Source organism: Trichoderma gamsii (assembly GCF_001481775.2).
Source record: "Trichoderma gamsii strain T6085 chromosome Unknown Scaffold_69.2, whole genome shotgun sequence".
Lineage (NCBI taxonomy): Eukaryota > Fungi > Ascomycota > Sordariomycetes > Hypocreales > Hypocreaceae > Trichoderma > Trichoderma gamsii.
The window spans coordinates 1-67,537 of NW_020171406.1; the positions used below are offsets into that span (position 1 = coordinate 1).

The 67,537-nt window shown below is 50.7% G+C and overlaps 17 protein-coding genes across 17 annotated transcripts; 8 read left to right on the plus strand and 9 right to left on the minus strand.

Moving 5' to 3' along the window:
* Positions 1-1,247: 1,247 nt before the first annotated feature.
* Positions 1,248-4,347, minus strand: TGAM01_v210666 (TBC domain-containing protein; the record flags this gene model as incomplete). Its single annotated transcript, XM_024550846.1, has 3 exons — positions 1,248-1,613; positions 1,691-2,780; positions 2,888-4,347. 3 exons carry the CDS (start codon positions 4,345-4,347, stop codon positions 1,248-1,250), a joined length of 2,916 nt encoding a protein of 971 aa, XP_024404405.1.
* A 3,955-nt stretch (positions 4,348-8,302) lies between these two features.
* Positions 8,303-8,594, plus strand: TGAM01_v210667 (hypothetical protein; the record flags this gene model as incomplete). The annotated part of the gene is made up of 2 exons (XM_024550847.1): positions 8,303-8,311; positions 8,481-8,594. The coding sequence occupies 2 exons, from the start codon at positions 8,303-8,305 to the stop codon at positions 8,592-8,594; spliced, it is 123 nt and encodes a 40-aa protein (XP_024404406.1).
* A 1,181-nt stretch (positions 8,595-9,775) lies between these two features.
* Positions 9,776-12,495, minus strand: TGAM01_v210668 (DIL domain-containing protein; the record flags this gene model as incomplete). The annotated part of the gene is made up of 4 exons (XM_018810039.1): positions 9,776-11,293; positions 11,385-11,786; positions 11,844-12,223; positions 12,348-12,495. 4 exons carry the CDS (start codon positions 12,493-12,495, stop codon positions 9,776-9,778), a joined length of 2,448 nt encoding a protein of 815 aa, XP_018656722.1.
* A 510-nt stretch (positions 12,496-13,005) lies between these two features.
* Positions 13,006-14,165, minus strand: TGAM01_v210669 (allantoicase-l; the record flags this gene model as incomplete). Its single annotated transcript, XM_018810040.1, has 2 exons — positions 13,006-14,012; positions 14,063-14,165. 2 exons carry the CDS (start codon positions 14,163-14,165, stop codon positions 13,006-13,008), a joined length of 1,110 nt encoding a protein of 369 aa, XP_018656723.1.
* Positions 14,166-15,737: 1,572 nt separating this feature from the next.
* On the plus strand, positions 15,738-16,573 carry TGAM01_v210670 (hypothetical protein; the record flags this gene model as incomplete). Its single annotated transcript, XM_018810041.1, has 2 exons — positions 15,738-15,885; positions 15,957-16,573. 2 exons carry the CDS (start codon positions 15,738-15,740, stop codon positions 16,571-16,573), a joined length of 765 nt encoding a protein of 254 aa, XP_018656724.1.
* Positions 16,574-22,596: 6,023 nt separating this feature from the next.
* TGAM01_v210671 (hypothetical protein) lies at positions 22,597-28,908 on the plus strand (the record flags this gene model as incomplete). The annotated part of the gene is made up of 2 exons (XM_018810042.1): positions 22,597-28,635; positions 28,690-28,908. 2 exons carry the CDS (start codon positions 22,597-22,599, stop codon positions 28,906-28,908), a joined length of 6,258 nt encoding a protein of 2,085 aa, XP_018656725.1.
* Positions 28,909-30,435: 1,527 nt separating this feature from the next.
* Positions 30,436-31,996, minus strand: TGAM01_v210672 (phosphoglycerate mutase; the record flags this gene model as incomplete). The annotated part of the gene is made up of 3 exons (XM_018810043.1): positions 30,436-31,337; positions 31,423-31,878; positions 31,942-31,996. 3 exons carry the CDS (start codon positions 31,994-31,996, stop codon positions 30,436-30,438), a joined length of 1,413 nt encoding a protein of 470 aa, XP_018656726.1.
* Positions 31,997-32,668: 672 nt separating this feature from the next.
* TGAM01_v210673 (hypothetical protein) lies at positions 32,669-32,889 on the minus strand (the record flags this gene model as incomplete). Its single annotated transcript, XM_024550848.1, has 2 exons — positions 32,669-32,767; positions 32,833-32,889. Coding segments are annotated over 2 exons (156 nt in total), but the record flags the coding sequence as incomplete, so codon positions are not given.
* A 583-nt stretch (positions 32,890-33,472) lies between these two features.
* Positions 33,473-34,108, plus strand: TGAM01_v210675 (hypothetical protein; the record flags this gene model as incomplete). Its single annotated transcript, XM_018810044.1, has 1 exon — positions 33,473-34,108. The coding sequence occupies one exon, from the start codon at positions 33,473-33,475 to the stop codon at positions 34,106-34,108; it is 636 nt and encodes a 211-aa protein (XP_018656727.1).
* A 355-nt stretch (positions 34,109-34,463) lies between these two features.
* TGAM01_v210674 (T-complex protein 1 subunit gamma) lies at positions 34,464-36,589 on the minus strand (the record flags this gene model as incomplete). Its single annotated transcript, XM_024550849.1, has 6 exons — positions 34,464-34,556; positions 34,651-35,288; positions 35,354-35,944; positions 36,087-36,295; positions 36,363-36,429; positions 36,565-36,589. 6 exons carry the CDS (start codon positions 36,587-36,589, stop codon positions 34,464-34,466), a joined length of 1,623 nt encoding a protein of 540 aa, XP_024404408.1.
* Positions 36,590-40,336: 3,747 nt separating this feature from the next.
* Positions 40,337-42,056, plus strand: TGAM01_v210676 (carboxypeptidase Y precursor; the record flags this gene model as incomplete). Its single annotated transcript, XM_018810046.1, has 2 exons — positions 40,337-40,832; positions 40,900-42,056. 2 exons carry the CDS (start codon positions 40,337-40,339, stop codon positions 42,054-42,056), a joined length of 1,653 nt encoding a protein of 550 aa, XP_018656729.1.
* A 3,730-nt stretch (positions 42,057-45,786) lies between these two features.
* On the plus strand, positions 45,787-47,280 carry TGAM01_v210677 (hypothetical protein; the record flags this gene model as incomplete). Its single annotated transcript, XM_018810047.1, has 2 exons — positions 45,787-46,557; positions 46,618-47,280. 2 exons carry the CDS (start codon positions 45,787-45,789, stop codon positions 47,278-47,280), a joined length of 1,434 nt encoding a protein of 477 aa, XP_018656730.1.
* A 1,558-nt stretch (positions 47,281-48,838) lies between these two features.
* Positions 48,839-49,750, minus strand: TGAM01_v210678 (hypothetical protein; the record flags this gene model as incomplete). Its single annotated transcript, XM_018810048.1, has 2 exons — positions 48,839-49,210; positions 49,271-49,750. The coding sequence occupies 2 exons, from the start codon at positions 49,748-49,750 to the stop codon at positions 48,839-48,841; spliced, it is 852 nt and encodes a 283-aa protein (XP_018656731.1).
* A 5,686-nt stretch (positions 49,751-55,436) lies between these two features.
* On the minus strand, positions 55,437-56,090 carry TGAM01_v210679 (molybdenum cofactor biosynthesis protein 1 A; the record flags this gene model as incomplete). The annotated part of the gene is made up of 1 exon (XM_024550850.1): positions 55,437-56,090. The coding sequence occupies one exon, from the start codon at positions 56,088-56,090 to the stop codon at positions 55,437-55,439; it is 654 nt and encodes a 217-aa protein (XP_024404409.1).
* Positions 56,091-56,358: 268 nt separating this feature from the next.
* Positions 56,359-57,702, minus strand: TGAM01_v210680 (hypothetical protein; the record flags this gene model as incomplete). Its single annotated transcript, XM_018810049.2, has 1 exon — positions 56,359-57,702. One exon carries the CDS (start codon positions 57,700-57,702, stop codon positions 56,359-56,361), a length of 1,344 nt encoding a protein of 447 aa, XP_018656732.2.
* A 1,159-nt stretch (positions 57,703-58,861) lies between these two features.
* Positions 58,862-60,555, plus strand: TGAM01_v210681 (hypothetical protein; the record flags this gene model as incomplete). Its single annotated transcript, XM_018810050.1, has 3 exons — positions 58,862-58,886; positions 58,950-59,839; positions 59,902-60,555. 3 exons carry the CDS (start codon positions 58,862-58,864, stop codon positions 60,553-60,555), a joined length of 1,569 nt encoding a protein of 522 aa, XP_018656733.1.
* Positions 60,556-64,770: 4,215 nt separating this feature from the next.
* On the plus strand, positions 64,771-66,185 carry TGAM01_v210682 (hypothetical protein; the record flags this gene model as incomplete). Its single annotated transcript, XM_018810051.1, has 3 exons — positions 64,771-65,180; positions 65,252-65,566; positions 65,693-66,185. 3 exons carry the CDS (start codon positions 64,771-64,773, stop codon positions 66,183-66,185), a joined length of 1,218 nt encoding a protein of 405 aa, XP_018656734.1.
* Positions 66,186-67,537: the final 1,352 nt, after the last annotated feature.

Sequence of the window (67,537 nt, forward strand, 5' to 3'; positions counted from 1 at the left end):
CCCCCCCTCCCTCTTCTCTCTCGTCTAATCTCAACCTTCCAAGAGAGATTACAACAGGGGGTAGGGAGAGGGGGGTATAGGAAAAGTGAAAAATAGACACGGGAAAACGCATGTGACAAACTTACTAATAGGCATTACTACCTCATTCTTGGCACTCATGATTCGTATATCAATACGATAGTGTTGATACGAATCCCAACTCTTCTTTACGCGTACCTGTATGCAAACAATATGAAAAATCTACAGCGGAGCACGCTACTCCAAACGAAAAAAAAGCTTACTTGTACACATCACAAGTCATGTAAACCAGCTAATCCAGTCTTGAATAAGACCTACAAGTGAGAAACAAGCACTAACCTCCATGGGAAACCGGCAAGGATAAGTGACAGAACTGCTCTCGAAGCGAGTCGATTGCGAAATCTCACGTGCGACGGTCTCCCAGATTCCCTCCCAGAGGGCCAGTTCTTGGCTTTGTCGTCAGCGCCGTCGGTTACGCTCTCGATTCTTGCTGCCCAAAATTTCATCGTGCTCAAGTGCTTACAGGGTGCCAAATAGAGAGGCTCAAAGTTTGTCGGGACTGGGATTCAAACAATCTCCATCTGTATTAGTACATACCAGTAATGGTAATTTCCATTGCTTTCCGTTCTATATCAAGTAACCCAGGAACACCGTCACAACATCTGCCCGCTACCGCCCACCAAGCAGATACCGCCGGGATACTTCCTCCATGCCAAACTTGGCCAAATAGATCGACAACCATTTCTAACTACCCGCCGCTTGAAAAAAAGAACAAAACGCCTCCGTGACGGAAGGGTATCCATAACTGAGGGCGCACCATACGCCCGCCCTACGCCACCCTGTCCCGCATCCTGGTATATCAAGGGAAATGAGAAGCAAGAGAAGCCAGAGAGACAGAAAAACAAAACTGAAGCAAAAGGAGATGGCAATACGTCAGAAACAAAGGAGACTGCGTGTGTGAAGAGGGGTGTCAAATAGGCCCGTCTGCCATTAGTAGAGGGTATCGGTAACAAAACACAAGAGGGGGTATCGGGAGGTACGAAAATTGAAGCGACAGAAGAAGGGGGGGTAGCTAGAGAAAAGCTAAATATCCCGTTCCCCTGTGCCAAATGAAGAAGAAAAAAGCACAAAAGGAAAAGCACAAAGGAAAGACTTTTATGGACAGTGATGATAGGGCAATGTCAGCTTTGCCCCATCGAGGAGACGATGCTCTGGGGGGAGCAAGCGTGCTACGTCTTCTTCTTGCCTTGATGCGACTTCCACTCTGCTTTGGCCACCTTCATCAGAAGATCCTCGTCCTTGATGGGAATCCATGATGTCAAGGCTTTCATCGCATTCTCGAAATCTGAATCAAGGAGCACCTCGCGAAGGGCCTGTACCAAGGCAGCACTGGTGGCGTGCAGAATATCGAGCCCTGTCGGCGGAGTCGTTTCACTGTCGCTGGAACCGATGGAGATGGCCGGCTCGGCTGCACTATCTCCCAGCAGCAGAAAGACATCCCAGACTCGCAGCTGAGCTGGAAACGGAATAGAGAGGTTGAAGAGGGTAAGATACCATCGTGTACCATACGCAGTTATATCCACGCTGAGTTCGGTCTATGCCCAAGTAATGTTAGTTCCAAGAGTAAAGTCTAGAAGTAAGATTCAGATATTGCAGTGCTGTCAACACTCACCAGTCTCTTGGCTACGTCCTTATTGAGCCAAGTCTCATCAAACTCATGCAGCGCTTTCATCAGGCCCTCAAAACCCGGGCGATATAAGCGATCAAGGCCTCGTAACTGCCACAAGCGCACCAGCATGACAAAGCACTTTTCTTCATCAAAGTAGCAGAGCAGCGTCGCCGCCAAAGATGCCATGCCTTGAACATAGCCAGTCTCTGGGAAGTATATTGATAGGCAGTGCAAGACGCGGAACAGCAGCCGCTGGCCGCCACGGTATCTTTTACGAAACATGATGTGCCTGCTAATGGTCCGCGGGACATCGAGGTCAATCTGCACATCATCTGGCGAGCTTTGTTCCAACAGGTGGTGAAATGAGGAGACAATGTCCTCTTCAGAGGCATAGCTCTCGTGATCCATGGCGGAACTAGAAAGAAATGACCACCAGGCGGCAGCACGCCAGCGATCGGGAATTCCCTTCCAAGTTCGCTCAATAAGCTTAGGGTTCTTTTTATCAAACTCAAACTCCATGCCTTCGCCTTGGCCGCCCTTTCGGACAACCTTGGCCATCTTGCGCCACTTTTCCGATCTCTCCCACTCCTTGCGCTTGAGCGTTTCTGATATCCTCTCAATTTGGGCTTCTTCTGCAGCGTCTTGGAGGCTAGGTGGCAGCGTCAGCATATCACCGGCCTCGTCCAGCCATCGCCGGTCTCGGTTGTGAGGCAGTAGGTTGCTAGCCTGTCGGATAACCGATCGCGAAGAGCGCTTCGATGCTGTAGACATTTCCGAGTTTTGCGTATTGAGTGACCTCGCCGACATTTTCCTACTCGGGCCCAAGGGTGACAGGCCCGTCAATTCTCTCTTTTGTAGCCTCCGCCTTGGCGAAAACTGGGCAGACTTCATTTCCGTCGGTGTACCAAGCCGTGATCGTGGTCGAGGAGCAGAGATGAAGCCATATCGGTCCACGCTGGCGCCGTCAATATCTTCCCAGTCTTCCAAGCCGCCTGCCAGCTCTGTATCCCGTCTGTAATCAAAGTGAACCGAAGAGCTTGCAGATCTTACGGATCTTGGAGTCCCCCAAACAGGAATGGGAGGCGGTAGAATGCTATCGAAATGGGCAGGTGTTAGCAAGAAAGATGCTCCGAGCACAAAGGAGGAAAGCAGGCGCCTTGGAAACGCACGACGCCAGGAATCGTCAAGGGAAAGCCATACGAGTCATTCCCATCCTCCTCCGCGGGGAGCTCTGGGGTAGGCTCCAAAGGTTCGCAGTACGAGTGCCTTGCGCCATCCTCCCAATTGATGGCATCGCCGACTCCATAGAGCGATCTCACCTTTTGGGACTCCTTCTCGATTTCGGACGTCAAGACACGAATGTCGGGCGGTGGTGGCAAGGGCGCGCGCAGCGCGGGATTCGAAGCATTTGCGCCGGCGTAGGATTCGAGGCGGTCGATGCTGGCGCTGGCGCTGCCAGATCGTGCATGGGTGGGCGTCGAGGGCGCAGAAGGAAAGGCATCGCTTCTTAAGGCATCGCCTCTTGCGGCGTCACTGGCCCCGTCGAGGCCTAGCGGTCCTGCGCGTCGCCCCCCGAACATGATGCTCCCGCGGTTCGAAAATGACAGTGTGGCCATAAAATCATCCTCGAGGAGGCTGTCCGTCGGGATGGAGACGCCCAGAGGAGCGAAGCAGGCGTCTTCGTGGGCCGGAGAGGCAGCGTTTGGCAGTGATGCAGTTGCGTGCGCCCGAACTCGAGCTCGCAGTGCGAGAGACGACGTTTCTGCATTGCCGGGCGACGACCGCTGTGGCTGCTTATGAGCGGGTGCTGGGGGCGGCTGTGAGCCCCGCATCAGGGGCTGCATTGGCGGCGCGTTTGCGTTTGCGGTAGGCGATCCCTCGCCCACTGCCAGGCCTAATTTCCCCTTTGCCGGCGCAGACGAGCAGACGCTAAGACGCTGCAGGAAGCTCTGTCGCTTACCTGTAGGCGAGGCTGGCGATGGCAATGGGGAGGGTGTTGATGGCTGTTGAGCAACGCTCGCAGTATGGAGCTTTTTCAGGGAAGGGGACGGGGCAGACGCGGCTGGCCTAATAACGACTGTCTCACCTCTCGAACTTTGCCAACCACCCGGCACTGGGCCGACAACTGTTCCGTGCTGAGACTGTGGGACAGAATGCGGTGGCACAGCGTCAAAATCGACAGGAGCATCGATGTTGGTTGACCGAGGTGGAGAGTGGTTGGCGCCAGGCGAGGTATTGTCGGCCTTTTGCGCGTTTCTCTCTTCTTTTCTTTCTTCTCCCTCTTCCTCGCAGTCTTCTTCAAAGATGGTGGTTGCCGACGTCGGCGTGGGCGCGTGACCCGAGTCTCGCTTCCAACTCTCGTGATTGAGTTTTGCTTGCCGAACTGGCGTTCTTAGCGCCGGATGCTCCTCAGTGGGAGGTGCAACGACCACAAGGCTGGGCGAGTAGAGAGACAGATTCTCATACACCGAAGGAGAGGGCGACGACGCAGATGACCGTATGGACAGCGTACGGATGGTGCTGCGCGATGGATTTCGAGGCGGCAGCGGGATGGGAGGCTCTGCCTGTATCGTCTTTTCGTAACGAAGGCCAATGATATTGGGGTCAGCAGATCGCCGTGATCGAGAGGTGCTTCTTGAGCGGATCGATGCGAGGGCCATGGCTCTTTCTGGGTGTGACGGAGGTGCTGAATGGCCGCCAGAACCTTCTGAGAGAGGTGGAGATGGATGGCTGATGCTGCTGGCCTTGATGTCCCTGATGCCTTTGGTGCTGTCCAAATGGAAGCTTCGAATCAAGCGATCTAGCAGCCTGGTGAAGCGTGAGACAGCCAGTTTGAAAGGCTATGGTGGGTTGCGAGAGCCAGTCAATAAATGCTCTCTGGGATGCGAGAGCGCAGAGGATAGCGAGGGCGAGGTCGGCAGTTCTGGCCTTGGCTTGGTCCTTCCCTCGGAGCTCTGTGTTTGATGCTCGCCGAAGCGATAAGATATGAAGCGAGAGAGGCGAGAAGCTCGCAGGCAAATCAGATAATGCAAGGCACGGAGATGCCTGAAGCGATAGATGGGCTAATTGAAAGGTATTGAAAGCGAGGTCAATGGAATAAGTGAATGGGTGAATAATGCCTGAGGAAGGAGGGTTGATAGAGAGCGAAATGAATAGGCGAGAGAAGGGAGTGAGTGAATGAATGAGATAGTGAGAGAGTATGAAGGGAAAGAGAGAAAAGAGCGGAGAGCTATAAATGAAGGAAACGAAAAGCAGCAGATTCGAGCGTTGACGTGGCACTCGTTGAAATCATAAAGTCGTAACAGCGTAAAGGGAAGTCTGCGGTGCAGTGCACAATCACAGCGGGTAGGCGGGATGCAGCTTTAATACGATGGATGTGTAGAGTCGGTGTAAGAGAGAGCGTTGACAGTAACTCTCAGCCCCTGGTGCGACTCTCTGCAGCACCAAACATGCACAAGATGCTTGAGCGAGTCTGATGGAGATGAACGACCCCCAAAGAAAAGGAAGGAGATGCTGGAAAGTTATATGAAGATCTGGAGATTCAAGATCTGGGGTTGCCAAGTGTATAAGTGAGCGAATTGCTAGGGGGGCCCGGCCTCTTCCCGTCTGGAGAGGCGCCTCCAGCTAAGTGAGTAAATGGAATATCCCTTGCAGACAAAAAGCAAGATGGAGCTGAGACATGAGCCTTGGAGAGAGCGGCGAATCAGCATGCAAGTGTAAAAGAAGGTGGTATAGGAGCTGAAAACTAGAACGACAGACGAGTGATAAAAAGGGAAGAAGAAAAGGAAGAAAACAGGAAGAAAACGCGAGGCACTCCTTTCTTTTTCTGTAAGGCCAGCGGCATGAGAAGCCTTACATGCCTGCATACATGTATGTATGGCGATGGTCCCTTGCAGCGCGCTGATGCCAGAGAGTTTGTCATGGAAGTCAACGGGAGTGGGAAAGTGGCCCAAAGCGCCGTGTGCTACGCATGTGCCGCAATGTTCATTCGGCGTTCATCGCATCTTCTCTCGTGCTGTACACATTGATACAAGGGATTCTGCACTACATGCGGCGCTGATGAAGCCTAACGCCATGTTTGCATGCAGGTACATGCAGCTCGAATGTACATTCACGGGGGCCATCAAACGGCAAGATAGGCTGAATAGCTCACCGAGTGGCACAAGAGCAGAGCAGAGAAAAGAAACAAGAGACAGAGCGAGACAGAAGCTGTGGTGCGTGGTTCCGGCGCGCCGTGAGCCAAAGTCATTGGCGTGACAGAGTCCAATCGGGGATGTGCGGCAGCGACGCTAAGATGCGGCTAGAGGCCCGACGATGAGTGGCGGGACAGGGGTCTAGTGCGTGCCGGGGGGGCTATTTTGTCCTGTTAGGTCTTGTTCCAGTTTTCACTTTTCAGCCATCGGGCAACAGCTAGCAGCGGCACCTAATAGCGTGCCTGTCTATCTATTCGATGTAAGCTGAAGCTGTTGCCGGCCGGGGTGCTGTAATCGCGGCTACTGATAACTAAGGTACTACCACTACCTACTAGTAGTGAGCGCCGACAACCTACATGTATGTACCAGACTGCTGGGAAGCCGGCGCTGCTCATTAGCGTCCACGTCCAGTCTTCACGTAACAAATCGGCGATGTGCTCTTCGGGCCTCAACACGGCCTGTGCCTGAAGGATCGCGACGCATTTGGTCTTCAATGCCAAGCACACACGCACTCGGCGCCCACCGCCTCTTCGTCTTCGGCTGCCCGCCGTTCCAGCAGCCGTTTGGCGAGAGCAAAGACCAAGCAAACGGCGCAGATTTGGCGTCTTCTGCGGGATCGGGCAGACGGGCACGCCAAATGACAGGACGCACTTGTCCCATCCCAGATGGACCTGTTCTGTCGAGTGCCGCAAAACACAGTGCAATACCCATTTGGTCTCGACTCCATTCGGCACCTATCCGAGCGAGGTCATGGAGCTTCGGCAGCTGGTGCCCAAGATACCTAAGCGGAAGAAAAGACAAAGATTGAGATCAACTGATCCTACCAGTAAACTGCCGGCCGCGGATAAGATCAAGACACATCGAGACAGCCTCGTATATGCACCCCTCCTCCTTCAACGGCCGCAACGAAGGAACCCGGATGAATGGCTGCATATGCAAAGCTAAATAGGTAGCTAGGCTGTCTTGTTCCTGAAAAGTCAAGACATAGAAAACCCACATAGACAGAGAACGCCACGCATAGGTACACGTATATACATACCTTACACACGCGCACTTTGAGCAAAAACGGGTTTCACTCCGGATGGAACCCCTCCGCGGATGCAGGAACATACATGCTATCACACACTTGCAGCGCATCGCATCGCAGCGCATCGCAGCAAGTAAAATGAGGCCCCTCCCTCCCTCGGTTCTCTCGTTCAGCTCTTGCAGCTGTTCGACACCTCGGCTAGCATCTTTTCAGCCCATTCGCCACCGGCACGGGAAGTGAGGAGATGGATGGCTCTTTAACCAGGTACCCGTAGTCGTAGATACTACTATTGCTGCACGAATAGCCCATTTTACACCAAAACTGAAGCGAGAGAGAAGAGGGAAGAGGGGGAATAAAGCAAACAAAGAGGCTGCCGTCTCATGCAAGGGTCGTCACTTCTCACAACCGTCTCTGCCTATTTGGATCTCAACATATGCAAGGTACCCGGAGGTAGGTAGGCTGCCGGCGGAAGAGACGAGTCATAAACAAGTATACTTTGGAGCACTGCGGCCATTTTTCAAACCATTGAAGCTTGAGCTTTTTTCACGAAGCATATTCGCATCCTCCTCGCCCGACTGATTTGCATTTTCATCCCCTGTCAAAGTATGTATTCCATGTTTTCTGTTTTCTGAGATATTTCACCATCTCGGCCTTTTCAGCCTCTGGGTACATAACATGGATTATACACTTGTTGCTTCATAATGAGAACAGCCCGGCACCATGCAGGCAGAGCAAACGCTCAACGGCGGCACAGCACGCAATGCTGCTGCAGGTACCTAAACCAGCATTGAGGTGCTATTCCGAAGCCAGTCAGACGGCAATGCAAGGGAGACATGGAGAGGGGGTCCAGCCAGTTCGGCAATCGTTATGCCGTCCCATCCCTCCCTCTTTTTTTTCGTTTTTTCTTTCTTTCTTTCCAATTGAGTTTGCATCGTATTTTTGTTCGTTTTCATCGCTTTGGTGTGTGTGGATGTGGCACCTCGTAGGCGTATTGCGAGGCTCCCCTCCTCAGGTACCGAGTGCCCTATTTTCTCCGTTGATCCTCGGCGGTACTACAACTCTGTCCTACCCGTCAGCCTATTGACGGGTTTTGTGGCCCTTTTCTCACTCATGTTCTTTCAAAATGGGCACACACACACACACACACACACACACACACACACACACACACACACACACACACACACACACATTATATGCCGTGGGTGGGAATACTCAGCTCGAGGGACGAGGGCCAAGCACTGGCGTCTTCAATGAAGCCCACCCGTTGCTGCCCGTTTATTATCTGCTTGCCATCCACGTAATTCGTGCTACCTTGGCACATATTCCTGCCTGAGTTAGATAGATGTCTATGGATTGACGGTGGTTAACACGGCCAAAGAAAAAGCCATATGTATGTCATACGTAAGTACCTGGCTCCCGTGCCTAGCGCTACATCTCTGGTATCCCCAAGAAGCAAGCCGCCTTTTCGCCAATCGATGACAGTATCTTAAAAAGCAAACACCTACTTCTTCTGTACTACTCATACTTCTGCTACAGTCTACTGCTTGCTAATTCTCCCTCGCATATCTAGAATCCAGCCCAATACCACCCCAACAACACAGCAACCACTTTCACCAGGGTCAATCCCAGTAAAAGCGAAAAAAACTTCACTCTTATCGTGAAAAGAAATACCCCATGTCAATGACACATCACATCCCCGAGAAAACCAATAGCGTGCATCTATGAAGAAGAAAGAAAAAAAATTTAAATTAATTGACCACCTTCTTACCCTTACTGGCTTCTCTCTTTTCAACGTGGCTCTCTGTAAACAAATCGCCATCCCGCTAGTGGAGCTCCAAAGCATACCCACCCCGGTCAGATCCACTTCCTCCGGCGGTCCAAAAAACTGAAAGCTTGCGGACGCCCCTCTCCGAGCCGATAGAGCCTTTTTCCCTTCTCTGGTCTTATGGTTAACGCTACGTCGTTATTAATCAACCTTATCGGTACGATGGAGAAGAGAGAACAAACAAGAGGAAACGGTCTTTCTCTTATTCCTGTCGGCCTAATCCAAGAACATAATACTATCGGGTGGCAATTTACTATTTTCCCTTGCCTCGTATATACCCAGTATGTAGCGTAAAAATTATGAAATTAAGTAGTACAAAAAGACAGTATTTTTGTAGAGATAACAAGAAAGAATAACAAAGAAAAAAAGGCTTATTGTCGACGTTCAAGCAACTGAACCTCCAAAATTACAAAACGTACATATGCATCGCCGTAACGTTATCCTTTTCCGGACACAAGAATCAGAGTCCTTCCTTCTCCATGAACCGTTTTCCCCTCTCTCCTCCTCTCGGTGCTTGCCGCGCTGTCTCTCTTCCTTAAACCATGACCCCTGCTCCCCTCTCTTTTCATGCACGTTGGAAAGGCTTCTCTCTTAGCTTCACCTCGTTTCGCGTACCCTCCTCGATTCATCTTGCTAATGCAGGAGTAGCAGTAGCAGCAGCAAAAAAGAAAGAACAAGGCGTAGGTAGACAAAACAACAAGAAGGGGGTTAAAAATAAAGAAAAAATCTTCATGTCACTTTTTTTCAATCCACTGTTTCCCTTTCAAATAAGCAGCTGAAGTTTCAGATGCGTCGATAAACAAATTGCGGTGGCCGCTCAGTCGGAATCGTCATGTACTCGTTCAATGTGCAATAAACCGTAGATGTTGCTTTCTATATATGGTCTTCTTTTTTCCCCCTTCGGCCTGTTGGTGAAAACCCCTTGCCAATGGTTATTGCCTCCAATTCAGCCAATCAAGAATATCCATCTCTCTCCTCTTCAATTTCATATCTGCTCCTTCAGCAGTAGTATCAGCGCCTTGCAGGACTCATTCCATGCTTCAAACCTCCTCATTCTCCCAATCCTTCTCCTCAAACATTGGTGGGTTGCGAGAGCCATTCACTTCCAGTTTTTCCAAAAACTCCGGTGGAACAGTTGGGATGTATTTGCGCTCCCTCTCTCTGTTGACACCTCCAAAGCCAGCTCCATACGATACAAGCATGTCTGTCACCGATGGCAGCGCAAAGGGCAGCATATAGGCGGGGTTTAGCAGCAGACTCTTGGGAGTGTTGTCCTCATCATCAGAGTCTGCACCCTTGATGCTACCCGGGGATTTTATTCGAACACTTTTTGGAGTTTGAGGCCCGTTTCCGTTGAAGTTGGACGTCACGGGTGTGGTTGGGGCGCTTTCTGCACCAACAGTCTGGCCACTCTGGTGTCGGTCCTTCTTGAGTGCCGCCTCCCTCTGAATGGCAATGAGATATTTCATGGCGCTACCGGGTAAGCCCTTTTCGCCAACCTCGGGACGGTAATGCGTAGCCGAGTGAATCAGCTGTTGCGGCGTCATTCTTTTCAACTGCTGGAGAGTGCCAACTAGGGCCTCCAAGTCATCAGCGTCTAGCGATGAGAAGCACTGCAGCCACTGCAAGAGTTGAATCACGGGGGCAAGGTGTCGCTTGGCCGCATCCATGGTTGTTTCGCCCGATGAGTTCATCTCACCGCCCTCATAATGCTCTGCTTGTCTGTTGTTTGTACGCGCCCAGTCCTCAATCATTGACACGTTCATGCGGATCTGCATTGCCTTTGTCCTAGCCAGATACTTGCGATTGGATATAATCCTGTTGAACAGCTCGCACCCGAGCCAGTAGATGAGCTGAGAGATTATTTGGGCCGTGATAACAGAGTGAATATCGTAGAGATCCAGCACAAAGAGTGTCGATGATAGTAAGGACGTAACATTTCGAGGTGCTGGCTTCGCCCTTTGTTTGGGAGACGGCGGACGGAAGCGCTTCTCAAGAGGCTGCTCCTTAACTGTAGACTTTCTTTTGAAGATCTTCCATTCGTTTTGAAATGCAATATCCTCGAAGCCGGGAATTGTTTCGTGTTCCAGCATGGCAGGGTCGAGCACTTTGTCCAGACGTCTCTCGGCGTCGCGAACGATGAGCACAAATATCTCATTGATAAGTTCTGCAAGCTGTGCCTGGAACTCGGTAGTTGCTTCAACTAGTCCAGCGTCTTTCTTGAGATAATGCAGAAGTAGCGTCGCGTTTGAGATCCAAAAAGCCAGGATAGTCATGTCCCACTGGGACTTCTCAACGACGGCATTGATGCGCTCCATGGCGGATACCAGTAGCCTCCTCAGAAGATCTGGGCTAGCATGGTAGTGTGCATATCTAGCACCGAGGAATATCATGTTGGCCGGAACTGGTTTCTGCGATGGCGACCGCTGGGGAGTCATGTTGGTGACGACAATATCCAATAGCCGGCCCAATTCATGTTCTTGGAAGACGAACATTTGGTCGTGGAGACAGCGGCTCCAGTCAAACTCCTGTTGCTCTTCTTCAAATTCGTCCACGGGCTAAAAAAAAGAAAAGATCACAGAACGTTAGAAAAAGCCAAATGATTGCCAAGGACTCGTGTTGTGGTGGACTGTGACAGTTCAAACATACCTCTGGTTGATCGTCCATTCCAACATTTCCCAGGTCAACTTCCAGATCACGAGCACTCTCCATCATCAGCCGTCTCCGCATCTCGTTTTCTGCCATTTCTTCTTCGAACCGGTCTTGGGAGAAGCCAGCATTATAGAAATCACCCATGATACCCGCACTCCCAATGTTATATCCATTATCGTGCAGGTAAAACGACATATCGCTATCCGGGGGAACAAAGTCAAAGGCCGTCCGTCCAGATGATGTCTTTTGCTCCGACGATGCTCCCTTATCGAGTAGCAGCTTTGATATCGCCTTGTGGCGATTCGTCATTGCCCACATAAAAGGTGTCCAGTGATTGCGGTCCTGCTGGTTCACATTGGCACCCGCTTCAATTAGAGCCTCGACGACCTTTTCATGACCCTAATTCAATCAGTTAGCACATGTCAATACGATACATTGTAGGCGGGGACGACGAACAAAACAACTGGCGTAAATCAGTGCTGGAGTTCCATCGTCGTCAGGAAGATTAATGTCAACGAAAGGCTTCGCATCTCCCTCCAGCAGCTTCTTGACCTTTTCAGTATCGCCATTGCTAGCAGCCATAGTCAATGCCCTTTGTAGTATATCCTTCTTCTCAGACTCGGACATCTTGTCATTGTTTATGATGGCATCCTCATCTTCCAGCGCCGCTTCATTGCGGTGGGCTGCTTGGGCTGCCAACATTTCCATCAATCTAGCATCGCTATCTTTCGGGCCGCTACCAGCGAAGTCGTCTTGGTCGGTCGTGTCGTTCAAAGACAGGTTTTCGAAGTTGAGCGGCTTCGCTAGTACCGGCGAGGTGAGAAACTGAGATTGGCCTGTATATTATTAGCGAGTCGATTCGTATAAGCCCCAAATCTCGCATTCATTGCTGATAGCTGGGCAACTAGGTAGCTATTAAGGGGGGGGACAGAAGGATGTCGCTTTCGCCACGGCACGCACCTTGCCAGCCATCGTACATCTCCGTCTCGGGCATTGTAAACTCGCCGCCAGCATGTCGTCGGTCGTCCAAGGACTTTGGCAGGTCGTCGGGAATGGCTCGTGGTTTGCTCTCGAAGCCATTATCGCTGCCAGATTCCCCAGGGTCCATGGTGGGAGGAGGGGCAATGCCAGAGTGCCTGGCTCATGGGACGTCCCGTCGCTTGTTGCACTTGGCCGATGCGGTCGCCACGGATGAGCTGCTGGCCCGAGTTGGTATCGCGGTCGAATCAGATGCCACAGCTGGCTTGCTCGAGCAAAAGGCGAGTCTGGAGTCGCGTGCAAAGTGTCCTGGACAAGAGAGCGGTCTACCTATCCTACCCACTTTCAATTGCTGTTAGCAGCTAGGTTCGTCATCGGGTAGATATTGATACAGCATCCCCGGAGGTGGTCCGTGCGCACACTGTCTAGGCACTCGCTGGAATTGACGCCAGAGGCGTTGTATGGGTGGAAAGATAATGTACATGGAGTAATTATTTCTTTCAAGTTTCACGACCCAAAAACAGAAGAAAAAAAAATTGTTTTAATTTCTTTCATACGAGAATTTATATTGTTATGCTTTTGAAGGGAATTCATAAGCCAGTTAGTACGTAGATACTATGCAACATCAATCCCTCTGGCCCTATACCGCTCGCTTGCCAAATGCTCGAAATCGCTTTACTCCTCCGTCAGGTATCATCGTAAGTCTAACATGTGTAAAGGGCACATCTACCACCGCAGAAGCAAACTTGTGTTCCTGATCAGGCCCAGTCTTGCTCGGCAACACAGTTTCAACCCATCCCTTTGACTTGAAATCGGGTTCTCCCTCTCCTTGCCACGACAGACCGTGGACAGTAATCTTTTGAGGAAAGTTTCCTCGAAAGTGTGCAGTGTCGACGACAAATTCCTGGATATATCCAGTGGCTCCCAGTTTGACGATCGTCCAGTCAACGTGATCCTTGCCTCGTGAACGCTTCGTCTCCCAGCCATCACCCATATCCTTCCCACGGCCCGGTAGCAGCAGGTTGTCTTTGGAGCCAAAGTGTTGGTCACTGCATGAGATGGCGATGCCGCCGTTTTGTGCCGCTGCAAGATCAAGTACGGCATCCTTATCTTCAGGGAATACGGGAACAGCATGCCCGAACAGGCGGAATCTTGCAATGCCGCCGTCGGGATACATGTTGAGCCTCACGTGAGTGTACTGCTTGCCTGTGGGCTCGTTGAGGTTCCAGCCGTGCCTTTGGCTTGGTCCACATTCTCGAATATCAAGAATTGTTTCCCATTTACCTCGGCCCCCTTTCCATGAAACAACCTCATCGTCGTTGTCGCTGAAGCATCCTTCGACAGAGATGGCGGGAGCATTGTTACCGTTGAAAAAGGCCGTGTCTACTTCAACTCCGTTAACAGTGCCTGAGGCGACGCCGAGGCGAATCACAACCCAGTCGAATTCCTCGGGATTATGGCGTCTTGTCTCCCAGCCGTCATACCACGCTCCAGTATAGACCATCTTGCCCGGCTGGCGGATGGGAGCCGTAGGAGTTAGGAGATTGGCTGCCTCAGCAAACCACTGATCTGAATATCCAAGGACCTTGCCGCCCAATCCCGCTGAGACAAGGTCTAGCTCATCGAAGCTGGTGTCAGTAGATGTTCCTTCAATAATGTGCGGAAGGGAGCAGGACGAGACAGGTGTTTCAGCGTACCTATACATGCTGGGCGAAACGTCGTGTCGATCTCATCAGGGCCCAGTTGCGTAGCCTTGACGGCTTGCAGCTTATACTCAACCTCGTCAGCAAACGAAGACATTGTGAATGAGTGATTGGTTTGACAGCGGACAGTAGGCGGTCTAATCTTATGCGACAGTCGAAGGTTGCTCGTGAGCCAGGAATCAGAAGTTCAGTCTCTCTTTCCGCTGCACCAACGGCCTGATAAGAGGTCGTAACCATGCCCCTCTATATTAGGTAGATATCGGCCACCTCCGACGCCGGCCTGCGGAGCGGTAGCCCGGCGGCAACCGGACAGATAAGCGGGGAAGCGCATCTATCTATGGTACCAGCAACTTAGACTATATGTACTTAATGTCTGTCGTGATTGAGATTTGCATCAGCTAGTCCGTTGATAGCAAAGAAAAGCTGCCAAAGGATCTAGACATGTCTCAGCTACTGCATCATATAATCGTCCGAGTCGGGGAGGGGGCATGTTTCGTGGGTTGAGATCTGGCTAAATAACTGCGAGTAGCCATTCTGCCAATATCTGTTACGGCATTGTCATACCAACACCAGCGTAGTTTATTAAGAGCGAATAATCGGAATCATTGACCATTTTTTCGCGAGCACTGAGACTGCGAATCTATAAAACCAATCTTCGCCAGCGTGTACAAGATGCACACATGACTAGCTGCCTCTTCCTGTCCTAGCACATGGGCATATTGCTCTCGCAATTTCAGAAAAACACCCTATTGGAGGCCTACTTACCAGAGATCGGACGTGAGATAAGGTAGAGCAATCCTGTGAGAAAAAGATCCGACGCAAGCCAGCGCGAAGAGAGTTTAGACCCCGCAAGCTGCCGCCGCCATGTCGTAGATGACCTAGACATTTGGTAACTTGTGGACTGTGCATCTGATGCGCCCATTCATACGCTGGACCCCGATAGCCACGCTCGGCAAAAAAAAGCACGAGACGGATTCAACGATAATAAACCTGATGCGCCTAGAATATTTGAGAATGTGCAACGGGATCATGTTGCGCTGTATCACATCTCTCGCCAACCATTATGTATCCAACGTACCACCAATGCCACCGCTTTTGACGTGCTGGCCAGGTAAAATGGTGATAGCTGCCTCGATGTGCATCTCAGCACTCGCTTCAGCGCCTCCCCGCGCTACGGCCCCCATATTTGGCGGCCGTGCTACAGCTTGGTTGCTAAACAGAGGGCGCTGATTGGCCCAGCTTCCCGATAAAGCTGTTATCTACCGCTCTGCCCCATCACGGCTGCCAGCCCGGATCTAGACTGTTTAGCCTGGACGCCTGTCAATGACGTGCTGTTCTTGGATACAAGACATCACGCTCGCCACTTTGTCGTGGCTTTATTTCAACTTCTTACTGTTTGCAAATTCCTTCTTCTCTTTCTCAATTACTTCCTTGCACTCAATCTTCAGTGCTCGAGATTTGAAGACTTGATAAGTACGACTCGAATAAATAAACTGATAAAAGCCATCACCAACCACCGTTACCATTGCCTTGCTGTTGACCTGACTCTTTTTGGAGCTTCCAACTTAGCCGTACCGCGGCTCCATACCTCAGACATATATTTTTCTGAACTTTTCTTCCATCGCTTAGCCAGAAGTATCAGGCGCTCTGAACTTTTGAAATCAACACAATGGCCAGTGCTACAGGCGTACCGGAAACACGCCCCAGTGACACCGAAGAGACTGGACTCACGGGTCGCGAGACCGAACCACTCCTCGGTCGCCCTGGAGATGCTGCGCAAGAAGAGGGCAAATCAGTCTTCAACAATCTAGTTCTTGGTATGTCAATATCGGCAATTATCCCCAAATATGCTTTAGAGTTGCTTTCTAACGCGGAATCCAAACAAAAGGCACTGGTATCGTCGCGCAGATAGGCATCTGGCTTCTCGTCATTCTCATCTGGGCCAGTGTCTTCACCAAGCCTCTCATACTCTTCTCAGGGCATCCTCTCGCTCAGTCTTTTGCAGTCTTAGTGCTGGTTCAATCCATCCTCTCATTGCAGCCCACCCATACGCTTGAGCAGAAGCGCGTGGGACAACGTATTCACGCTCTACTCAACGTGGTAGCATTGCTTTCTCTCATCGCCGGCGTGACAATCATTGAATACAACAAAGTGAAGAACCACAACCCGCACTTTCACTCCGCACATGCCTACTTTGGCTTCATCACCGCTGGGGTACTTCTTCTACAATATCTCGTTGGGTTTACCATGCTGGTTACGCCGAAGCTGTACGGGGGCGAGGAGAACGCCAAGGCTGTTTGGAAGTATCACCGACTCAGCGGATATTTCGTCTTGCTGCTCCTGCTGGCGACCATCAACAGTGCGACGGCAACGGATTATAACAAGAATGTACTAAAGCTGAAGCTCTGGGCTACGCTCATCTTGTCGATTCTTGTCGTCATCGGAGTATATCCTAGGATCCAGAAGCAGAAGCTAGGATTGGGCCGACCAAGCCTGTCGCTTTGAGTGACCACTACTAAGTTAAAAGTTCTACTTCAAATGAGAAATGCGGTTCATTACCTTGCTTTTTCATGTACCTAAATATGCTCCTACGCAATGCTGTCGCGAAAATATATCATTGTAAATCAATTTGCCGAATAGCTGGTCATTGCTATGTATATGCTCATAACTCGAAGCACCGCAGCTTTCAAGCCGATCCGGAAATGAGACGCGTAAATCCATATCCGGTATTAGATACCCTATCTGGCCAATATCTCTATTAATATCGCTGACGCCGTTGACTATACCACGCGGCGGTAACGTATTCTCCTGATTCAACGAAGCTGCTGCGCCTCATTGGCTATCTAAAGCTTTGACGATACCGAACGGTGAGTGTCCACCGTCTCCGTTCAAACCAATTTAACCAGGTGGGGGGAGAGGAGCCTCTGTCTGAGAGAGAGAGACGAAGAAAGGGCTTGCCCGGGCCGGAAATGCCTTTCTTCTTTGTGCATTAATGTTGATATTCCCGAAGAACGACAGGGTAGCAGGATCTTCTTTTCCTTTTTTTTCCGTCCAGACGACATCCTAGGCCTATCTATGTAAGGTATCCTGGGCCTAGTAGCCTTCTAGGCGAAGGTCCTAAGTGGAGCACCGAATATCGCGTCAAAATAGATACGAGAAAATACATTTGCTAGGAAGAGAACGAAATAAAACTAAACCTGTTCCTGGCGGCGGTGATCCATCTGGCAGATCACCATCTCTATGGAAATACCAGCCGGAACGATTTCAGGCTTGATATCAGATATCCGGGGTGGGCACCGAAGCTACGATGGATGCATATGTACATGCAATTCTGGACGAGCGTTGCCGATAGAATTGAATAGAGAGCACGCGCAAGTATCCCACTATGCCTTGGGACCCCAGAGCCTACCTACCTACCTTAGGTAGAATGGTAGAATGGTAGCTACGTACAACCTTGAAGTTATCCCAGAATCGCATGATCTCTCTCTTACAAATAGTTCACCTTAGGTACTCGTGCTACAACCGCTTTCATAGCTCATGCATATCTCGAGATATGGCAGTCGTTTGCGGAACAGAGGAAACTTAGAAATGTCTGTTTGTTCAAGCAGAGAAATGCTGCTCCCGCTTCCATTCGCAGCTCTGGATTGGAGCGACACGTGTCTCCATTAGCTCCACTTCCCCAATACGGATTCGGCCAGGATCTCCAATGGACGCCACCGACGTAACTATGGGTCCCAAACTCAACTTCCGACGTCACCCACCGTTAGAGCAAGCGCGCCTTCCTGGTCTGTCGAGCCGATTTATCTTATTTTAGGGTTTTCTTTGGCAGTTGATCTAAAATCAGTTCGGCGGCTTGAAGTACCTCTCCAGCGCAGAGAAAAGGAGGGCGAGCATACTAGTACTCGTGCAATATCTGCCTAGTGGGTAAATAGCTTCGGACAAGCTCTCATCATAACAAACAGAGACTTGGTAGCATCGATACTACGCCTATTGTTCTTATAGGAATCTGTCGGTCAGCACAGCATGTGCGGCTGAAGTCCCTTTTGACCCTCAGTAGCGGACTGCTACGTCATTTAGCCCGACCTTGTGCTCGTTATACCGTGACTGCAGCAGCATCGTGACTAAACAGCCTCGGGTAGCGGCACCGTCTTCGCAAGTCTTAGTTGGTACCTTGGTCAGCCTCTCTTCTCTTCCTTTTCTTCTCTCCTTCCAAATGAATGCGGCGTGATGCGGTGAAAGCGAACAAGCTCAGACCGGCAACAAGCAAACCTTGGGAATGCCACTGCCTACCGGCGTAAAGCGGGTCGTCGTCAAATGAGCCATTGTGGATACAGCCGGAGACTCGGACAAGATGCTCCCGCTGCCCTGGGATTTGTCGAAATCATGAGCTTTTTATGAAATTCTCGATGAAAGAAAATAAGACTAGATTACGAAGCAGTATTAACATCTGTACGCACGAGTCAGCGAGCTACCTATTTGGTCATGCACACAGGCGTGGCGGCAGAGCGGTACAGTAGGTAGTAGACTTTGATAGTATATCGGGATGGTGGGAATACTGCATCCTCTGTGCATGCCTACCCGTCTTACCCTGGCAGTAGCTGAACCCGTTTAGGGTCGATGCCCTCACAGCTATTCCCCTGCTTGATGCCTGCCATCTGCCTTCTGCCCTGGATTCTACATGCCCAGTCGTCTAAACCGCTGGCTCGGACCGATCGCCTACCGCCAGGCAGTATTGCACTGCATCGAATTCCAAGATGGGTTTGGTGTTGGCAAGCTTGGCATCACCTTCCCTGCCACTCAAATCGGTGGCCGATGGCTATCCTACCCTCCCGTCGCTGTGCATACAGGGGGGCCGTCGACGATGAATACTGGAAACAGACAGGTTGGCATGCTGTTAGGTGGGTATAGAGCCCGCGGACGCAGGTGTGAACAGTACTAGCGAATAGTCTGGGATTTGGTGGTCATGGGAAGCGTCCGATTTAGGCGCTCATCCATTTACCGGTTGCCCTCTTGCCAGCTAGATATTAGCTAAACGAGTGGTCAGGCAGCCCTCCAAAGTCTCATATTTTAGTGAGTTTCGAGCAATTCGGTTGTAGCTCTCCCTCGTGGCTCGCCAAGCGCGTACCCGGCAGGCTAGAATATCCAGCGGGAATTTTGCCAATTATAGACGACTAAAAATAAACCTTCATTTGGCGAAGAGCCTGCAGCCGAAAGGAATCTACATCAAGTTAAGGCAAGATACGCAGGTGGGAGAGCCGGGGGGTCACCCAGAGTCGATGCTGCGACACACGTCGTAGGTTCATGTGACCTTCGGGCGATGGCGGGAGAGAAAACAGCGAGATGATAATGGATTCGCCAGGGAACGCAAACTTTTTTTTCTTTCTCATTCAGATAGGAGAGAAGAGAATACGAAGTCTGATGCGGCTGCACCGGGGCCATGCTTCACAAATGACGTCCACTCAGCAGGCCCCGTGGGGAACCGAGCCTTTGTGAGACAAAGGCAAATGGCGATGCACCGTCATCAGGCGTGGAGGGGAGAGCCCTGAGCCTCTCCGAAGACGATCAGCGGTCGATCGGTCGGGCTATTGCCCGGGAGACATCGCATGTTGTTCACGTTGCACCTAAGCGGCCACAGGTGTGAGGTTTGCAAAATTTGTATGTACGTCACAACATGGCCTGACATGGAAAGCTTTTGAGCTTTGGCGTTGGCCATCCCCTGCGAGGGGTTGCACGGCGTCGCAACTTGGGCCAAGATTAATGCAATCTGGGCCGCCGCATGGATGCTCAGAAGCATACCAGCCAGTAGGCTACTAGTACCTAGGTAGGTAGTCCCTTGTAGATGAAGTAGCAGACAGCTGAGGCCGTGGGTTGCAATATGATGGAATACCCAGTGTACATGTAGTATCCGTAGTCCAGCAGCCCACACGTACCTATTGGATTTGGCCCCAAATAGTAAGGACCGCAGAGAGCCATCAGCGTCACGGCACGGAGCGCTTCGTTGGCTAGGGCTAGTAGTCCTTCGGCGTCCGGGGCAAGGATGTGTGGATGCCAGATCAAATTCGAGTGAAAAAGAACGCTTTTGCCTCGTGGCTGGGCCAGTGTCGATGGATGGAAGCCAGAGAAGCTTATGTCTTTTGTTCGATAGCGGCCCATCTGCGTAACGCAGCGGGCCCCTGGCTGGCCGTCTGGATTGTGGGCCAGGCGAAGTTGAGCGACGGAGACAGGGGATCGAGCAGCCGTTGGTTCATCTTGATTTTTCGGAGGATCGAAGAAAGCGATTCTGTGTTGATGCTCTACATAGTAGTAGAACTAGGTACCTGCGCTTCCATGGCCCAGGTGCTGTCGCCGATGAATACCTCAGGCAGGCACCACCGGTCCTCCGAACCTGACGTATACATGGAAGAGTCTTGTTCCGATATACCTACTACCTTAGTACTACTAGGTAAGGTACCTTAGCGTTCTTTTGGCGGCGCTGCCAAGGGCTGTGGCACCACAGCTCGAACGCCCAAGGTCTCCCGCGTGTACGGATACAGGCGAGGTGAATGCACGTAAACCATCAGCATCGGCCCGCACTAGGTATTACATCGTTGCGGCGGTCAGCAGTTTAGACCAAGCACACATGGCTTCACGATTCATGCTTCTTCATGCCTTTGTGCCACAAGCAGACCAAGGCCCTGCAAAGCATGATCGAAGCAGGCAGAACAACAGACGCGGCAAGCATTGCAAACTCTCCATATTCCCGTCTGTCTCACCACTTGGATATGCCGCCCCATCGACTCTACTGGTCAGCCATCCAACCTCATGTCGGCAGCGGTCAGCAGTCAGCAAGCTGCTGAAGCCCGACATACATGGAGCTGCCAGTTGCCTGGGAACACGTCGTGTCTGTGAGTATAGCGTTCTACGAGGGCATCCATATGCGAATCTGTAGCACGGAGCATCCCCAGGCAGTGACACGTCTGCTCGAGAGGTGGCCAAGGCAGGCGTGCCAATCGGCTCAGCAGCCAAAGACGGGGAGGCGCTCTTTGGATAAAAAAAAAAAAAAAGAAAAGAAAGCTCCGCGTGGTGGCAGTTTAAAGTTAGATGATAGGCACGCGAGCTTCACGCAACGGCCAAGGTCAAGGCCCGCTCGCCACCCATATGAACGAAACGGAGCCGGCGTTCGGGGTCGTGCTTGCACAAAGGCATGAATGTACCGCACTCTCAGGCAAAGTTGCGGTAACGGCATGATATTACCGCCACGACTAGTAGTTTTAGCATTATATAGTCTTGATCCGATAGCAGCTGGTGAGAGACCCATAGCCGCGGATTGGTGTTCATGTTGTCAAAGTCCGTGCTCTGTAGGTACCAATGCTCTGGCACATGCCTGTGGCAAGAGTCAGTCACCAGCAGCAGTGCTAACTCGTAGTACCCATTGCCTCTCGCCCAGGCAGGAAAAATGTAAAACAATTTGCACGGAAAAAAACCTCTCTTCCCACCCCTTGACGTGGGGCCTCTGGGCCTCTAAACTCTCGTCTGGCTGGATTGGGTGGGCTAGAGCCGCGAGCGTTTGCTAGGGGCTCTTTGGGCTGATGGATGCTAGTCTCCAGTTCCTGTCGTCACCTACGTCATACCCTCTTTTTTTCTCGCTCCCCTAGATGGCGCCTGGCACACAGGCCTCTATGTACCGGGGGCGTTTCTGGGGGGAAGAGGCGATGACATGGGGGCATTTCTGGCAGCAAAAGCGCATTTTTGGCAGGGCCGCCAAACTTTCGCAATCGTTGATCCATCCAGCCCTCTCGCGCCCCCGTTGCGACGCCTCCCAGTCTGCTTTTTCCAGCGCCGTGCAGCGTCTGCAGGCCTAGACCTGTGATTTTGCAGCCTCTGACTCTAGCGCTGTTGGAGCCGGCAGCCGCGCCGCAGCGTCTATCCCGTCCAGCTGGCCCCTCGTTTTGCCCCCCTGCTCTCACTCACTCGCTGTACTGTACTGTATTTACGCACTGCTCTGACGTGTGAGGAGGCCCTACAGCCTACAGGGAGGCACAACCACCACTGTTCTTTTCCCGCACTCAACCTCAACTCCACACAACCCGTTTTGTCCAGCGTAGCGAGGCACAAAGAGCGATACTGAAGGAGGAGGCCACAAAAGAAAGAGAAAGAAAGAAAAGGGACAAGGGGTACAAAGAGAGAAATCAGAAGGGAAAAGCAAGAAGGAAACAAGATCTAAACGTCCAAAGAGACAAGACCAAAGTAAGTGAGAAAGCTGAGAGGCGCACAACGAAATCGAGATCAAGATCGCGACCAAGAAGCAGAGGCCAACACGAACAGACTGGGGCAAAGGCAGGCAAGACACAAACAGCCAGACCAAACTCCATCTTCGCCTTTGTTGTCCTTTCTCCATCGACCAGTGCAGTGGCCGCTGCTGAGATACTTTGAGCCTTTCCTGCGCTTTGGATGCTGCCGCCCTGTCCAGCGTATGCGGCATCCCACTTGCCGACCTGACCTCGCAGAGATCCACCGCCATTCCTCTTCTGCGAGAAGAGGCATGAGGCATGCCACGCCAGAGCTACTCGGCCGAAAAGAGAGCCCTATTCTCGCCCTCTCTCTCAACCCCGGCCTCCTCTACTTCAACCACTTCAGCAACTGCAACCGAAACTGCAACCGCTACCGAACCTGAGGCTCCGTCTCCCACCTCAACAACCTCCTGGACGCAGCAACTGGAGCTGCCCACCACATCCTTTGCTCATTGGACCGTTGACACTCCCGACCCGACCGCCGCGAGAAATGGACAAGTGACGGCCAGCACCACACAAGATCGATATGCTCATGCCCATGCCAAAAGCACAATGGCAGGACGCCGCTCTAGTTACCCATTCTCTTCCCTGAACCCCCCTGAGGACTCGGTCTCTTCCACTTCTTCTAGGCCTTTCTTCCCGCGGCGTATGATTGACGTGAATGGCCGAGGTACCGGTGATGACCACCAGGACCGTGCCGATGTCGATGTCGATGTCGATGTCGATATTGATATCCATGCGGTAGACGATAGCCACAATGCTACGTCCTCCGCTGCCTTTGTTTCCTCTGTCATTAATGGATCTGCAGAAGACGAGATGCCAGCCGCTGATAGACCGAAGAAGCAGCTTGTTGAATACCGGGAAAAGCTGATCCGCGATCTGGAGCAGCGGGACGTCTCCGCCCAGGAATTGCATCTGGGCCTGCCCGACAAGGCCCGTGTAGCACCCATTCTCGAAGATGCAGTATTGAATTCTCCTTATCCGCCCTCAGTCTTCACCTCTACATCGACTGAATCTGGAAACACAATTCGAGGAGGCATCACCCCGGCGCCTGTTGCCAGCACCCCCTCCTATCCTTTTCCTCGAATGACCCTACCGCCTGAAAGTTTTGGCCACTCAAGCTTCCCTCAATCGTCTACCCCCCATATCGGTTCTACTCGCTTCTCCCAGACTTCGGCATTTGAGCAACGTGGCGTGCTCGACAGAGTCCTATCAGAGACATCGACCCCCGCTTCGACTTTGACCTTTCAACCAGGAGGCACCCCGCAGCCCGAGACTTTTGAGAATTTTGACTTTCCTACTCCTAACCTCTATGATCTCTCGTTAATGCTATCCGCCGAGCCAGGTCTCGAAGCCTGGTGGAGCACCGTCGTCCAGGTTATGCGAGAAGTATACAAGGCTGAGCGCGTGACATTAGCAGTCCCCGCCGATACTACCGATATTGAAAACGTCCCGTGGGGGCAAAAGGCCACATACAACGAACATGAACAAGATGATCTAAGTCTGGAGTATCTGGCGAGAGGGACCAGCGTCATGCAGAGCACGGAAAATGAGGTCATCGATGATACTCTTGCTGAATCCGCCATTGGGACGCCATTGAACGCACCACAGCGACCTGCGTTTGCTAATCGGCACTCGTTCACCACCTATGAAGAGAACAAGGAAAGGTCACAAGGTGGACCAACGATGGCACCTCAGCGGCCCGGCTACTTGAGGAGCCAAACCCATTTCCCATCCATTCAGACTGCAGCGGAACGGGAGAATGATCATACAAAGCTTAATAAAAGCACCCTTGAACAGCATGACTCTCTTGAGGAAGAGCAACAGCAACAGCAGCCAATCCCTAGCTGGGAGGCGCCTCTTGTGCCCAAGTACACTGGCCAGGGCAGAGTCCTTCCCGTCCTCCAGGCTCTTGACTATGAAGCTGACCCCCTCATTGATCACACTGGCATCATGAGAGTATTGGAACGCGGGCGACCTGTTGCCCTAACAAGAAACTATCCCTACCTGGCCCCGACAGCCCCGACAGCCCCGACTCCTTCTTCATCATTAGGGCAGGCCAGTGTTTTGAAATCTGGCCCCAGGACACCTGGTCACGAACTGCCACGGAAACCCAAGAATAAGCGGTCAGACTCTGCAACCAAACTGTCGTCCATCTTTGCCGGTCCAACGGGTGCTCGTGCGTCTGCCAGGACCAAGGTTCATTTCGGCGACACGATACTGGACGACGACAGCCCGAGGCCACCAACGCCAAAGTATGAGGAGTACGAACAGACTCCCCCCTCGCCATGGTCACAATCTCCAGCCCCGTCACCCGCAGTCAGGCCTGACCCAAAGGAAAACCCCTTCTTCACGGACGCTACCGTTGATGAAGAATCATTTAATCCCGACCCCACGCCCACAGATTATACCACCATGCGACCTCCCGAAGCTATTGGCGTTGATCACTCTTGGACGGTTCTGCACATACCTCTTTTCAATGTCGTTTTCTCTAGATTACAACCGCGTTCTTTCAGGCTCGACGCTACGACGATGCACCAGAAGTCGCAGTCGCGAAGCAGCCAGTCGCCCGAGAGTACACACCGCCAACGCTCTACGGAGTTTGAGAGCCAGAAGAAGGATAAACCTCCTCCAATTGCCATCTTATCTATTCTAAGCCCTGTTATTCCGTACCCCTCCAACCTGCGCCACTCATTGGAGCATTTTGCACCGCACCTTGCCACATCTTTTTCGCAATGCCGACACTATACCCACCTTGAGACAGAACTTGCCGGCCTTAAACGAAGAAGACCATCCACCGCTGGATTTGGCGCGGTGTCAGCGTACGGACAGCCTATGGAAAGCTCCGCATTTCTCGCAGCAGAAGAGACTGCTGCTTTACAGCAGTCCTTAGCTGGGAGCATTACGAGCCCTAGTGACTACTCTGGCATCTCCAAGAGCGCCACTGGCTCTCCGATTGGAACTCCTGGCTGGGAACCCGGCGCTGGAGTCTATCTTGCCGAAAAGCGTCAGCACGCGGCGAGCCCCGCAGGAGTCTCCCAGTCCTCAGGCGGCTATTTCAGCAGTAAACTTGCGAGACAAGGTTCACAGCGATCTCGGACTGGGTCGAAAGATGATCCTTCTGGAGATTTGCGGCCCTCTCGCTTGTCTGGCAGCAAAGTTCCCCAGACCTCACAAGCTGCCACGATTGACAGTGACGAGTTGGCGGACACACATACTGGGAGCTCGGAGGAACTCAACCAAAAGGACGTCCATTCCCGGAACAGTTTAGATGGTAGTGTTGATCTTGACCCCTTGGTGGTCGATAGGTATCCTGAACTGTCAAAATTCGAGCACGGCTCGTATAAAACAGGCCATTCCCGGCTTCATAGCTATGGTGCGGACTTTGCTGCTACTTTTCAGTCTCTACCTCCGGGTTCTAGTCTGATTAGCCGGCCCACGTTAGCGTCTAGTGCAAGCAGTTTACAAAGAAGCAATTCATTCATTGCTTCGGCTGCAGACATGCCGCCGCCATCTGATAAATTGAAAGGCCTCATTCTAGACTCGCTCCCCGCCCAAGTATTCGTTGCGTTGCCACAGACGGGCGAGATCGTCTGGGTAAACAGCCGTTACCTCTCATACCGAGGACAGACAGTGGCAGATTTGTCTGCGGATCCCTGGGGCAGCATTCACCCAGATGAACGCGATGAGTATCTTGCTGCTTGGAGTCGCTCACTACGGACTGGAGAGCAATTCTCCAGCACTGTGAGAATCAAGAGATTCGATGGCGTCTACCGGTGGTTCTACGCTCGTGCTGTGGCTTCCAAGGACAAGCGAGGAGCCGTTGTGCAATTTCTAGGATCTTACTTGGATATCCATGAGCAGCGTATCGCTGAGATAAAAGCGGCGCGCCAGCAGGAGGTCGAGGCCTCAGAAGCGAAGCATCGCCTGTTGGCAAATCTGATACCCCAGATCATTTTCACTGCTACAGAGGAGGATGGCGTGACTTTTGCAAACGAACAATGGCTGTCTTATACTGGCCAGAGTTTTGAAGATGCACTGCGCCTGGGCTTCATGGATTTTGTTCACCCAGAAGACTTGGCTAGATGCCGCATTCCCTCGTCACAGTCAGTGCAGCCATCTAATCGAAAGGGTAACGGCGGCAGCTACGGATCAAGTGACAACACACCTACAGGTGCGGCAAAGGAACGGCCAAAAGAGCCTCAAAGCCATGAACGCGCACCTAGCCAGCAAATCAATCCCAATAAAGAGAGAGGCTATCAGCTTGCCAATTCTGACCTGGCAGAATTGGCTAGAAAAGGCGTCATCAAGCTCGGAACTGACTCGAACGGCCGGCCATCATACACAACAGAAGTCCGATTGCGCTCCAAAACAGGAGAGTATCGGTGGCATCTTATTCGTTGTGTTGAGATCGATACCATCGATTTTGGTAGCGGTGCAAGCTCTTACTTTGGCTCTGCCACCGATATCAATGATCACAAGCTCCTTGAGGCGAAGCTGAAAGAGGCGATGGAATCAAAAGGCCGATTTTTGAGTAACATGTCTCATGAGATTCGCACTCCACTTATCGGAATATCGGGCATGGTGAGTTTCTTACAGGAAACGACACTCAATGAAGAGCAGCGCGACTACACCAATACCATCCAGACGAGTGCAAACAGCTTGATTATGATTATCAACGACATTCTGGATTTGTCCAAGGTGGATGCGGGAATGATGAAGCTGCGGTACGAATGGTTCCACACTCGTTCGCTCATCGAGGATGTAAATGAACTAGTCTCAACCATGGCCATTGCGAAGCGACTTGAGCTCAACTACCTTGTTGATGCAAATGTCCCAGCGTGGGTAAAGGGAGACAAAGTTCGAATCCGCCAGGTTTTGCTAAATGTCATTGGAAACGCTATCAAATTCACATCGGAAGGCGAAGTTTTCAGCCGATGCAAGGTATATGCTGGTGATGATGGAACGGCGGGACAAAACGAAATCATGCTCGAATTCATTATAACCGATACCGGTCGTGGCTTTTCAGAGGAGGAGAAGGCTCTCATATTCAAGCCTTTTAGTCAGATCGACGAGAGCAGTACCAGACAGCACGGTGGCAGTGGACTTGGCCTAGTTATCTCGAGGCAGCTTGTTGAGCTTCACGGAGGCAAGATGGAGGGAACGGCCATCATGGGCAAGGGTTCAACTTTCACATTCACAACTCGTTGCTCGCTACCTACAATTGAAGATCAGCCACCAGTGCCCAGCAGCCCCGGCTCAACAGCGACTGCTGTACCTTCGGCAGCAGCAGCAGATGAAACTGAACGGCCTAGCGATCCCACGAACGCTTTTATTCCGACCCAGCACACGCATGGCGGAGATGAGACCGGCCTTGCGAATGTGGAATTCGTATCCCCTGGAGGCGACTCAACTGGGAGCTCCAGCCAGTCTGCCCACTCTGGCCAATCGCTCATTACGGATAGGTCGTCAATAACGTCGATGAACACGGGACTGGCTCGTTTTAGCGAGGCTGCTAAAGCCAGCGGCCAAGACCTGTCGCAAATGAAGCTTGAGATGCCATCCGATCGCGGCTCAGTAGCACGAAGCGTGACGCCAGAGAAGCTTCCATCTGAGGCGTTCCGCCCGCCAATGTATCTGATACTGATTATTTGCCCCCAGACACACAGTCGCGAGGCTACTACGCAGCACATTGAGATGACCCTACCAAAAGATGTGCCTCATCAAATAACTGCTGTCGGCAGCGTCGAAGAGGCCGAGAAGTTTATCGGAGGCGACGATCCAATCCGGTTCACTCATATTGTCATCAATCTAGGCGAGGCGGAGGCAGTCATTAGTGTCATGGATCAAATTACCAAATCTCAAAAGATGGACAGCACAATGATTTTGATCCTCTCGGACTCTGTTCAGCGCCAGGCTGTAATGAGATACGCGTCTGGAACCAAATATGAGAAACTCTTTTCGGACAAGCTGGTCAACTTCATCTATAAGCCTGTCAAACCGTCACGCTTTGCTGTCATCTTTGATCCAGACAAGATACGGGATTTGAGCACGGACTGGAATAGATCTACCGCGCAGCAGATGCTAGAGAGCCAAAAAGCTAGCTCCATGGATCTTCAAAGGCGTATGGGCAACAAGGGCTACAGAGTTCTCCTGGTGGAAGATAATCCAGTCAATCAGAAGGTGATGATGAAATTCCTCAAGAAAGTTGGCCTCGATGTGGACATTGCTGTGGACGGAGAGGAGTGTATAGAGCGAGTTTTATCGAGACCGCATAGCTATTACTCTCTCATACTGGTAAGTTTGATGAAGTCTTTACAATTCTTAGTCTTTGGCTAACATATGACGCAGTGTGATCTGCATATGCCACGCAAAGATGGCTACCAGGCCTGCCGCGAACTTCGCGAGTGGGAACTGTTGGGTAATTACCCCGCGATGCCCATCATTGCCCTTTCTGCAAACGTCATGTCGGACGTCCAAGAGAAGTGCGTTGCGGCTGGATTCAGTGACTACGTGACGAAGCCTGTGGACTTTATTGATCTCAGCAGAGCTATGGCGCGGTTTTTCTGATCATAACAGCTTGCCCCTGGGTTACTTTAATTTTTTCCCTCCTGCTTCTTTTATATTTGGCCCACCTCTTGACTTCATTCTGTCAAGGGACCTTTTCTTTCTTTTTATCGACAGTGATTGGTGGCTTTTTAGAGGGTGTACTGGCGAAACGTTTCACTTTTTGACCCCTAGCTTTTCTTCTGTTTTTTTTTTTTTTTTTTTTTTTTTTCAACTTTCTTATTTTCTTCTCTGGCTCTTCATAATTAGGCTGGATGGAACCGAAGAGCCAGGCAATTTTGTGATACCACATTATACAGCAAGCACCACCATGCCCTGGGGATTCTTCTAACATTTTTTGCCGAAACAATTTCCACGGTACTCACGAGGTCGAGATGGCAAGACGGAAAGGGGGGTTATGTTACACTGCTCGGTATTTTGTTTTCACTTGTTTTCTTTTTAGCTCTTTTTTCTTCACTCTGTTCTTAGCGCTGGGCCTCAGAATGGCAAGACAGAGGTAAAGAAAGGGGGGGGGGGGGGCATTTTTTAAGGGCAAAGGCTAGGCAAAGACAAAGGCATAGGTTTACATAAAGGACTTAGGAATGGATGGAGCTTGTTTTTTTTTATATATTCGAGGCAAGCGAGGCATGTAGGGTCGCAGCGATAACTCTCGCGTGCAAAAATGGCTGCGTGTTACTTTTTTTTTGTTTTTGTTTTTGGATGTCTTCTTCACTAACTCTGTTGATATTGTGGGACTTATTCTAGCCTCGATCCCCAAATTCTCTTTTTTACCTCCCGTTTATGTTACTTTTCTCCTTTTTCATCTTTCTTCTTTTTGGCCTTGTTGGCGTGTGTGTTGTGTGGTGTTGCTCGATTTGGGCTCGTGTTTCTAGATGTTAAGCTAATCTAATGATTGTGGTCAGTTTTGCTTCATTTTGGAAAGAAGTAGAGGGAGGGAATAAGGGCAGTATTCTTTTATTTCTCTTCAATTCTTATTGTGACGGATTTTGGGTTGGCTTGGGAAAGGGATGGGTGAACAGATGGGACGGGTCACGGAGGAATATACAAAATGAAAGAAAGGGGGGGGATGGATTGAAATCGAAGGGATGATTGCTCGAATGGCCTGAAATTCTTTGCGAGTTTAACATGTTTTTTCTTCTTTTCTGGCACGCTTATATAGAATAAATACCTGGTGGAGTAGGAGGGATAGTAACAAGAGTCTTTTTAGCAAAAGTTTTAGCTGAGCCTCGAATACAGAAAGAAGTCATTGTTTAGCAATATTGAGGATCAATAAGTAATCGGCATCATCTAGTCACATTCAAAGAGCTATACGTGGGAACAAGATGCTCAAAAAGTCATCGAAATTGAATATAATATTTCATAAAACAATCCACCTCAGTAAAACCCGACGCTTTTATTTTCATTGATACAGCCAGGAAATCCAGTCTATATAGTGGTATCCAACAAAAAGAAAGAAAGAAAACAAGGTTGATATCGCTTCGTCTGTTGCGCTTATTCAAAGAAGTTGTCCCAGTTCCACCTTTTACTTTTTTAATAGACGCTTCCTCTGATGCTTCTATCCTCCTTCTCAGCCTCGTCTAAATCCTCCAACTTGGGGTCCGCGGCAGTATTGTGTGGTTCAGGTTCATCTCCAAGGCGATTAGCCAGTCCTGTCCCAGGATGAGTGCGAGAATCTATGGAGCCCATGCGACGGCGCGTGGTCTCGACATCTGAAGCATCAGAATCGCTTCCTGCAATAGAGGGATGGCCTGAATATGTACCACCACCATCTCGGCCAACATGCAAGTGGGTGGCTTTGATGTGGCGTATGCGGTCCTCTGCCGTGATGAAGGAGGGCGTGCCGTCAGGAGAAGAGACAGTCCCGTCAATGGCTCGCGCCAAGTCAATGTGGACCTTCTTTTTCTTTTCTCTTGGAATTTCCTTTGACGATTCCTCGCCGTCTGCATCACCTTCATCGGAGCCATTCGTCGATTTATGTCGCTGCAGTCTCCTTATGGCGAGATTTGTGCCACTACTGCCAGGGGTGGTTTTATCAACTTGCTGTGGCAGGTTCTCTGGCGCTCGGTGGCTCTCGTAATGAGCGGCATGATTACAGCCATTGGGACAGCCTCCCCAGCGGCGTGTTACAACAAAGCTCTTTGTCTGCGCCAACTTGACGTCGTCCTTGGTACCTTTGTCAGCTTTGTCGGTCTTGTCGGCCTTGTCGGCCTTGCCTTCTGCATCCTTCTCCTTCTCCTTGAGTTGTTGTTCCTCGCGTTCTCTTCGCAGTTCTGACCAGGTACGCAAATTGTTTTCCAAGAGATACTTGCTATTGTCTTGTTTGCGCATAATGAGGAATTCGCAGTGATTCACGTTTCGAAGGTCTTCGAAATACTCAACCGAGAAATGGTACCACTTCATGAGGAAAACACGGGACATGAGGCCATGAGTGACTAAATCATCGAGTTAATACCACGATTATGCGTTAGAAAAAAAAAGTCCCAAATTTGGATGCACAATCAAAGAATCAGAACTTACCCAAGACGCATACGCTGGCAAAGTCATCTTCTCCAAACTGACGCCACAAGCTCTCGTTGAAGCCACTAACACGGTCGTAGGCATCTGCAGCGCTCTCTCCGTTGGGTATACGATAGAAGAAATGGCCATAGTCGGCCCTCTCTTGCCACATGCGCTCCATTTCAGCACTACATGGCTGGAAATTTCCAAAATCTTGCTCTCGCAAACGGGGCTCCTCGTAGACTTTGATGCTGGACCGACGGTACGGCGAGGGCTCGGGGTCGTCCGACGTCAAGGTGGACAAGATGCCCTCGGTGGTCTCTCGTGTGCGACGATATGGCGACGTGAAGAAGTGGAGGGTGTCGTCTGGCCGGAGCAGCTTGCGCAGGCGGCGGCCCGCTTCATGGGCCTGGGCCCAGCCATCCTGCGTGAGCTTCACACGGTGATCAGGGATTGTCTGGTGTATATCGCGGTTCTCTAGCACGGGCGGTCAGGTCAGCAGGAGGGGAGAGATTTGGACTGAAGCAGAAGACGACGCACTGTTGCCCTCGGACTGAGCATGGCGGATGAGGATGATCAATCGCGGCTTGGCCATGGTGGTAGCTCTGCGCACGTGCGGCTTAATTTGCTGAGGCTCGAGATGGGAAATCAATCGATCGATCGATCAAGCGGAATAAGCAGATACTAATAGGCTGCCGGTCCGGTGGTGGGGGCCGCTGGTGTGTTTGGCAGGCTTGCTGGTGGGACGATATTTTGGTCGCTGTTGCGTTTCAACTGCCGGAGCCAAAACACCCCCCTGCCCCGAAATCGGGCGGCTCAGAGAGACAGAGAGATGAAAGGATGAAGACGGAGGGGAGTCGAGATGGTAGACGACCGTGAGCTCGGTGAGCCGTGAATGATAAGGAAAACTAGAGATGAAAAAACAGCAGGAAATAATATCGATGGGGGTGGTGGAAGGTTGTAAGTTGGGAAGGTTACGTTGGAAGTGCTACGGTAGGTTTAAGGTGCAATGTGGCGGCTTATAATGGGTATAAGGATACACGTAGCGATCTATGGGACATACAGGTACTCGTCCGACAGTGATTCATCAACTCTACAGAAGTACAACTTTAAGCACAGGGCTAGTAGCAAAGCCTGCTGAACATGTGCCAGTAAAGCACCAGACCCGACCTGAGTTTGCCTCACAGTGGAGAGAAGATAACTACATGTAGCGAGAGTCGCCTAACTGGGCTCCTTGAAACCATCATCGGGACTCGGGACGATAGAATCAAAATGGCTGATTAGAAAGCAACAACGCTGGCAAACATGTTGGAAGAGCAAAGAGCGTGTGGCGCAGCCTGAGCAATTCCGCCACTGTAAGTAGCCTCTGCTTGACTTTAGCCTGCCAGAACATGTTAAATGGAAGTTTCGGGGCCTTTCAAGATGACATACAATCGCTAAAGTCGCGCTCCATGCTGATTGGCGATGAACTCTTCCGAAGAAAGACGCCTCTAGTCAGTAGAGGGGACTCTTTTCTCTCGACTTGTATTTGTCACCACTTCAATCCCGTTCAGGCAACGCACAATCGCCCAGATCTCGGCTTATGGCATCGCATCTAAGCAGTCAGTCAATGCTACTGTAAAATGGCCCGGCGCTGCCCCTCCAGTCCCCGATTCAAGGCTTCCCGTGCTGCTGCTGCACTTGGTTTAGTGCCCTGTTGGCGGCGGCTGCAGCCTGCTAAGGCTTATGCGGTTTGGCACTGAGCGCTGCAGAATAATTTTTGGCAGCCGTGCAGCCTCAAACGTGATGACTCTGTAAAGCTCCAACGTTCAAGGGCAAACTCGGCATCAGCTCTACGGCCTGCAGTGCCAATTCATTCTGCGGCTCTGTGCATCCATTTCTGCATTATCTTACATTGAGCGAGATACTTTTCTTTGTTCATTCCATTCTCTCTCTCTCTCGTTCCTCTATCTCATCCGTTGCATATCGCGTCGCAATCACATTCGACGTCCACCCAGGACTCAACTCAACTACACCACGAACCACAGCCAGCAGTCCCAATCACTCAATCCATTGACTACTCCCATCCACCATGTCTGCCGAAGGCCCCGAATCAATCCCCACCTCCGCCGACCCTCGCTCCAAGCGCCCGACCAAGAAACGCGCCCTCACCCCGGGCTCTGCCCAAGCCGCCTCCCTCGACGCCCTCTTCGCCAAACCAGACCAGGAGATCCGCGTCCCTCCGCCAGTGTCCTCCCTCGAAGGAGGCAGGCGGCGGCCCCCGCCCCCGGAGATTGTAAGCAACGTCCAGGGCTCCAGCGCCGGTGCCGGCTCCGGCGAGTTCCATGTCTACAAGGCGGCCAGGAGGCGAGAGTATGAGCGCCTGAGGGAGATGGATGAGGAGGTCAAGAGGGAGCGCGACCAGGTCGAATTTGAAAAGGGCAAGACCGAGAAGGATCGCAAGGACGAGGAGAGGACGAGGAAGAACCGCGAAAAGAGGGACAAGGCGAAAGCTCGGAAGGCGAAGAAGGGCAAGGGGGGCGGAGGGAATGATGATAACGCAAAGGATACGGATGGCAACGGCGACAAGACGTCAGCGGTGGCTACGTCAAATGGAGGTTCTCAAGGAAAGGAAAAATTGAGCAAAGATGAAAACGGAACAGAAAGAAATGACAATGAGAAACCAGCCTCAGAACCTGTTGGACTTGTCATCCACGACGACGACTGAAAATGAAGAGCACGGGAAAGCAAATTAAAGATTTCCCCGACAGTTCTTTTCAGTCAGAGGTGGTGACTTGTAATAATATACTAGATAGGCAGTGATACCCGTATAGAGTGCCATTTCATAGATCTATGCGTCGCCTTTTCTTTTTCAGCGGCCTTTAGTTAATACCATTGTCTATTTTTAAGATATAATTTTGGTCCCTTCTTATTTCGTCTGAAAATGCTCCCACGTCTATCCCAACCAAGGGCTAGAACAGGATACGACCTATACAAGCAAATCCAGCGTGCCGTCCGCCCAGATCAAGGGTTTTAGGACATTATCTGCCCCTCTTCCACTCCTATACACATCTCCAGCTCGTTTATTCCTCACCTTGTCCGACTCCGGGAGCGGCACCCTGCTGCAGCGTCTTGGCACTGCAGATATCGTCTACTCTTAGCAATAAACAAGCGGCCTAAGAATCACACAAAAGTCAGTACGAATTGCACTATTTTTGACGAAATAGGGGGAATGGTTAGCGGGGTCAAGTGGACATCATGGAAGCATACCTCGATAGCAGTCTTTAGACTCTGCAGCTTAATGGCCTCAGGCTCCCATACGCCATACTCGTTCATGTCCGCAATGGCACCGGTATCGCCGTTGACACCATATGAGCTCTTGCCCTCGGCTTGCTTGGCGCGGAGCTCGGTCAACACACGGACGGGGGACTTGCCGGCGTTCTGCACCAGCGTCCTGGGAATCACCTCTAGTGCGTCAGCAACAGCCTTGTACGGCCACTGCGCGACTCCCTCTACGCCCTTGGCCTTCTGAGCCAGTCGGACAGAGACGGCCATCTCGGTTGCGCCACCGCCAGGTGATAACCGAGGGTGAAACATGACATTTCGGGCAACGCCCATGGCATCCTGGAGATTTCGCTCAATCTCGTTGAGGACATCCTTTGAGGGGCCACGAAGCAGGATTGTGCAGGCCTTGGGGTCCTCGCACTTGGTGAGGAAAGTGAAATACTCGTCACCAATCTTCTCAATCTCAAACAGACCACATCGAGTGCCGACATCTGCCTCCTGAAGGTCCTCTATTCTGTTGACAATGGTGGCACCCGTAGCGCGGGCTATTCTGTTGTTGTCTGTCTTACGGACTCGGCGAAGGGCTGTGATGTTGGCCTTCATTAGGTAGTGCTGGGCCAGATCTGAAGGAATGGTTAGCTTAGGGTAGATCTTTGGATGGCTGGGAGTCATTTGTCGAGTCACTCACCAGAAACACCCTTTTCGGTGATGACCAAGTCGGGCTTGACAGCCAAGATAGCATCGCACATAATCTTGATCTGCTCCTCCTCAATCTGCAAAATTCGGTTCCAGTCTTCCTCCTTTGAAATTTCAATGTTTGTCTGTGATTCACCCTTCTTGTACTCCAGAGGGCAGTCCAGAAGAACAATTCGGGGGTTCTCGATGCGTCGGCGCATCTTGGGGTGCGTGATGTCCTTGTTGAGCATGAGTCCGTCCAGAACCTTGCTGTCCTCAATCTCACCACCGGGAACTTTCTCAACACGCGCATATCGCTTAATGTCTACCTCGGTCTTGCCATTGCCAGCTTCCCATGTAACAGTTCGCACGGCCTTCAGAGCAAGGGAGCACATCTGGTCCATCCATCGGGAGACAAACTTGGTACCGATCGAGGAGGAGATGAGTTTGGCCATGGCATCGTCGTCGTTGACATCGATCGGCAGGGAGATCTCGTCGATGATATCGATGGCATCCTTCAGCGCACGCTTGAAAGCAGAAATGATTACCACGGGGTGGATGTTGCGCTCGAGTTGAGGAAGAGCCTGGGCCAGGATTTCACCAGCTATGTCAAGTCAGCATCAGATCTTTTGTCGCTTTGGCTTGCCCCTCCTTTTCTTCTCCCCTCCTTCTGCCTCCCCCTTTTTATCTTCCCCCGTATATCTGCTGGGCCACTGTCTGCGGGAAGTGGAAAAAGCCGAACATACCTAGAATAATAACAGTGGTTGTACCATCGCCGACTTCTTCGTCCTGTGTCCGGCTGAGCTCGATCATGCTCTTGGCGGCGGGGTGGGAAACTTCGATTTCTCGGAGGATGGCGTGGCCGTCGTTGGTCAGGACGATACCGCCCATGGGGTCGAGCAGCATCTTCAGCATGGCCTTGGGACCGAGACATGATCGAATGATATCGGCAACGCTAGATTGGAAGCATCGAGTCAGTTGGGCTGCACGGACTGATGGAGTAGAAAGGAGCAAAAGCGTACGTCTTGGCGGCAGCAATGTTGGACATCTGAGCTCTCCTTCCAGTCTGCCTCTCACCACTATTGGTGTCTACGAGACAATACGTTAGCTTGCAAACACTTTCCCCAGCTGCAAGATGCCGAGGGCCACCCCGATTCGCCTGCTGGGACGAATCCAGCGATGCTGTTCTGGCAGATTGGCAAGGTAGATGTCAGGTATACACACTCATAACCAACACAGGGGCCTGCATGGTGGGCTTTGTTTCTGTCTGCGGGCGGATAAAACGGGGATTTGGTGGTAGGACGCGAAGATGGCACCTCAAGGGAGCTTTGGGTCAGATTCGGCACGCCTCCAACAGCTGCTTTTCGGAGTCAGGGGACCGGCAGAGGCTCAAGGCAGCTTTTGAGGTTGTGGAAGCGGTGGTTTGGAGGGGCGCACACTAGAAAAGTTCCCACGACGCCTGGCGGCCTTTGGTGGGGAGGCTGCAGTGCTGTAAGCTCCAAGCCAAAAGGATCTGGTGCAATGTTAACCCGGCCCGCCAAGGGGTAGCAAGTAGCGGTACTTGGACTTGCCCCACGTTGGACGTTATGCTGGTGCCTACATCAATACCAATCTTGTATGCATTTATGAACAAGATACATAATAGGCAGAGATGAGAAGAATAAAGAAATACCTTGCAAGTCTGCTATTGTAGATGTAAGTAGAGGACAGATATATAAAGTGGCAACGCGCAATGGTAGACATACAGACGGCAATCACTCGTTACCCCCCTTTCAAGTAACGGTACTTTTAGCCTCTCCCAAGTTCCTAACTGGACATTTGTCATCGGGGTCGTGAGCCTACAAGCCAATCAAAAGGCTGTACCAGCACTTCCTTTGCCCAACCAGGCATATATGACTTCGTGTATAGAAGTACCTAATGAACCTGCTCCATGATTGAAAGAAGCTGATGAACTACGCTTCACAGAAAATCACTCGGCGAGCACCGCCTAGTACGGCTTCTAAACACCAACATCAATGCCACAAGGAGACGGGAGTCCACGTCCACGGCGAGAGGGCAAATTGTCTTCTTTCAACTGGAAGAACTGCACCAACATATCAGTTAGAGTAGACGACTTGCCGCCTAATATACATGTACCTTCCGAAGATTAACTTTCATGGTTCTCTAACCATCAGAACTTTCTGCAATATTACCTTAGGCACCGCCGGCAAAAGTTAAACCCCAGCGTCTACTATTATTAAGTCAAAATCTATGCCTAGTACTGCGTTCTAGGAAACTGGTCTAATTGTAGTATAGTATTCTGATACTGCAAAGAACCCCAAATGACTTAAACTCCAGCTCTCTGCTAAATCTCGCTAAGAGAGATGGTTTAAAAGTCGGAAGTATCCCGACGTGCAATATTCTATACAACTTACAGCCAACTCAACTCGTTGGGTTTGGATATATAATCGGCCCAACTGCGATCAATATCTGGAGCAGTTCAATTTACATCCAAAGAGACTGTATGTCAATCCTTCGGCGTGTCTATTCAGAATCCTAATTTTGTTCTACATAAGATACGAAAATGGCTCCTGGTTGAAGTCATCATCCCTGTTCCGACACAAGACCTCCAAGTTCAACAGATGACTGCTTTCTGCCAGTCAAGATGGACACTTACTGGACGCGAAGATTGCACTCGCATAAATGAAACAGAAATCATCCTTCTGTACTTGATATGAATTTACAACCCTGCCCACAGGCAACCTGCAATCCACTAATCTATCTACAAAAGCTGTGAAATGAACATATATCACAATTCACTGAGTGACTACAAGGTTCTCAACAAGCGGACACCTTATTGCCACCCGATTAACAAACAAAAACGACCATCCATCCTCAAGGGGCCCGGCCAGCCGACTCGCAATAAATAGTGTGGACAGCACACTCTAAGGCATCTCAGCCGTCTCAGGCATGCTGTGATAGGAGAAGACTAGGATGTGAAGAATCTTCCCTGAGTCCCTTACTCCGGACTATTGAGCTGTGGAATCACGCAGGCCGACTTCTTGGACCACTAGCCCAGCCTCTTTTGTAGTAGCTCTCTTACGAGCTTGGCGTTTGACTTGTGCTTGGAGATATCATGACAAATGTTGAGGATGTCTGTTGTTTTGTCGCAAAAAAGTTCTTCCTAATAGGGTCCCTTTGGATTATATTTTATTCAGGCAGGGATTTGCGGATCCAATGTCGACCTATATTCTACCTTTCTGGTTGTCAATGTCGGAAACTGCCAAAGGCAAGTTACCGCCGACTTTTCCGTTCCCGATGGCCTTGAATGTCAAGAGATTTTGGAGTTGTCTATCCCGGTGTTCTTTTAAGTCGGTTACCTTTTTTATTTATTTCTTGCTTGTCTTCGGGTCTTGGGTCGCCCATGTCTCTCCATTGTCGTCTAAAAGACGTCCATCTTGACAACCACTTGGTTGCAAGCCTTGGGAGATGACACTGCACCTGCGAGGAAGTTGCAGAACAACGACGGCGGCGGCCTCGAAATTCGGGAGGAATTGAGTTTGGTGGATGAGGCCACGAGTTTCCAAGGGAAGTATGGTGCAGATGGCACCGATGCTGGCGAAGGTCTCCTCTCCCTGATGAGTTTGGGTATTACGTCTAAAGATGAGATTCGTGAATTAATAGCATAGTTTTGTTCCGTGCGCTTTGCTATGTCGTCGATGATGTTCGTATTTTAAAAACAACACGAAATGTCGTATCAATCACGATCTACAGAGCGTAAGTGAGCAGAAAATAAAAGAAGAGAGCCCCATTTCCCCCTTTCTCACCAATCTAGTATATTCAGCTCCTTCTCATCTTCTCTTTGCCTCATATTGCTTTCTCCGTCTCTCAATATAAGGACAAGAGCAGGGAATTTCACTACATGTAGGTGCTACTGCTGCTAAATCTTAATATACATGTATTTACTTACTATTTGTAGAGCTGCTCATAAGCATGTCTTTACCACTAACCCCTCTACTAGGTTAATCTTGCTTATAGTTCGTCGAAATAGGTTTTTATCTCAGCGCCCATGCCATCATCACTTGGGAAAACGCTCCATCTATATGGTTGGTGGTGCAAGGCCATGCGCACATCTACCGCTAGAGCAGTATGTACTCTGGACGAGCTCGAGAATACGTCGAATGAGTGCCTAATCGCAATCAACGGAAGAGCGAGAGGCAATGAAATGGCTAATTGAGATAATTAAGTATGTAGATTCTCAGCAGGCCACCTGTCGCCTTGTCTCTACTGATCTGGCTTAAATGCTGGCAGGAGCCGATCTACATGTACTCTGTGCTGAACTTTGACCTCCCTATACGCACTTCTCCCCTTAAACCCAGTTCTAGTCCAGCCGCTTCGGCCAATTATAAGTAGCAGCAAGAGGATCATGTTAATGTAACTCTATAGCGAGCTGAGTCGTAGTTTTTATGGTTTATTGCTTTACCTATTAGTTGTCTCTCCATTTACAGAAACCAAGCGACTTGAAACTTGGCGTGAAGTAGGTACCTGTCAGCAGTTAATACTATTTGGCTTTGAGTCACCGCCAGACATATCTGAGACAAGTACCTTGATGGTGAGCACTAGTACCAGGAACACAGGCTGCCGGAAACAGAGATGAGTGTGCCCCTGACAACGATGCCCCGCCCTTAACAGCCAGCAGTGTTATTTGAGTGATTATCTGTTAGCCGAAAAGGAGCGTGGGGTAGCAGATAGCGAGCCGGTTAGGCTTGGCCTTCCCCGGAGCTTATATCCTAGGAAGAGGTTGGGCGCTGCTTGAGGAGGCTGGTGGCGGCATTACGTACCTAGGTAGGCGACCGTCCCTCCTCGTACGGGCACCCTTTTAAACCCAACGCCGCGTCTCCTTCACCTCCATCCATCCCCCAATCATTCATCGTCATCCCCTATTCCATCTCCAGCATATTCTTTATCATCACCCGCATCAAGACTCTGATTCTACCAGAACACAGGCTTCAGCAAAATGCGGTTGTCTACTTCCGCCCTCGTGCTGGGCGCTGCCTCGTCGGCCATGGCGCTGCAGGACCAAAAGGTCCTCGGCGACCCTACGTCCGAGCCAAAGGTCAACTTTGGCCTCGACACCGACTTCAAGTCCTGGGCCGCGTCCCTGAAGGACTCCTTTGGCGAGCTCACTGCCGATGCCAAGGCCCTCTGGGATGAGATCTCGCTGCTTGCCCCGGATGCCATGGAGGCCTTCCAGGCCGAGGTCAAGGGCGTCAAGGCCAAGAAGCACTCCCGCAAGGACGACAGCCACTGGGACCATGTCGTCAAGGGTGCCGATATCCAGAAGCTGTGGGTAGAGAGCGAGTCTGGAGAGTCTCGCCGACTGCTGAGCGGCAAGCTGTCCAACTACAACCTGCGAGCCAAGAACATCGACCCACGCAAGCTCGGTGTCGACAAGGTAAAGCAGTTCAGTGGATACCTTGATGACGACGAGAAGGACAAGCATCTGTTCTACTGTAAGTACTCCCTGACATACCCGATGCTTTATGCAGTCCAACGGGCTAACCAGGCTTTGTTCCGTAGGGTTCTTCGAGTCCCGTAACGACCCCAAGAACGACCCCGTCATCCTGTGGCTCAATGGTGGCCCAGGATGCTCTTCGCTCACCGGTCTTTTCTTTGAGCTGGGACCGGCTTCTATCAACGAGAAGATTGAGATTGTAAACAACCCACACGCATGGAACAACAATGCTTCCGTCATCTTCTTGGACCAGCCGGTCAACGTCGGCTACTCCTACGGCAGTGGCTCCGTTAGCGACACTGTCGCTGCTGGCAAGGACGTTTACGCCCTTCTCACACTCTTTTTCCACCAGTTCCCCGAGTATTCTACTCAGGACTTCCACATTGCTGGAGAGTCATACGGTGGACACTACGTTCCCACCTTTGCGGCAGAGATCCTCAAGCACGAGGACCGCAACATCAACCTCAAGAGCATTGCTGTCGGCAATGGCTTGACTGATGAGTTCACTCAGTACGCATACTACCGACCCATGGCCTGTGGTGAGGGTGGCTACGATGCCGTTCTGAGCGAGAGCCAATGTAACGCTATGGACAATGCCCTCCCCCGCTGCCAGAGCCTTATCAAGCAGTGCTATGACTCCGAGAGCGCGTGGCTCTGTGTGCCCGCCTCCATCTACTGTAACAATGCCTTCATTGGACCGTACCAGCAGACTGGCTACAACCCATATGACATTCGCTCCAAGTGCGAGGACTCTGGCAACCTGTGCTACAAGGGCCTGGGCTACATCACCGAGTACCTGAACAAGCCCGATGTCATGGAGGCTCTTGGTGCTGAGGTCTCATCCTACGACAGCTGCAATTTCGACATTAACCGCAACTTTTTGATGCACGGTGACTGGATGAAGCCCATCTACCGCCTCATCCCTTCGATTTTGGAAAAGATTCCTGTGCTCATCTACGCTGGTGACGCCGACTTCATCTGCAACTGGCTCGGCAACAAGGCCTGGACCCAGGCGCTTGAGTGGAAGCACGGCGATGACTTCCGCGCCACAAAGGAGAAGGATCTTACCGTTGGCGGCAGGTCATACGGCAACGTCATCTCCTCGCACAACTTGACCTGGATCCAGGTCTACGGTGCCGGCCACATGACACCGACAGATGAGCCTGAGGGCAGCATCAACTTTGTCAACCGCTGGATCGCTGGCGAGTGGGTTGCTAAATAAATTGCAAATTGAGGTTATGATATCCAATGGGTTAACTGGTTAGCGTTAATCAGGCGATGGATGATGAAGTATGGATGCCAGGTTGCATGTTTATATTTAGTATCGTTAGCACCCAGAACAAATGACTGGTTATATGACAATGAGTATTGGTTAATTGAAGGTTTTGAGATTGCATGATGTGAACGTTGCTCTGTTGTGATGTCAATGATGCTTATGCCATTTGTAATTGTTGGGTGATAGCGAGACTCCCTTTCAACGGGTCATTTCAACATGCCATTTGTTCGTTCTTCATCTCAAGGTGTTTGCTATTCAATACAATATATCCAAGTATCACAAGCCAAAACATGCAAGCACATGCTCAAGCTCAAGCTCAAGCTCAAGCTCAAGAGACATTTGCAAGCCTCGGAGCAAATAGGGCAATGGAAAGGAGATAGTCCGAGGCTACGGTTCGGTATGGGATGGACCCCTGGAATAATTCATTTCCGCAGATAAGTGCCAATACGGAGGTGGTATCTCGTACTTTGGGCCGCGTGTTCGGAGATATGGGCTACTCACTTTTTTTGCGATGCAAATCTGTAGTCGGGGTTTGTTTACTGGCTTAGTGATACAGAGAGGTGAGGGAGGTGGAATAGATGCCTAGTGGTGGGATTTCTACTCTTCCTTTTGGAGATTGTGGCAAATTCTTTGTATGTAGGTACATACGTAGAGCTTGATCCTTGGCTCATTGGGGATTTTGCCCCCCCTCGAGAGGTATCAGTGAGCGACGATCGGAACTTTTTTTTCATCTTGTTAACGGGAAATACGCATATGGAGGATTTTGGTGCTTCACGGCATGCCTCAGAAAGAATCGGGAATTTCCGCTACCAAGCGCCACGATATCAATGTATTTCAAGCAATTACGGAGCGTGTAAGTCGTCTTGGCGTGGAGCCGCCGGGAGCTTGTTTCTACGGGGGAGCGAACTGAAGCGAATTTCGGCAACGGCTTGTTTGAAAAATACAACCAAAAATCAAGAGTATATCCCCTGGCGATGAAGTATTGATCCACTGACACATGCTCTTTTATCATGAAGCTCGGCAATTGATAAACAAATTGTTGCGGGGAAGGGGGGCAAAGGGGGGGAACCAAAGCACAGATGAAGATACAATATACCTACAGGTAGGTATGCAACATTTTAGGTGTGTTGGTGGGTGCTGTGATGTGACGCTAAGGCTGCTCTTTCCTCCCCAACAAAAAAAATCTGGAAGTTTTTGGCTACGGATAGGGCGAGCTGAACTTGGGCGATTCTCCGCATTTTTATTTTTTTTAGGAACTGCAACACACCATCAGTCGGATAGAGTAGGAGCTAACTTTTTTGCATTGGTGCGGCGGCTGGCCGGATGAAATCTTCAAGAGTTGACACGGGAGCGATTGCTGTGGTGGTGTGGGAGATTGATACTTTTAGCGGCTAGGTTAAATTGCTAAGGCGTAGCCTTTCATGTTCAAGAGCAACCAATATGAAATAGTATGGAAATCTTGAGTTTTGCAGGCTTGTAGGCGTTCTGTGTGCAAACATGATTCAAGAGTATTCTCCGCGACTATGGAGCGTGAATCGGCATGTGGGAGAAGCAATAGTGATGCATTGTGCCGCTCTCCGAGTGATTTTGTCGGCTTTTTGAATATCCAAATCTACTTATTTCCGGCTGTCCGATGCCAAAAGTCTAGGGGGGTGACACCTAACGCATGTTTACTTGTAGATGGCATCAAACAAAAATCACAATACGTAGCATTACTGCGGCAATTGGTGCTGCTCAAGCCATTTCGGCTTAGAGCCAAGGTTGGGCTATGGGGCAAGGGGATGTGGTGCCAAGCAGCTCGGCATGTACAAGTCAGCCAATCGCTATGCCTGAGAAAGCATCTGAAGAGATTGGTTGATAGAAACTGGTCAGAAAGAAGAATAACAGGCCGCGGTACGTGTACGTAGCAGGCATCGCGGCGTATAATGCGCTCTTATTGCCGTATCGTTGACGCTTTTTACCGCTCGATCCGGCCCGGCTGGCACGACCCCCGTGATGCCATGATGTGATGCTGCATGGGTCGTTTAAAGCGCAATCGTGGGGAGAAGCGAATGCGAGAGGATGGAGAAGGACAGGGAGGAAGCCGAGGAGGAAAGGAGGCCATAGAGTTGACAATTGAACCTTGTGGTATAGTGTGGTATTTATTAGTATACAAGCAGTGGCAGTATATACTTGTACAAGTAGGTTATATGTACGTAGGAGGAGCCTGGAGGAGCTTTCAGGATCGATGAGGCTCATTTCTTCAGCGTCAGCTCAGCTCGGTTCAGCTGCCTATCCAAAGCGGCCTCAGACCCTGGATTGGCAACCAGCTGGGCGCTATGAAATCGATCGACCTGCTGCTCCGCGGGTTCCGAACAGGCGGCAGGGGACGAGGCCCGCTTCAATCATCGCCAGCATGGGTGAAGGGCTGGATGGTGCTCCGGAATAGCCTTTTTGGAGTCTCCATAGCAAGTCTATGTGCCGGAGAGGGCGGCAGATTGATACCGCAGCTGGTATCTTGTCGCTGCCGTCGCCAGCCCGCCGCTACGGACGAGGCTATCAGCCCTTGGCTTGCCCGGCAGCCGTGGTCAGAATTCAAAACCACAGGGGACCGGCAGGTGCTGGCCTAGAAGTGATGCGGAATAGCTTCTGGCGCTGTTATGACATCGATATTAGCTGTTTCTGGGCGGCAGCTGGCCGAGGTAGACGGTACTGGCAGTCTCTGCGCAGAGATGTCAACATGGCCGGTAGCCAGTACGGGTGCCATTGCTTGAATGAAGCTGTAGCGAACAAGCTCTTAAACATCGATCCGTCCGCCTCCCTCGAGCTTGTCTGGCACTCATCGAAAGCTCTTATCTCTCGCCCTCTCCCTCCATACACGAACCAATTCCTCCCGCATAGACTCAGCGGCCGGGAATTCTTAATATTTAATTCATAATAATCTTACAATAACTGAACTGCTTCAACCGCGACGCGCCCGCATACGTACAAGCACAGATCCAGAAAGACTGCGTTGTGCTCTCGAAAGCTTAAACACGCTTTGCAGGGAAAGCAAAGAAACGAGCCAGAAGCTACTTCTCCAGGACCGGCACAGCCAATCACAGACATTGATCATCTACGACCAGCTGCATTCGGAAGAACCCCGTTGAATTGTTTTTTTCTCCTCTTCAACTCGCCTTCTCGCTTGCACCGACAAGAGCTTTGGTCAAACTCGATCCGTTGACCCGCTCCTTGTTGTCCCCAACAAAAGTCAACCCGCGTATTTTCCCCCTCCCTTGGAGAAAAAAAAAAGAGCCTCGGCGGCGAAAGCGGGTACTATCGCCCTCTTTTTTTTTTCTTCCAACTGATATTCTAATATCTTTGTAACACGGAGAAACTCGTCTTTTTCTTTTCTTCCTTTGTTTACTTTGATATTTCTGTTTGGTGCGACTTGCATTGAATCAGATCAAGAGACGCTCTTCGTTGCTGCTGCTTTAATCGCCAAGTGGGCAGCGCTAGCAACAGCTTGCATTACAATCAATTGCTGCTTGCAGTGTTTGCGTTAGCGTGAGCGAGACTCTGGTTGGCTGCAGACTTACACCCGTTCTTGCATTTCAACGAGCCTCACTTTTTCTCCATTTTGACTTCTTTTTCTTCTTTTTTTCATACCATCAAGCATTATACACACATTCATACGAATTCATTTTCGATCTTCAGCATGTCGAACCTTCAGGTCCTGGGCTCAATGCCCGATGCGAGTCTCTTCAACTTCCCTCCAGCCAACCCTCCGGCACCGATACCACCGGCGCATGTTCCCACCTCGATTCTGAGGCCGTTCAACATTCCCGCCCATCTCTACGGAGCTGCTCTGGATGCCCGAGTTCCATTGACCATCGCCGCCGTCTATGCCATCTCGGCCAAGCTGCTCAACAAGTACAACAAGGCCCGCAACAAGAAGCCCTGGGGCATCAGCAAGACACGCCCCTTCTTCGCCTTTGTCGTGCTGCACAACATCCTCCTCGCCGTCTACTCGGCCTGGACCTTCTGGGGCATGGTGGGCGTCATGCAGAGGAGTATCAACCACCCCTTTGGCCCTGGCGGCGTTGCTGCTACGGCGGAGAGCTTCTGCCGCTTACACGGGCCTCGAGGCCTGGGCAACTCCATGTACTACAACGATACCACTGGAGGCTGGGATACCGCCTCGCAGAGCACCGCTGCGTACATGGCTGCTGGCAATGCTGTGCCCAACGGCCTTGAGCCCGGCCGCCTGTGGACCGAGGGCCTCGACTTCTACGGCTGGATCTTCTACCTGAGCAAGTTCTACGAGGTCCTCGATACCTTCATCATCCTGGCCAAGGGCAAGTACAGCTCGACTCTGCAGACCTACCACCACGCCGGAGCCATGATGTGCATGTGGGCTGGTATGCGCTACATGGCCAGCCCCATCTGGATCTTCTGCCTCTTCAACTCCTTTATCCACGCCTTGATGGTGAGTTTCACTTGTCTCTACAAGTTGTATATGATCTTGTTTGCTAACTAGTTGTTTCAGTACACTTACTACACTCTGTCGGCCTTTTCCATCAAGATCCCCAACGTCATGAAGCGCACCTTGACTAGCATGCAAATCACCCAGTTCGTTGTCGGAGCCACCTTCGCCATGGTTCACTCCTTCATCACATACGTTGCGCCCATCACCTCCACTCACATCGTGGCCGAAGACGCTCCCGCTACGAAGAGCGCTCCCATCGACTACATCATCCCCACCGCCATCAGTGCTCTGGATTCGCTTAAGAATCTCATCTTTGGTTCTGACAACGTCGCCCACAAAGCTGCTGCCGCCGCTTCTCCCAGCGCCCAGAAGATGACCACCGTCACCCAGACATCGCAGCTCGCGCAGCCTTGCATCGTCACCTCTGGTGAGACATTTGCCATCTGGCTCAACGTCCTCTACCTCGCTCCCCTGACCTACCTCTTTGTCAGCTTCTTCATTGCCAGCTACGTCAAGCGTAGCACCGCCGCGCAGAAGCTGAACGGTAAGACTGCTCGAGATATGGGCGACGAGGTCACTCTCGCGGAAAAGGCCGGCTGGGAGGCTGCCCGCAATGTTGAGAGGGAGGTCTATGGCGGCGAGCAGATGCTGGACGGCCATGCCAGCGCCAGCGCCAGCACTAGCACCAGCCCCAAGGCCAAGACGACCAAGCGCAGGGCTTAGAAAGCTCGTGGAGGAAGAGGAAGAAGAACGACCCCGTCGAGGGCGTGCAAGGTAGCATCAGCTGCTACAGGAGGGTTGAAACGCTAAAAATAGATCACGACTGTTTTCGCGTTTTTTGTTTCTCTCGCTTTCGTTTTGCGTTAAACTTGTATTTATTATTTTCACGGGCATGGGAAAAGAAAAGAGTCCAAATCTCTTGATCCAAAAAGGACATGGCGTTGCTTAACTTATTAACATGAAGGAGGGAGATAAAGCGAGTAGAAGACAATAGCGATGATGATGTCGAGGGGAAGAATAAGAATATCAATGAATCTCTCATACATGTGCACAGACAAGGTGGAGTGAAGTTACACATGTCATTGAATACTGTAACTTCAAAAAAAGAAGAAAAAAAAAAGAAGTATCCCTATATACTTTACAAACTGGATGATGTACCTGTTCTCATGAATTGACAAGTAAGCACTCCATATGAAACCCACAACACACTATTGAATTCAATATATGTAATCAATGTTATGTTAACTTCAGCTCCATAAAGCCCATGTATTTGACGAAAGCAGCCGAATGCGTGTACGAACTAGACACTAGATCCAAGCCACTTCAGATCGATGCTCATGTGAGTAATCTTTCGCTTCTCACTTGAGTACTGATTTCTTTATGCTTTCAAACACGTTCCAATTCTCCCTTTGCGCATTTTCACCCCGCTGTTTTTGCCGTTATTTATTTTGAGAAAAAAAAAAAAGAAAAAGAAAAAAAGAAATCCCTGTTTCTGGCTATCTGCTCAATTTCTGTTGAGAGTAGATGAAAACTTTGCGTACTCTTGATGACAAGATGAGTGTGAAATGGCGTCACTCTCAGACAAATGGTGGTCACACAGTCATGTGTGAGGCATAAAGACATAAAGTAAGTGAAGTGGGTTGCAAACGTAGCAACCAATGACACTGAAATAGAAAGAGATGCGTATCATTAATGGGATAGTTATCACACCACAGTCACTTAGAACAGTGGAAACAAGGCAGTTAGGAGAGTAAATGTTTGTAAAATCAATTATCCATCTATTAAATCGCAGAGAAAACAATTGAAGCGGGCTCGTCCGCCACTGGGGTATTCCCACCTCCGCTGAAAACACATTCCCAAAAACGGGAACTATTATCAAAGAACAACGCCTGCTTTCCCAAAAAGAAAAAGACATATCTAATAGCTGTATCCGTGCTGTTCTGGAATCCTGAATTTCTGTCCCTTTGAAGCTTTCTCGGCTAAGCCTGCCGAGAAAAGATGATGTTGGCCATGCAAGTTGATCTCAAAAATGTGAGAACCAAAAATCTCTGCGCTCATAATAATCCAAGCTTGTCCCATATGAAAAGAAAATGGATGGGATGCGAAAAGGTTGACAAGAAAGAGAAAATGAAAAGAGAAAAAAAAATCATCAATCTGGTCTAATGTTCTATCGTCATCGAGTTGCTCGTAAATTTCATGTTCCGCTCCGGGTATCGTCAATGATGCCGCCACAGCGGCGAAACGAGTGCAGTAAGGGCCACAGCCCCTTGACTCATACATCTTAAAAGGTGCTCCAGTTCCAGTCACGGGGCACACTGGCCGGAATCTCAGGACCCTGAGGCAGGCCGAAAGGAGTTCCGGGCTGCGCAGCAATGGGTGATGAAACCGCGCCACGAACATCGGATGATGCCGAGCTGGAGACCTGGCTGCCTTCGCGGCTGTGCCACGTCTTGAACTGCTCGAAGCAGTGGTTGCAGGTGCGAGAGGGGAGGGCACGCGGGTTGAAGTTTGCGTTTTGGTCCAGCGGCAGCGCATAGCTGGAGTGCCAGTCACAGAAGATGTTGCCACATTTGCGGCAGTGGTGGCGACGGACAAAGTAGCTGAAGTTGCGCTTGCAGGTCGGGTCATCGCAGATGGAGGATTCAGTATCGGGCTGGTGGACGATGTTAGTATGATGGTGGTGATGAGTGATTTCGCATAGATGTCAACTAACCTTCCAGTGCTTGCGAGTGGGCTGTTCGGTCACGTCGGGGAAGAGCTCGAGATTCCACTCGCCGTCGATGCTGCTCTTGCCGCTCTCGCTGGCACGGCGGCCAAACTGCTGGCCAACGAGCCCGCTGATGGTCATGAAGCCCGTGTTGGCGCGCCGCAGCGTCGTGTCCGAACCCGAGTCGGAGCTGGAGTCGCCCGATCTTGACTTGGCCAAGGGCTGTGACGGGAACTCGTTGTTGGCACGCAGCGCCGCGGGCATGTACAGCGGGCGGGCATGGCGGGCCTTTGGCGATGGCGGTGTCGAGACGGCATGGGGCGGCTCGTGGAAGCCGTTGGCGCTGTTTGGCGACAGCTGAGGCCCCGGAGGCAGCTGGAAGGACTGCGAGCGGTTGTGCGCATGGGGGCGTCTGCTGTCGGGCATAAAATGGCAGGAGTGCTGCTGCGGTCCCGGGGCAGAGGGCATGATGAGCTGAGCGGCCATTGTGAAGCTGTTGTTTGGGGGCTCTTTTTATTTCCTGGAATTGTTGTCGGGTTGGGTGTTATAAAGGGGCCCACGTAAGAGGCGTTTCGTGGAATGAGGTTGAATGGACGTGGATGGCAGGTCAGAGGGCTTTCGTCGCACGCTACGCTGCAAAGGACAGAAGAGAAACCAAGAGGTCAAGGCGAGGTCAAGGCGAGGTAGTACAGAGTGACGATGGGGGCTAAAGTGTCGAAGAGATGGAAAGTCGTCTTGACACCCGCAAACTTGCTGGGTCTAAAAGATGTAATGTGTGTGAGATGGGTACTAGTAGGTATATGAAGATGTAGTTGAGATGGCTTGGACAAGACACGAGGATGGTCAACTTGTAGATATAAGGCCGGCACATGGCAGAGCACCCGAGGCGAATGCTGGCGGGTACTTGCACGGTCCGGAGCAGCTCTCCAGGGCCTCGAGTCGAGATTGATGGAGCACGGCAAACTGGGTCCTCCTATTCATCTGCGTGTCGGGTGTGTCGGGGTGTGGCTGGATTGGAGCGATTTGGCAGGGGGCGGACTATCGCTGGGCGGCCATTGGCCAGATGCGGCTGGTGGCGATGCGAGTCAATGGATTTTGGGTTGCCGACGGTGGAAGAAGTAACTGCCACTAGCGATGGTGCTTGGAATGGCAGACGAGCCTCTGGTGGGAAACACATGGAATAACTGGGGCTTTGGCGAGAGCAGCAGTGCTTGTAGGCACTTGCACACGTTATAATGGACGAGGCAAGGATATACCCAGGTGATGTAAGATATCTCGGTCTGTGTGTTGGTGTTGGTGCGATCTGCGACGAGAGCAGGGAAGAGGCAGAAAGAGTCATCGAACGGAACAGGGAAAAGGAAAAGAAAGGAAAAAAAAAAAAAGAGTTGCGCCTAGGTAGCTACTGCTGCTACAGTACTGCTGCTACTGCAAGCATGCAGACTTACATGCACCAGCTGCAGCCCAGGTCACATATCATGGGCATGCAACTTACGGCACATACTGGGTCCTACGACTAATGAAGCTGGGTCGTCGTGGTCTGGACAAGGCACCTGGGGGATCCTCTTTTTTTCCGGCCTTGCTCCAGTGTGGCACGGAACTTTGGGGTTTGTTGCTCTCTGCGTTGAATTGATGGGCAGCCTATTGGCCCGCTCCGTCGCCCACTTCGGCTAACCAGGTGCTAGAGCTCGATTTGGGCCTTGGGCGGAAAGTATGGATGTTCGATGCTGTTGTGAGATGTGAGAAGCCATCCCGGGCCAGGTTTAGCAGTGTTTACATGCAACAACATTCGGTGTGCGATGACAATGGCAATAAGCAGCGTGTTTTGCTGCCGTCAAAATAGGAATTCACTGAAGAATATGGGAGGGCCTAGAGATGCATCCATTCGTCATCGTAAGCTTAACGGGCCAGGGTGGCAGGTGCCTTGTTGCCTTTTCGCGCTCTCAGCCTGTCCTCTCTTGCCTCTGAGAGGGAAGCCGATGCCTCTTGCCGGCGGGTATAGAGTACGTCTCTGACCCAGAAACCATAGCGGCGTCCAAGGTAGCGTCTACCTGCCGCGTGCCCAAAACGACAGCTTGAAGAAAAAAAAGAGAGAAACAGAGCAAGCGCTAATTACTGAGTCCCCTGGCACCTTCCTGCAGCGCAAAACGCGCGCCCCGTCTTGGCGTGGTCGTTTAAAGCCGTTCTAATTCGTACGACGGCGCGAGCATCTCCCAGCACGAGCCTCTATACCTCTATACTGGAATTAGCAGTGCCCTGTGGTCCAGGGGACCAAAGCAGACACGAGCGCCACCACGCATCAGCTCTCAACACCAAAAGCGACCTGACGACAAATGCAAACGCCAGCCGGTTCTTGTCAACGCTGGTCGCTCACTCTCACCCACTCGCCACGATTTCGCCCCATCGTATCCGCCGCCCGATTGGCAACGGGCTGCTTTGCCAGATAGGGGTCCGGGAGCCCACAGCGAGGAGGTGGAGCACCAACAACTACTACAATAGGCCATTGAGCTACAAGTGCTGGCGGTAGTGCTTCGTAACGCTGAGTTGTGGCTCCTGTGGCATTGCCAGTCCAGTGTCAAGTTCGAGTTTTGGGCATCCCTGCCGCATCCCTGCACCGCGAAGTGCATTCAACTTCAACGCAACGCAACGCAACGCAACAACACGCAAACGCCTGGTCTGCACGGTGACACCTGACGACGATGCATGCAGTGGCCTCGACCACTCCTCCACTGGCAATGACATCGGCGGCAGTATCTCGATCGGCTCAGGCAATGCAGTGGTGTCGACGCCGCCCCTGCCGGGATGGCTAATTAAACAAAGCAGCCGGAACCCTTGCCAGTGGCTGCAGACAATGAGGCAAGCAATGTACCGCACGAGAGCTTTCACATGTCTCTCATCTCATCCTGCCTGGAGCTGGCTTATAGTTTGTGCCTCTTCTATCAATTCGGGCACGGCCATTAAACTCTCTCAGTCTCATTCGCTCGCAGCAGCTTCTCTGCTGTGCACGACTCAAACTCTCTCAGTCTTTACGAGTCCTGCTTTCCCCTCAATGCTCTTCTCCATCTTTCTCACCCCGCCTCTCGCCTCTCCTCGTCTTCTGCGTCTTTTCTGGTCGCCTGTCGCATGAACCGTTTCGGAGATGCCACTCTTGCCCCCCACCCCCAAAGGAAAAATAAGACCCCAAGACGACCCTCGCGCTAGTCTCCACCACAAAGGTCTCGGCGTGTTGATCTTCTTTCACCACAGGCACAGCTTGCTAGGCTTTTTGGTTCCTGAAATGAATCTTGAGTCTTTTTTTGCAGTCTCCTCTCTGAATTGACATGGTTCTTATGCGAGGAACCGAACAGGGACCTCACCAGACCGGAGCACAGAGCCATGGTAACATCCGCTATGGAGCCTCTCTCGTGCTCTGCCGCGAGTATTTACACAGCTATTATTCACAATTACCCCATCAAGACGGTATCCATCCCGCGCGCCATTACGAGTGCATGTTAGCAGTTGGTAGCAATATCTGCTTTCCCCGTTTTTGGTAGGGGTCCTGCAGAACCAGACACATTTTTCACTCTTGAAAAGACGGAAAAATCCCGAGCGCAATTAAACATTCGCGGCTCGGCATCTTTTGCCTGGATAGTCTTTGATCTTCCATTCCCTGCCCCCGGATGGCACCAGGCCACACCAGATGAGTTCAGACCAGCTGCAGTTCCGAATCATTGCCGAAAAGCTTCTGTACGCTCCATCTCTCCATCTGTCTCGTTGCTATTGATAGCTAGCTCATTGCTTCGGAGTACACCGCCAGGTAGCAGAGAGACGGCGTTGTTCTGGTGTGGAAAATGGAAAAAGAAGGGGCACTAGAACTTCCATTGCGGCTCTGCGAAGATCTCGCATAGATGCTACTTCCTGGCTAGTTTGCCACCAGCCGCCGCAAGCTCGTCAGGAACACTCTTTAGCGAATTTGCCGCCAGCATATAATGCTACACATTCTCTACGGAGCACTTAGTTCTTCTTACGTGTCTTATTGCTAGCAGATACAAGCCATCCCGGTCCTTCTGGCGGCCTGTCAACGTCCCTCGGCACGGTCTGGTGGAGCGGCCAAAAAAAGAAAAAACCCACAACGCCATGTTTTTTTGCTGCTAGGCGAAAGCACAGGCAGGCAGAAGCCGAACTTACTCGCGCTCTTTTGTTCGAAGAAGCTCACTAGAGCGACTCGGTCGCCACCACACGGCCGCCCCGTCAGCGTAATCTGGCCGATCAAGGGACAACTTGAGCTGCTAGATTCACTTGCACGGCCATTCTGCTCCGAATAGAGGCAAAGCAGAATACCGCAGAGAAGAAGAAGCTCATCATTACACCGAAAAGCGAATGCATGCCTGCCCTAGTAGTATTCCTACAGTCCTCTCTGTATGGCAGCCATGCTCTGCGTGCCCGTCTGCGTATGCACATGTTCATGCAGTCATACACAAGAAACGTGAAAATCGGCAGATTCCAAGACTATTCGGAGCGGCAGATGGATATCCCAACGTGCCAAAGCTGCAGAAACGGACATGACTGCTTCTTAGGCACTGAGACGAACCATGACGTGTGGTGTGCCATGCTGTATAACGCGGAGTATGTGCCTAGGTATCAGGAAGAGCCCAAATCCATGGGCGTGGTAATATAGAAGCTGGCTGCGATACAGTATGGACCACAGGTAATCATCGCCTATACAGCTGAGGCTCCAAATCATAGTTTCGCACTTTAATTCTTTTTTATGGATGCTTCCGCCGCCAATCTGCCAATCTGTCATTCAAAGTGGCCAACCAACCCAACTTTTACTCAGACTCTGCGACTTTCCGAATGGGGTAATCGCCTGCACGACTTCTAAGTTTGTCCTTATCGCTGCGCTGCGATTGGCGCATCTCCTTTCAAGCATTCTTCATTGCCTTTTACAACTAACACCTGATTGGTCGATGCCTTTATGCGCCTTCTGGCACACGCGCAGCAGCCCCAGCAAGCCCCAGCAAGCCCCAGCAGGTCGGAGATAAATCGCAGGGCAAGCAAAGCTGCTTCGCTGAGAACGGAGGGGCCGTTTCTCCGTATATCCCACAGCCATCGAGGCAAATTTGTGTGGAGGAGGGGCACCGTGATGGGATCGTCGCGATGGACGCAGCTTGGCAGCCTTTCTTGCAGAGCGTTGCAACCTTGCTTGCTGCGAGACGGGAAATGGGAGGGCAAGGTTGGGTGTCAACGTCCCATCCACACGGCCTTGTTCTGCTCTGTGCTGTAGGTGTGGTGTGTCTGGTTTTAGAGCATTTCCTTGGTTTGTGATGCTGTTTTTGCTTTTTTAGCTTCTGCTCACCGCTCGACGTGCATAACTTGACAACGCAGACCGGTGGTCAGGCTCTCTCAGTAAAAGTTGAAGCTATTCCTGCGGGAGGTCATTCGGCCAGCTACTTCTCCTCCACCGCTGCGTTGTTGGGAGCTTACTGCCTGGCCCGCCTGGAGTCGTGGTGGTGAGGGGAGGGGGCTGTCGTTAGCAAGTCCCAAGTCTATGAATCATACGGGCATGCCAATCACAGAATTAGCCATGGGGCCGTTTTTTGTCTATTAACCGGGGCGCGTTGCCTTGTTCTTTTAGTGGGCTCTTCGAGAGTGAGATCGCGATGTGCGTGGAAAGTCATGACCGCCGTGTTCACCGATGAGGTCAAAGACGCTCACTAGAATGGTTACGGTGAAGAGCATTCTTCTTTTGCTTCTTTCATACCTGCGCATCATTCTCTTTGTGGGACTAGGCGATGCCTTAGGTAGAGGCTGTTTTTTTAAACGTTGTGGTTTACTCAGTTGCGAGGTCTAGGGTATCCAGTATGACATACTCGCATGTAAATCACTAGTAGATCAATGAACTACGCCATGACGGTGTAGCATGGCTAGAAATCAAGACGCCATTGTCCCTTGCTTTTCTAACCTCTACTTTTTGCACAATCGCGAGGTATAGAGCATCATGTATGACATACTTGCATGTACATCGCTAGTAGATCAATCAACTACACCATGGGGGTGTTGTATAGAAATCAATACGCCATTGTCCCTTTGTATGCTATTCCAACCTCTTCTGATGCTTGTAGGCTAAAGAGAGTCAACGAGTAAATGAAAGAGGTAGGACAAAATCAATTACAAGATAGCATCTCACAATCTACCATCAAGGCATCTCCCATCTCCCACTCTTCCCCCCATCCTTGAGCACAACCCGAAGCCCCTCGATCCTCATCCCCTTGTCCACAGCCTTGCACATATCATACACCGTCAACGCCGCCGTCGACGCCGCAGTAAGCGCCTCCATCTCGACCCCCGTCTTCCCGTCGCAGGCCACGGTGGCCCGGATCTCGATCTGCCGGCTCCCCGGGACGACCTCCAGGTCGACGCCGACCTTGGAGATGGCAATCGGGTGGCAAAGCGGGATGAGATCGGCGGTGCGCTTCGCAGCCATGATCCCGGCGACTCGGGCCACGCCTAGGACGTCACCCTTCTTCATCTGGTTCTCCTGGATCAGCCTGATGGGCGTGTCGGAGGAGAAGTGTACTGCGCAGGCGGCCGTGGCTACGCGCGACGTCACTTGCTTTTCGGAGATGTTGACCATGTGTGCTGAGCCGGAGTCGGACACGTGTGTTAGGCGAGACGATGCTGATGATGCCGGTGTTGCTGCTGTGTTTTCCTTTTTCTCCTTTCCATTTCTTAGACTGCGTGAGCTGGATACTCGTCTTAGTTGATGGGGTAGTTGCTGAGGGCGGCCTGTTGATGGTCTAGTAGATGAGATGATGTTGCGACTGAGCAAATGTCGGATTCTTTGTGGCATGTTGACGAGCGTTGGCGGAATAGGATCTATCATACATTTATTACTTAGCGTATGAAAAATCGCCAAGTATAACCAACGAGGGTGAATGAATGATAGATGTTTATATCGTCGTCCGATCAATGTGTCTTTTTGATGCCAATGGAGATTGTGCGAGATGGTGTGAATCATATATCGAAACAACGACCATCCGCCTGATATATGATTTTGTATCCAAGGGGGGGGTATATGCTATGAAATCCTTGTTTTGCTTTAACTTGTGTTGTTTGTTTTACCCACCTATCAAGATCATTGGCCGATTCTTCATGTGCTCTAACTGACCAATACCAGCATGCTTCGCCTTTTTTCTCTTCACTGCCATTCCGATTATGTCAAGGAGCTCGGCCTCGTTTGGTGCCATCCCTAGGGGGGCATCAGATGTACCCCCGAGGCCCTGTCGACGGTTCATCTCAATTTGTTTCATGGCCTCAAACGCTTCCTCATCAATGGGTTCTCCGCTGTTGGACTTGCGCAAGATGTCTCGTAGAGATACCTCGGCGTTTCCAAAGAGACAAACCTTGAGGTTTCCGTCGCTCGTGATGCGGAGCCGATTGCAAGAGCCGCAGAAATTATGCGTCATGCTCGTGACGAAGCCGAGACGACCTTCAAAGCCGGGGATTTTCCAAGTCTTACTCGTGTCATTTTTTCCGTCTCGGACCTTTTGCAGTCCGGGATACTCAGCTCGGATCACGTCCAGCATCTCATTATATGAAAACATCTTGCCCTTGTTCCACTTGTTGCCGTCAAAGGGCATGTACTCGATGAAGCGCACTTCGAGATCCTTCTCCCGAGTCATCTCGACAAACGGGATGATTTCTCGGTCGTTTAGGCCGCGCATCACAACGCAATTGATCTTTAGCTTGATTCCTGCGCCGAGCTTGTTGAGCTCCAGGATGCGGTCGATGCTTTTCTGGACGGCATCGAAGCCCTTTCTCCTAGTCATGATCTGGAATTGCCACGGATCCAGGGTATCAAGGCTCAGATTTACACCGGTGAGCCCAGACTCGATCATGCTGTCAAGTTTTCGATGCAGTGAGATGCCATTGGTGGTTATGCACAGCTGCTTGAGTCCGTACGGGCGTAAAGTGCCGAGTTGATGCATCAGAGAAAGGATGTCTCGTCTAACTGTCGGCTCTCCTCCGGTAAGTCGGATCTTGTTTACGCCTTGAGACACAAAGATGGACGACAGCATGATAATCTCTGGCGTTGTGAGGAGTTCCCTATCCGGAGACAGCGGCACACCTTCCTCCGGCATGCAATATACGCATCGCAGGTTGCACCGTTCGGTGAGCGATATGCGCAGATAGTCATGCTCTCGGTGGAAGGTGTCGGTCAGGAACTCCGAGAAGGGCTTGGCCTCGCGGATACGCTCCCGGCGCGAAAGACCGCTCACTGTTGGAGGAGGAATCGTTTGTGCTGGCTGCGGTGTTGGCTGAGCAGCCTCAGCAGCCGCTGCGGTCGACGCCACATGTCTCGTAAAGGCCAGCGTGCCAGCGGGTGACCATGAGCCTGAGACAGCTGGGGCTCGTACGAGGCCTGGAGGCAGCCTTGCTGCTACACGGCGAGTGGCCTGCATCGGAGACACAGAGTACGGCTCTAAGACAGGCGTGCAGTGTTTGTTATATCGGCGGTACCCCGTTGGTGGCGAATTCCGCTAGAGGTGGTAGGTTTTATGCGCCGAGCGGTTGAATTACCACGACTTATTCCTAAGCAGTCTATATGCCATGCTACTGCAGACCAAGCAGGACAAGCACAAGATGCCAGCGGCCTGGTTGAAAGTCCAGATGACGGGCTTCTGGGTAGATGGACCTGGGATGAAGCTCACGAGGAGCTAAAGAGCAGTGTGTGAGACAAAGCTATGAGGCGTGTAGGTGGCGTCTCGATAGATTGGATTTGTAAGATGTTTTGTATAGTCGTTGCGGATGGAATCAAAAAAAAAAAAGAAAGAGAAGGTACAACTAAATCCAAAACACCAAAAGAAAAGAAATTATTCAGAAGATCAAAGATTGATAAGAAGAGGAAGAAGCTGAGATTGACTTTTGCCTCCCTCCTCATAATGCAACCATGCCGATAACGCCGCGGATTACAGAGATGAGGGGAATCTGTAGGCGGCTAGGCCGCGTTTAGGTGCTGCTGGAGGGGAGAATTGCGGGCGCTAGCTGGAAGCGTTCGCAAAGTTTACTGGTGTAGAGCACTAAAGAGCTCTCCCCGTAGGGCACCTGCATCCACTGATACAGCCGAGCTCTTCCCGCACGCTGATTGATGCACGCCTCCAATATTCAACCTCAGCACTTTTTCATTCGCTCGCTCTTGCACGGGTTAATATCAGCATCAACCCCACAGAGCTGCCGTGCACCACCACCACATATGAGCGTGTTTTTGGCTTCCCGCTGGTCTTGATACAGCTATACAGCGGCTCCTAGCGGCTCTGTTCCTCTTGCTGTCTTGATTTCGCAACCGCAAACGACAGAAGAAGAAAGAGAAAGGCAAAGCCAAATTTGGCAATCCGCTTCACTCAGCTAGGGATATCCATTGCCTGAAATCACATCTATAATTGGATTCTCAAAGTAGAGGGATAAAGACTGCTTGGGCAAGATACATCGTTTTCTGCCCAACAGAGCTCTTCTTGAGCATCTAGGCGAGGAAAGGCTTAGGCACAAGTGCCCTTCGCGTGGCCCGGTATATCACCCGCCAAACTCTATCAGGGAGACTTGCAGACAGATCACACCGGCTCAATGCATTCAGCTACAGCCTTGGAGTGTATGTAAGCGCCATGGCGACCTCCCTTGTGTTGCTCGAACTGCTAATCCTGACACATCTCAGCCTCGCCCCACTGCAGGCCGAGTCCAGATGGCCGATATATTGTGACTCTCAGAGCCTCCGGGATTATCGTCCGCTCAACTGAGACCTTGCAAGTCACTAATGCCGTGACACTTTCGTTTGGGTCTGGCTCTCCATTTGCCGCCGCAGCCGCAAGTACCAGCTCGACAAATGTGCCTACACTGCTGTGGGCTCCGTCGTCGACCAAGTTTCTCGTTTCTACGGCTGATCAGCTGGATGTCTTTTCCGCGCTTCGTGGCTCTGAATTCCATGCAATAGTTCGTAATTACAGCTCTATTAGCGGAAAGCCTTCTTTCCTCCAGTTCGGGGCTCGAGATACCGAAATATTAATCTGGTCGGCATCTGGCCTAAAGCTTGTGGTTCTTGATGTATGCAGCTCAGGGGTGGTCGAGATCTCGAGTCCAAAGTTCCATCAAGCCACCTCTGCGTCACGAGGGGTATCTCTTCGCCCAGGGACCGGGCATCTGGCACTCCTGGCCCGCTCTGGTGGCAAAGACGTCGTGAGCCTTCATCGCCCGGCTGATCGGCAAGTGCTCAGATCCTGGTGTCCGGAGACGCTGGACGCCCAGGGCCTCGAATGGACCCCTGACGGCCGGTGGCTTCTTCTCTGGGAGTCGGCTGCCCAAGGTCACCGCTTGCTTCTCTACACGGCTGACGGCCAGCATTTCCGCACCCTTACAGCATCCAATCTGCTAAAAGGTCCGGATGCTGACTTGGAACTGGGCATTAAAACATGCCAAGTGAGCCCCAATGCAGAACTCTGTGCCATTGGAGACTACAGTAGAGATGTTGCCATTCTTCACACGCAATCATGGAGGGCGCAACTGAGACTACCTCATCCTGCCACCATTGCACCAAAGGATACTCTACAGGTGAGAGAAACACACAGAGAAAGTAAATATGAATTGTACTACGATACTAAGTCCCATCGTAGGTATGGCAAGAGCAAATCGGAGCCGAGCCTCCTCAAGGGAGGACCACCCACACCTTTGTTAGGGCCACTCAGATATTGTCACCCCCCGGATCTGGTACTGACCACGGCGCCCAAGAAAACAAATCCGGTTGCTCTATGGCAGCTTTTGACTCATCTTCGACCCTCTTGGCAACGAGGCTGGACGACTCGCCGTGCACGCTATGGATTTGGGATGTTGTTGCGGGCGAACTTAGGGCTGTGCTGATATTTCACACCACTGTTTCCTTTCAGTGGCATGTAAGCTCTCGCGAGCTCCTTCTAATTACCTCGCAAGATCCAGCGCACCAAGGAGTGTCGTTCGTTTGGGATCCTTTATCCAATGGACCTACGCCTCTTGTGCCAGAAGTTTACCTGCCTGAAGTAAGGGCGGCGGGAAAAGCACAGGTTGCGTGGATTAACCGCGAGTCTGAGCTGCCGGTGTTGTTCGTCTCTGATACCCAGCATTACCTTTTGCTGTCTCCGTCAGTTGCCAGTAATGGCGTCAATCCCTGGCAGCAAGCTGCCGTAAGCCACGACAGTAGTGAGTTTCAATACGGTAGCCCGACATCGAATCACTACGCGATGGATGACGAAGATGAAGTTATGGATGATACATTTTCCTTTAGAAATGTCTAAATCGCATGCTATTCACTATCTCGGCCGTTTGCCAGTCTTGATATGGAAACCCGCTCTCGTTACGGGCCGTGAGAATCGAACGAGGAACATCCTACACATTACTGTCGGCCAATTAGCAATACGGGGACAAAAGGCATTGCGCACGCCACCCAATTCTGCGGTATCAGGCCCCTGCCGTGTGGCGTTTTGGGTGTCACGGGGGGTGATGGCAAGGCCATGCAACGACAATTTGGTACGAGGGGTACTTCGTATCGCAATGGGGTGTAAGAACAAAAGAGAGAAAACATTCTTTCATTCTCTCCTTTCAAGGTGGCTTGATAAAACAGCCCAAACAAGCTACTTGCCAAAAAGCGACAAGCAGAAGCATTTTCCTTGCGAAGGGCCGAATGTCGTGCTCTAATCCAAGTCATAGAGTATCGACCTGCCGTCTCATCTACCGATGCAGCTTACTCTGCTAATTGTAAGCCTCTGGCCCCTGGAAATATTGAATATCGCAAGAGGAAAACTTGATTCACGATGGCGGCATCATGTTTTCTCGATTCTCATCAGTGAAGCATGAACCTCTCTTCGTCCAGCTGAGGGGATTTATCGTTTTCCATACCGACCATAAGCTGGGAATACTAAAAATACTCCATAGTGTGGATGCATGATATTGCATGCCCCCTGTCTTTCAAAGCTGGGGTGTTCCCCGGTTATGTACGTGCATATAGCTCATCGTCGTGTGAGACAAGGACCAAAATACGATGGCATGAGACGCATGAACAGATCGCCTTGCCGGGGTTATGAGCCAAGTTTCGGCCGCCTTTTTGAACGTTGTATCCGCGATTAAATGCTACATTGGCCTCTGAGACTTTTGTATTGGCTCTGGACGCAGGAGTACATAAGAAGAGCGATGTAGTGGATCAGCCACCGGGCCGCGAGAGGGTATACCTGTGTGTCTGCATACATGATCGACAGCGAATCTGATCTTTCGGCATCTAACCGATAAACGGCTTCTTCCGGTTTTATGTGACGAGAGTTCAGTGAGCACCTCTTGGTTTAGTTCCTTGTGGACAACGGCGTCCACTTGAACGTGGATCCATATATAAATAACACATTCTCTCCCCACGGGGAAGCAGCCAAGCTCCCGGCACTGTTTCTTTTCACCCCTGAGTTATACCCTTCACATATATTCTTGTTACAATATGGCAAATCAATATGTTTGTCCCACCATTCAACTTAAGGTAGAGCCGGGAGACGAAACTGGCTTTTACCATGTCACCTTTTGCAATGTTAGTAGAAGAGCCGAGCAGTGTATTCTCTCTTCTTCTCTCCTACTACTCCCAACTAGACCCTTTTCTAACGTCAGTGAGGACTACCTAGTTGCCGTTCAAAGTGACATGGCAAGAGGTGAAGGACTGGCTTTCGAAATCCTGCAGTGTCGGCTTTGTTGACATCTTTCCTGGCAGCTGTTCAGGATGGGTCTGTGTTGAGGGCAGAGAAAACTTTGAAGCAATACTGGGTTGGTCATTGCCGAGGACCAGAAAACAGTCCTTTTAATCTGGCTATCCACCGCTAATATTGTTTCTTCGCCGCTTAGCCCACATGAAGGCCAAGTGCTTGAAAGGTCGATACCTCGTCTTCAGCGATAAAAACAAATCCGAACCTGATACGATTAGGCTTAGATTAGTTGGCCCAAAATCAGGGTATCTGGACAACTATCTTCGCTTTGTCAGACGGAGTCAGGATTGGACGGTACCCGCTATGCACAGCGGCCCTCAGATGCAGCAGCATGGTTCAAATTCAAATAAGCCTCTGACAGCCAGGATTGAGGCTATTTATTCCCCGCCTACTGTTGAATCGATGGCACTTACCGATTTGTTGGCTACTTGTATTCTGGTTTGCATGACGGCCGCATGCCAAACTCCACCAGCGCCGTGTTATCTACCGACGCTCACGGTTCCTGGTGATGGGTGGGCTGGATATCACGACATGAGTCCCTGCGCCCCTTGTACTCTATCCGATGACACGACTTGGATGCCGCCCAGTCCCTCGGAACTTGTGCTACCTGACAGTGCCGCGGGTGATGGCGGGGACAAGGATGACAAGAACGATCAGTGCTACCTTGGTGAGATACCAGGTAATGTGAGGGAGAGGCGTGCGCATTCCGTGCCACCCTCTTTCAGGTGGAAATGAGACGTCAGAGTGGGAACTAGAGTGTGGCTCAATTGGAGTGGCCGTCCCTGTCTCTGGTCTCCTCTCTTTTCTTTTCTTTTCTTTTTGTTTGTTTACCTTTCGATTTGATGGTGTTGACAGGGGTTCGAGCAAACTCCATTTCCCCTTGCTTGGTCTAGACGAGCCTACAGCTCGACTCAGCCGGCCTATCTTTTCTCTTCTCTTCTCTTCCACTCTCCGTTCTCTCTACCCTCGCCTTTCATCGGATAGCCACCCCATTTACTTTCATCTTTCTCAGCATTCACCCTTCTATATAGCGATGAATATACTTTGCATCTATACATAGTTTTCCCTAAGCAAGTCGGCGGATGCCACCTCTCTCATATGCGTCGAATATCTCGAAAGGACTCTACGACTGGCACTGTTATCTAATGGCTGCTACAGTTGTGGACTTGTACGCATTTACGTGCAGAATTATAGCAGTCTTCCAACGTCTCGCAGCGGGTAACGCACCTATAAGTGGGAGACAACAAGACTCTGCCTCACTGACACAGAATAGTACCAACGTGCGGAGATCTGAACCCTCCTGGACAAGATTTCTCTTAAGCTTGCTTGCTACGCTTACCGGGTTTTCGGGAGTGACCCGGCCCTGATCTGCGACAAGTGGCTGTCAGTCAATCTCGTTGGAGGGCATGTGCATACTAAGAGCTGAGTGGACCCATACTGTTTGCTTTGGTAGCGGTCGGTGAGCGGGCTGGAGTAGCCTTGGCAGGCTCGTAATAGTGAAGGCCATCCTGCTATCCTATTGGAGCATTTACGAGCAAGCCGATCAAGCAGGGCGTCTGCCTACCTTCCGATATCCAGTTCTTCTATATACGTACTTATATAAGTTGAACACACTTATACTATAGAAAGTCACCCAGCCACTTCTTTCTTCTCTTTCTTCTCCTTTTTTGTATTCACGCTGGCTTGTTGAACATCTGGTTCATGCGATCATTTTAATTAGGCAAATTATTTTGCTAATCCAGCTGCTTCGGAACAAATGGACCGCTGGATACACTGTACATGTGTATAAATAGATAGGCGCCCGCTCACTGCCGCAACATGTGATTGAGTCAGAGCGGTGATCATTAGTTTTTTGCAGTTGTGGCTTTACGACATGCATTATCGTATCGTATAAGAGCACGGATGTCTCAGTACGTCGATCTGTGTTTAGCAACATCATATTAGTAATAGTATGAAGTGGTGCGTAGGTATGATGTGGTGTCTACGTGTAGGTATCTGTCGTCCTTTAGGTAGGCGCGGCCAGAGCCTGATTTCCAGCGCTCAGCTTTATCGGGCCGCTGTTGAGTGCGAGGAGCAGCGGCATTAGAAGATATTAATCGTAACTGTGCTTAAGAAGAATTTATTATTGCTTTGTCCTATAATGACCTTGAATGATAATGCCAAAGGGCTTTTTTTCTTGGCATGAAAAGGCCATTTACGAACAGCCACGAGTGTAAGCAGATCAATTCGCATACATCAATGTAATCTCGCTTCCACATGCTACCAAACCATCTCTCCCTTGACTCGCTAATTATATCAACCGTAATCCTTCCAATCAAGTGCGAGAGTTTCAAGTTGCAAGAGGCAGCCTCACAGTCTCAGAGTTTCCAGATACACATGTATTGTTCATTGCTTTTGTTTTAGATGACGCAGGAGCAAGTGAACAAATGCCCCTGGAATCAATATGTAGTAGAAAGCTATGCAGTGTTATTGCAACAAAGTATTTGTCCTTTGAAACAACAAAGTACATTGAAACAAAGGGACAAAAGATATCCTCCCAAAGAGGCTATCATTACTGAGCCACAAAGCAATGATGAAGTGAATCAATGAATTATGCCCGTTCTTCGGATTCAACCGATTCACGATATCTTTGGCCGTTTGTTCCTTCCCTTTGGCACAAACAATAGATGAACATGTTCAGAACTTGTTTTTTTTCCTCTTGTAACAGTCATAATCTCGACAACGAGCTAAGTATCGCCTATTATATTTACATCTCACGGGAGCACCTTCGCCATTATGCCAAAACACGCTCTTGACTCTCGTCTCGAATCCCCAAAGACTAAGAAGAAAAAAAGCGATCCAGACGGTTCGACCAAAGAATCTGGCTCAAATAAAATGGAGAAGCCAAAAAGGTCGGTTCGAGAGAAGCTTCTCGCAGGCATCGCTATTGGCCTCACGAAAGCTCAGAATCAGCAGCAAGCAGCTCAAGATAGCCAAAGCGTTTATGAAGTGGCTACTTTACAAGACTCTCTGGACAAAGAATTCCATGTGAATCCACGTATTCTCCAGAACCTAAATTCTCCATCGCAGTCCCAGACTGTGATGATTCCAAAAGAAGAAGATGATGAAGATGAGTATCAGAAACGTCATCCGAGTGGAGAGAGTGACATTATCTCAGACCATTTTTGTCGCAGAATCGACCAAAGGTAAAAGCTCTCTGAGATAAGGAAGGCGAAGATGAAGCCGAAAAACGATTCTAATGTTCATTGGCCTATAGACGAAATACAAGTCGAAGATTGCAGGCGGTCTTGGGGCTCAAAAACGACACTCCCTTCGTGCCTCCCGGCGTGTCTCAGTCTTTAGCACAAAATGGTCCGGGAGAAGAATTACGCCTCTTCCTTCAGTCTGCTTGTCGCACATATGGCTATAGAAAACTTGAACTGGACCTCCTTTCATTTTGGCATATCAAGGTTTGCTACGATTTGCAGGGCGAACTCCTTGATTCTGAGCCTGTGCTCCCTGCTGGGGAGAGCGAGTCCCGCGCGAGTCTTGGCACAAAAGAAGGAAGCCTTGCAATCTATGAATCTGACGTGTGAGTATCAGCATTTTCCTGAGTTATACAAGCTGGAGGAGGGGAAGAAAGCTAACAAGGGTAAAACAATCCTAGACCTCACGAACACGGCCATATTACCACGTGGATGTGGCTCAAGATCTGTAGACCATTGAAGAGTAACGAGCAGTCGAGGCATTTTATTCCACCAGATATGTCTGAGGATCAAGAAGCCTGGAACATCATTGCGATCCCAAAATCACAAGTCAAGGTGGTTGAGAACCCTGGTTCCCAAAGTGATGTTTCCAGCGAAACGACAAACGGCGAGGACAACGTTGAGGACACAGAGCTAGCTGAACCGAAGAAGATATCAGTAGCCATACGGTATAGCCGTGATGGAGTGCCAAGTATGTTATGTTCGGACGAGAAGGGCGTGACTCTTTGGGCGTGGTCTGATTTCCGTTCGGATCTCTGCGAACAGCAGTGGGATGATATACAAGGAGATATGGCGACCAACTCGTGCCTCATTTATGCATCTTCGAAGCCGGGGGCTGGATGGGTGACTGTCCCTCCTGAACAGCCTGAGCAGCCTAAACGATCAAGTGGTGGCAGCGTCCGGTCGCCTTCGAAACTGAAGCAAGAAGTGCTTTTGGAGGATTGATGGGCGTGTAATTAGATGGTATTTGTTTTTGGGGTTTGTTAGCTTTGTTGGCTTCATGTTTGTAATAGCTCCTTTGTTCACCGATAGATTATTGACCACTGAATAAAACTTGATAATCACAGTCTACCCCCTTGTCTCTTGGATTACTCAAAAGAATTCGCTTTGACGGCTTGCTTCAAGGATGTCCGTGATATCAACAACATTGTGTTTTTCAATAGGTAACATAGTCGAGAGGCTCTGATCAAGATGACTTCCATATCGCAATGTTCCTTTGGGGCTCTTAGCAATAGCCCGGCTTTTGATGGCAGCTTAATAAAGTTCGCTATGCCGTTCCAGCTGTGCTTCTAGGTCTGGTCATATTTCAACCATCTTTCTGTTTTAACACTGGCAATGTCGTGTTTTATGCAGGAATCGACGCAACGAATCAAATTCGTCGAATGTAGCTACTTGAGTGGACATCAACACTGCCCGATGAGGACGATGTGACTACGAGATGATCATGTGAATCAGGGATGTCAATGCTCAAGTTTCGTTTGCTAGTTTGAGTAGCATGTATAATAACGTCGTAGAGCGCTGATACTGGACATTCTCACCACATCCGTTCTGATGGATTAATACACCTGTCCAGTTGCCCAACATACAGGTAGTTTTGATTATGCGGAGCTTTGCTGATATTCTAGAACAGACGTAGACACGGCCGAGGAGTTGCCTGTTAGAAACAAGTCATCTACCACCTCCGAGCCGCGTGATCCTGCCACCAAAGAACCATGCGACATCCTCCTCCCCACAAGAATTGAAGGGATAACACATCCTTTGATTGCGGCAAAAGGTCACGTGCGAAAAGAATGTCTCGAGAAGTGGAAGCGATATAGCAAGTTTTATCTGTCCTTTTTTTCTCCTTTCTGCCTTTAATTTAGCTAATGGCAAATCACTATAGGAGAAAATTCAAAACCGGGTAGGCAAGCAGTACAATTTTTCTGTTTGTACCATCAACTCCCTCAGCTTCTTTTCTTTGCTAGTTTTCGGGTAGGGCGGGTGGACGGGTAATGTCTGCGAAGGAGAAAAAGGAGTCCTTGAACAATCAGTACACGTCTCTTGACTTTATATACTATAACAACGCTTGTATCTAATACTGGCTTCAGTTACTGGTAAATATAGCATAGGCTACTACTTTTGTTACTGCTACTGCTACTACTGCTGCTGTTGAAAGCGTTAACATTCTCTAAGCTTTATCTCACAAGCTTTAGTCTACCTTATGTGATCTTTATCCGTCTACGTATCATAGTGGAAAACTCTCTTTCAACTTTTTATTTGTCTTTTGATACTTTTCTTTTTTCCTATGATAAACAAGC